We start from the raw sequence: 72,089 nt of genomic DNA, 5'->3' as shown, positions 1-72,089 counted from the left end.
AGTTTCTTAATTACTGTTTCAATTTCCTCCGATGTGATTGACCTGTTTAGGCTTTCTAAATCCTCCTTTTCTAGTCTTAGAAGCTGGTATTTTTCCAAGAATCTATCACTTTCTTCTGGGTTCGCTAGTCTGAGTATAGTTGTTCATAATATATCTTCATGATATGTTGGATTTCTTGGGGTTCTGTTGTAATCTCTCACCTTTCATTTGTGATCCTGCTTATTTGGGTGTTTTCCCTCTTTATTTGGTGAGTCTTGCCAGTAGTTTGTCTATCTTTGTTTGTTTGTTTGTTTGTTTGGTTTTTTTTTGTTTGTTTGTTTTTGGGCGACACCTGGCAATGCTCAGGGGTTACTCCTGGCTGTCTGCTCAGAAATAGTTCCTGGCAGGCACGGGGGACCATATGGGACACCAGGATTAGAACCAACAACCTATGGTCCTGGATCGGCTGCTTGCAAGGCAAACACTGCTGTGTTATCTCTCCGGGCCCTGGTTTGTCTATCTTGTTTATTCTTTCAAAAAACCAACTCCTGGTCTCATTGATTTTCTGTGTTGTTTTCTTAGTTTCTACGTTGTTTATTTCTGCTCTGGTTTTTATTATTTCGTGTCTTCTGGTTGTGTTTGTATTTCTTTGTTGCTGTTGTTCCAGCTCATTAAGATGGTCCTTTAAGCTGCTAATTTTGTCATTTTCCTTTTTCCGGACATAGGATTGTATTGCTATGAGTTTCCCCTTGATTGCTGCTTTTGCTGTGTCTCACAAGTTTTGACAAGTTTTCTCTTTATTGTCGTTTGTCTCAAGGAATCTTTTTATTTCTTCCTTGAGTATCTCTTTGATCCAGCTGTTTTTGAGCAGCATGTTGCTTAATCTCCAGGTGTTGGATTTTCTCCATTGTTTCTTTTTACAGTCAATTTTGACCTCTGTTGCGTAGTGATCTGACAGGGTGCTTCTAATGATCCTTACCTTTGTGATTTTATGCAGGTTAGATTTGTATCCTAAGGCATGGTCTATTCTGGAGAAAGTTCCATGTGGACTTGAGAAGAATGTGTATTCTGCTTTCTGGGGGCTGGAGGGCCCTATATAAGTCTATAAGCCCTAGTTCTTCTAATTTTTCATTTAGGGCTCTTATTTCTTTGTTAGTTTTCTGTCTGGTGGATCTGTCCAGTGGTGATAGTGGAGTATTAAGATCTCCTACTACTATCACATTTCCCTTCATGTATTTCTCCAGTTTTGCAAGCAGTTGCCATACATATTTTGCTGGCTCTGCATTAGGTGCATAGATATTAACCAGCATTAGCACTTCTTGGTCTGGTGTTCCCCTTATCAGTAAGTAGTGACCCTCTTTGTCTCTGATTACTTTTATGAGGTTGAATGCAATTTGGTCTAATATAAGAATGCTCGTCCTGCTTTTTTTTATTTCCATTGGCCTGGATAATTGATTTCCATCCTTTTATTCTAAGCCTGTGCCTATCTTGTACTTGTAGATGTGTTTCTTGTAGGCAGCAAAAATCTGGTTTATGTTTTATAATTCAGTTCTCTACTATGTTTCTTTTAATGGGAAAGTTTAGTCCATTAACACTTAAGGAGATTATTGACAGAGAGGGCTGTTGTGCAGTTGTGTTGTTTAGGGTGGCTATTACAATTGGGGGTTTGGATTCTGTAATTCATCTCTGAGTAGGCCATTTAGGGTTGGTTTTGTTTGCGCAAATAGTGCAAGTTCATTTTTGAGAATGATTTTAGTCTTCTCTCCCATATTAATGAGAGTTTTGCTGGATAGTGGACTCTAGGTTGAAAATTTCTTTCATTCAGTCGTTTAAATATGTCATTCCACTGTCTTCTTGCTTGAAGTATTTTATATGGGAGATCTGGTTTGATTCTAATGTTTCTTCCTTTGTTTGTGAGGGTTTTTTCTCCCTTATTGCTATAAGTAGGTCGCCTTTCTCTTTGTTTCTTACCATTTGAATTACTATGTGTCTTGGAGTTGGTTTGTTAGGGTTTATTTTGTTGGGGACTCTTTTAACCTCCTGGATTTGCTCAGATGTGTCTTTCCAGAGGGTGGGAAAATTTTCCGCTATTATCTCCCTGACTAATTGTTCTTCCTCTTTCCCTGTTTCCTCCCTTTCTGGTATACCTACAATTCTTAGATTGCTTCTTTTGTCTTTGTTCATTAAATACTGGACTTTTACTTCCAGTGCTTTACCTTCTATTTCTTTGTTGGCTTCTTTGTTGTCTTTTGTTTGCAGTTTATCTTTGAGTTGTTCTATGTGATTCTCGAGCTGTGTGATTCTGCTCTTCTTGCTTTCTATGGTTTTATGAATTTCTTTTAATTCTGTTTGTATGGAGTCTTTCATATTTTGTAGGAATTCTTGTTTAATTTGGTTCATTTGTTCATCTATTGATTTATTGTAATCTCTAGCCAGTATGTCTTTCATTTCTTAGAGCATGGCTTGGAATTCTATTCTTATGGCTTCTTTTAGGTCTTCCTCTCTTGGGTGGACTTGAAAACTGGTTCTGACTTCTCACCATCTTCCCTGTTGTTAATGTTTTCCTTAGTTTACCCATCTTTCTTTGCATTTATTGGCCTGGCTTGGAGTGCAGTGCCTTCAGGTTTCAGCCCACTTTTGCCACCTGTGGTGTGGGGCTGGGTCCCTTCTCGGGATGTGGCTCTACGTGAGTATGTTGGGTGATGTTGCTGAGTTTTGGACCTTCCCTCGTCCTCAGTCAAGCCTGGCCAATCACCACCCCCTTTAAGCCAGACAGTGCAGGTTTACTCTCTGGCCTGTCCCGAGAGATCAATGTTCCCTTGAGTGGTCACCTTCCACCTGCTCCAGTTGGAGATCTCCTGCACCCACTCTGGCCTGTTCTGGGAGCTCAAGGTTTCCTTGAATGGCTGCTTTCCCCCTGCTCCAGTCAGTGACCTCCTGCACTCACCCATCATTTAAAATTTTAAAGTCTAAGTTTGCAATAATTATTTCTATGTCAACTATATTAAATAATTAACTGCAAAATAAAAGAAAATTGTATAAAATCCACATGACCAGAGTTTGACTGTTAATGTGCAAACTGCAGACAGAAATAAATGCACTTTTCTACTGCTCACTCCTTATAGCTGGGTTGACATGACCTACAGCCCCACCAGGAGGTAAAATTGAGGCAAGCAACTGGATTTATATATTAGCACTTTTTGTGTGTGTGTTTTAATTGTGCAAAAAATGGTCAGCAAGAATGAAAACTGAATCTAAATAATGCAAGCTGAAGAAACTGTGAGATTATTTCAACTACATAAGAACTGGCAAAAATTAAAAGCCATGATCCAGCTTTAAGTATCAAGGATTTTCTTCATCTCATTGTGAAAGTATAAATGTACATGTAGCACTTTCCATATGGTAATTTTACTGGATAGGCTCTCTGACTTAATTACTACTTAACTAACTTGCCATATTAGCAGACACTCTCACTGTCATCCTTATTGATGCCCACTTCATTTGGGGGACCCAAGTGACATTCTCTGGTCTGCCTGCACATTATCACTTACACTATGAATTCTCAATATACTCAATAATGATTCAGTATATTTCTTTCAAAATTTAATTGTGACATTGATTATGTGTTTCATGTTCAGATTAAGTGCACAGAAATTCCTTACAATGAGATATTGAACATGAATAAAAAAAATGGAATAAAATGGTTGCTCTCCTGCCCCAAACCCCTACTCCCAGAGAACCCCAAACCATGGACAGGATTAATCATTAAGTATCAGGTATTGAACTCAGGATTTGATATTTTTTTAGATACTTTTAGGATCTTTTACAATGGCTCTTTCTCAATAGGGTCAACTCAGGACTTGCTGGAAGCACTGAGCTTTACATTTATAGTCCTGTACTTGTTGGACCAAAGCTTTAAACCATTGATCCAATTAAACCATTTCACTCCAAAAGATTACATTTTCCCCCATAAAATTAAAACAAAATCCTGGGGCCGGGCGGTGGCGCTAGAGGTAAGGTGCCTGCCTTGCCTGTGCTAGCCTTGGACGAACCACGGTTCGATCCCCCAGCATCCCATATGGTCCCCCAAGCCAGGAGCAACTTCTGAGCGCATAGCCAGGAGTAACCCCTGAGCGTTACCGGGTGTGGCCCAAAAACCAAAAAAAAAAAAAACAAAACAAAACAAAACAAAATCCTTTGGAAATACAAAAGAAAAATTGGTCACTGAAAAGTATTGTTGAATAATAGTTTTCAGAATGCATTATTATTTTCTGTAATGTATATCATCATAAAATATATATAATATTTTAATATATATAGCCATATATATCCACTGAGAATTTTCCACTTTAGAACTATTGCAAAGTTGCTATAAATATTTGTATATAAGTTTTTGTAGTAACATGCTTAGTCATATATTATCCTTGGACCTTCCACTGTCAATTCACCCCAAAAAAGGTGAAAACACCCATGTAAATAGGATCACAAATCAAAGGTGAGAGATTACAACAGAACCCAAAAAAAATCCAATACATCATGAGGATTTATTATGAACAACTATACTTAGGTTAGAGAACCCAGAAGAACCCTACAGATTTTTAAGAAAATATCATCTTCCCAAACTGGATAAGTAGAATGTAGAAAGCCTAAACAGACCAATCACATATGAGGAAATGGAATCAGTAATTAAGAAGCTCCCCAAGAACTAAAGTTCAGGCCCAGATGGTTTTACAGGTGAATTCTCTCAAGAATTCTGAAAAGAATTATTACCACTAATCCACAGGCTCTTCCAAAACATCGAAAAGACAGGAATCCTTCCTAATTCCTCTTATGAGGCTAATATCACACTCATTCCCAAAGATGACAAAGACATCATCAAGAAAGTATACTTCAGACCAATCTCACTAATGAACATAGATGCAAAAATCCTCAACAAAATCTTAACAAACTGAATCCAGCACTACATCCAAAAAATTATGCACCATGACAAAGGGGGTCTTATCCCAGGATGCAAGGATGGTTCATCATACACATATAAAGCAACATCTTACACCACATCAACAAGAAAGACAAAAATTACATGACTATATCAATCCATGCAGAGAAGGCATTTGATAAAATGCAACACCCTTTCATGATGAAAACACTCAGCAAAATAGAACTGGAAGGAACCTTCTTCAAGATAGTTACAGCTATCTATGAAAAGTCTACAGCCAAAATTATCTTTAATGGCAAAAAACTGAAAGCACTTCCACTAAGGTCAGGAACTAGGAAAAGTTGTCCACTCTCTCCACTCTTATACAATATAGTTGTAGAAGTCCTAGCAATAGCAATCAGACAAGAGAGGGGAATCAAAGGAATGCAAATAGGGAAAGAGTAACTCAAACTATCTCTTTTTGCAGATGATATAATTTTATACATCGAAAACCTTATAAAGTTCACAGTAAAACTCCTAGAAACAATTAACCAATACAACAAAGTGACCAGCTACAAAGTTAATACAGAAAAGACAGTAGTGTTCCTCTATACAAATAACAAAGTAGAGGAGAAAGAGATTAAGGAGAAAATCCCATTTGAAATAGTATACAAAAATATCAAGTACCTAGGTATCAACCTTACAAGAGAAGTGAAGGACCTATACCATTAAAACTTCAAAACACTTCAGAAAGAAATTGAAATGGAAATAGAACATCCCATACTCATGGGTATATAGAATCAACATCATCAAAATGACAGTCTTACCTAAACATCTATATAGATTCAATGCTTCAATGCAATCCCTATCCAAATTCAGGCATCATTTTTTAATTATCTTTATTTAAACACCGTGATTACAAATATAATTGTACTTGTATGATTACAGTCATGTAAACAACACCCCTCTTCACCAGTGCAGGATTCCCACCACCAATTTTCCAGATCTACCTACTCCCCACCCCACCCACACCTGTACTCGAGACAGGCTTTCTTTTTCCCTCATTCATTCACATTGTTATAATAGTTTTCAGTGTAGTTATTTCTCTAACTGCACTTATCACTGTATGTGGTGAGCTTCATGTCATTAGCTGCACCTACATGGGAGGATGGGGGGAAGTAAGGGTTGGGACTGAGGCAGAAAAATATTAGAAATGAGCTTTGTAGGGCAGTATCAAGGTCCCAATACAAAATGGATATTATGGATATATAGAATATATGCACACAATAATATCAATATGAAGAAAAAAGAGAAAAAATTTCCACTGACTGTCCCAATATAAACCAGTGCTAGAACAGCCTGCCCTCCTCTCAGAGTGTATTCCCATTAGTATAGGGAGAGATAGGGGGAAAGCCTGTCGACCCCTATAGAGTCCACCTAGACAGGTGTCCAGGGAAAGACTGAAGTCCAGGGGAGAAAAACCCTATACCTGGCAAGAGCTGGTCTCCAGAATCAAGGAAGCCAGATGTCTGCCCGCCCTCCTCCCCATGCACCTTCCACCCACATATATAGGCCTCATTAACACATTGTTTAGTACTCAAGATTCAAAACCTATGTACTAAACTGCTCCAGCCCTTATCTAAACCTGAAACTTTCATTTAGCAAGATCCAACCCCATCACTGATGAAATGCCAAAAAATGGGAAAACCTCCCAACTTCAACGCACCAACCCAATCTCTTTGTTTATTAAATTTTTAAATGTATTTTTACTATATTTACCTATTGTTCTGTTGCCTCTCTCTTATCCTCTGTTCTCCCTTCCTCTCTTTCTTAAGCTATATACCTAAGCTATTTATTCAACCAGTCCTTAAGAGCCCAGACCCATTCTATTAAGGTCAGACCTCTAACAACACTTTAAGAAATGATCACTAATATATGTCTTTATGTGGGCATGAGTACATAGAGAGAGGACTCAGATTATCATTATCATAAACGAGAGTATTTGGTTCATGTAACACTTCTTTCTTCTCCCCTTCTTTCTTTTCCATTGTTTTTGCTGTGATGACCTGAAATCCTACACATGTTTGGTGGTGGTGGTCACATATTCTGTGTGGATGCTTGCTGAAACTCAAGACACTTCAGTTGAGTGCTTGCACATGTACACACCAGGAACCAGGAACATACCTTTTATTGTAATGCTCATGCATATCCTGAGTATAAAACTTACAGGGGGATACTATGGACCTCAAATGTGTTGTCAGGTGTCACATTACTAGTCATAGGAGTCAAACAGCATTTAGTTGCAGAGCTTTCTAGAGGTTTTACTCTTTACTAGCAGTTGCCTAAACTTGACTTTGCATGAAGAGTATAAACTCTGCTGTACTACTAGGGTCCTAGACACTTCTGCATGGTTCATGCTCAGCATCTATATTGGCAGCATCAACTCAACTTCAGGTTTACAGGGTAGGCACTTTTTGCCACTAGGCCATGTGGTGTCCTTAAAGGAAAAATATTTAAGAAAGGGATTTTAATAGCAATTGATATGACTGTTTAAGCAACTACAAAATCATCTTTTTTTGCTCTCAAAAAAGAGACAGTTGAATACAAATATTTCTAAATATTTAAATATACTTAATATTTTATAAACATAATAGTGAAATATTAAATATTTAAATTTTAATATAGGTCTTTCTATTTTAAAATATAGTAGAAAATATCCATGTTTCAGTGGTCACAGAGAAAATGAAAGCCAAAGGCACACTGATAAAAGTGATAGATGTTATAAAGAGACTAGAATATTAAAAGACCCATTCTGAACTGGTTAGTGGACAAAGAACCAGAATAAAGTTGTCAGCTGGATAGCTCTTCTTACAGTGTAATGGTCTGAATTATTTCAACTTTTTGTGTACAGTCACAATGACTCATTTTCTGTGATTCTAAAAGGCAAGATCAGATGCCATGACAAAAAAAAAGAAATACAAATGGCTAAAAGGCATATGAAAAAATGCTCCACATCACTAATCATCAGGGAGATGCAAATCAAAACAACTATAAGGTACCACCTCACACCCCAGAGATTGGCACATATCACAAAGAATGAGAACAAACAGTGTTGGCAGGAATGTGGAGAGAAAGGAACTCTTATTCACTGCTGGTGGGAATGTCGTCTAGTTCAACCTTTATGAAAAGCAATATGGAGATTCCTCCAAAAACTGGAAATTGAGCTCCCATACGATCCAGCTATACCAATCCTAGGAATATACCCTAGGAACACAAAAATACAAAAATTTCTTCCTTACACCTATATTCATTGCAGCACTATTTACCATAGCAAGACTCTGGAAACAACAAAGGTACCCTTCAACAGATGAATGGCTAAAGAAACTGTGGTACATATACACAATGAAATATTATGCAGCTGTCAGGAGAGAAGAACTCAAAATTTATCTATACATGGATGTACATGAAATCTATTATGCTTAATGAAATAAATCAGAGAGAGAGAGAAAAATGCAGAATGGTCTCACTCATCTATGGTTTTTTAAGAAAAATGAAAGACATTCTTGCAATAATAATTTTCAGACACAAAAGAGAGAAGGGCTGGAAGTTACATCTCACCTCATGAAACTCACCACAAAGAGTGATGAGTTTAGTTAGAAAAATAACTACATTTTGAACTATCCTAATAATTAGAATGTATGAGGGAAATAGAATGCCTGTCTAGAGTACAGGTGGGGGTTGGGTGGGGAGGAGGGAGATTTGAGACATTGGTGATGGGAATGTTGCACTGGTGATGGGTAGTGTTCTTTACATGACTGAAACCCAAACACAATGATGTATGTAATCAAGGTGTTTAAATAAAATATATAAAAAAGAAAAATAAATAAATTACAATAAAAAAGAAAAGGTCCTATGTTAACCAAAAAATAAAAAGCTGAACTGTATCTGACTGAAAAATAACAAGATCAAAAAGTATATAAAGGAGTGCGAGCCTCCATCGCCACTGCCATTAAGGGTTACCTGGGTTCTCCTGCCTGAAAACTGCCATCCTGTAAGAAGTTCAGAGACTGAGGTCCTGCCCCAAGCAGGATGAGTGTGAGCTCACACTGCCACCGCCATTGAGGGGTACCTGGGTCGTCTTGCCTGGGAAATGCCTCCCTGCAAGAAGCCCAGAGACTGATGTATTTGGACCTGCCACGAAAAAAGTGGGACCAGAGGAGCGCAGCCACTTCACTTCACTTCGGGATCACCTTTTTGAACTAATGAACCCCACCATAACATGCAGGAAAAAGATCACACTACAAGTGCGACAATGGGGAAAAGTCACAGGCAAACACCATGCAGAGAATGAAGATAATAGCTCTAATGACCCAAAAAATATGAACTATTTGATTAATCTCTTGAGAAGGAGTTTAAAATAGAAATATGGAGGATCCTCATAGAAATCAAAGAAAACATAGTTCAAGCTGTACAGAACACAAAAATAGAAATCAGAAAACTCCAAACTGAAAAACCAGGTCTGAAAAACACAGTAGCTGAAGTGAAAAACTCAGTGGAAAGCCTCTCCAGCAGGGTAAGAGCAGTAGAGGACAGGATCAGTGAACTGGAAGATGAATTGCAAAACAACACCATACAACAGAAGAGATTGGAAAAGAACTTTAAGGCAAATGATCAGACAATGGAAGAAGTAGACAAAGAATGTGAACAGATGAAAATAGAAGTCTTTGATAAACTCAACAGAAACAACATAAGAATCATTGGAGTCCCAGAGGCCCAGGAAGGAGATCCCCAGGAAGAATCAACAAAGACCTCATCACAGAGAAACTCCCAGGGCTAAATAAAGACTGCATGCAATCAAAAACTGCATGCCCGAAGAGTACCAGCTAAAGGAGACACAAAGAAAAACAGCCCAAGACACATCCTAGTCACAATGACGTATCCTACAGATAGAGATAGAATACTGAAAGTAGCTAGAACAAAAAGGGAAATTACATTCAAAGGAGCATCCTAAGACTTACAGCAAACATGTCACAAGAAACCCTCAAGGCCAGAAGACAGTGGTGGGATATTGTTACAAGACTGAATGAAATGGATACTTCATCTAGAATACTACACCCAGCCCGACTCACGTTCAGATTTGAAGTGATACATAGCTTCACGGATAAGCAATAGCTCAGAAACTTTACATATGTAAAATCAGCCTTAAAGGAAAAACTGAAAAGTCTACTTTAAGACAAGAGAGACCAACAGACACACCAAACATGACATTAAATGTACAAAGAGGACATTAAATCCCATGACAATCATCTCCCTCTATGTCAATGGACTAAAGGCCAATTAAGAGACACAGAGTGGCTACATGGATCAAAAAGATGAACCCAACCTTCTACTGCCTACAAGAAACACACCTGAATAGTCAGAACAAACAAAGACTCAAAATCAAAGGCTAGAGGAAAATCATCCAAGCAAGCAAGACCCTTAATAAAGCTGGAGTGGCCGTAATGACACAGTCTTCAGACTCAGAATAAGGAGGATATACCATATCTAAACACCCCCATCACTATTGATGAAATTAAAATGGTAATCAAGTGTCTGCCCAAATACAAAAGCCCAGGCCCAGATGAATTCACTAATGAATTCTTTCAAATCTTTCAAGAGGAGCTTCTACCAATCCTGACCAGGTTCTTTCATGAAATTGAAGAAACAGATACACTTCCAAATAGATTTTATAAAGCCAACACACCTTGATAACAAAACCAGACACAGATGCTGGCCAAAAAAAAAAAGGAAATTACAGACCAATATCTCTGATGAACACAGATGCAAAGATCCACAACAAAATTCTGGCAAATAGGATCCAATGCCTCATCAAGAAGATCATTCACTACAATCAAGTACGTTTCATACCAGGAATGAAAGAATGGTTCAACATCCATAAATCTATCAACATAATATATAACACCAACAGCAATGAAAATAAAATCACATGATCATATCATAGACACAGAGAAAGCATTTGATAAGTTTCAAATCCCATTCTTGATAAAAGCTCTCAACAATATGGGAATGAAATGAACCTTACTTAATATAGTTAGGCAATCTACCACAAGACAATGGTAAATATTATCTTCAATGGAGAAAAACTAAAAAGCCATTCCTCTAAATTCTGTAATAAAAGACTGTACTTTCTTACCACTGCTATTCAACATAGTACTGGAAGTCCTTGCTATAGTGATTAGAAAAGAAAAAGATATTAAGAGAATCCAGATAGGAAAGGAAGAAGTCAAGCTCTCACTGTTTTCAGATGACATGATACTCCACTTAGAAAATCCTAAAGACTCTACCAAATAGCTCCTAGAAACAATAGATTTATATAACAATGTGGCAGGCTAAAAATTAAGACACAAATATCAATGGCTTTTTATACACCAACTATGATAGGGAAGAAATGGCCATTAAGAAAACTACCCCATTTACATTAATGTCACACAAACTCAAATATTGTGGAGTCAACTTGACTAAAGATGTGAAGAAGCTATACAAAGAAAATTATAAAACCCTGCTCCAAGAAATAAGAGAGGACATGTAGAAATGGAAACTTATACCCTGCTCCTGGATTGGCAGGATTAATATAATTAAAATGACAATACTCCCCAAAGTTTTGAATAGATTTAATGTGATCCCTCTAAAGATATCCATGACATTCTTCAAAGAAGTGGTATTGGCACAACTGGTTAGACACTTACAAAAAAAAAAGTGAACTCAGACCCCCAGCTAACACCATGTATTATGGTATAATCCAAATGAATTAAAGGCCTTGATATCAGACCTGAAACCATAAGGTATATAGAACAACACATAGGTAAAACACTACATGACATTGAGACTAAAGGCACTAAAGGAGGAAACAGCACTCTCCAAACAAGTGGGAGCAAACATAAACAGATGGGAATATATTAACCTGAAAAGCTTCTGCACCTCAAAGGAAATAGTGCTTAGGATACACTGAATGGGAGAAACTATTCATCCAGTACCCATCAGTTAAGGGGCTGATATCCAAAATATACGTCACTGACAGAAATTTATAAGAAAAAACATCTAATCTCATCAAAAAATGGGGAGAAGAAATGAGCAGACTCTTTGTCAAAGAAAAAATGGAAATGGCCAAAAGGCACATGAAAAAATGCTCCACATCACTAATCAGGGAGATGCAAATCAAAACAACTATAAGGTACTGTCTCATGCCACTGAGATTGGCTCACATTACAAAGAACGAGAACAAGCAGTGCTGGAAGGGATGTGGAGAGAAAGGAACTCTCATTCCCTGTTGGTGGGAATGCTGTCTAGTCCAACCTTTATGGAAAGTGATATGGAGATTCCTCCAAAACCTGGAAATTGAGCTCCCATATTATCCATTTATACCACTCCTAGGGATATACCCTAGGAACACAAAAATACAATACAAAAATCCCTTTCTCAAACCTATATTCATTGCAGCACTATTTACAATAGCCATGACTAAGGAAAATGTGGTACATATACTCAATGGAATATTATGCAGCCGTCAAGAGAGATAAATTTAAGAAATTTTCTAATACATGGATGTACATGGAATCTATCATGCCAAGTGAAATAAGCCAGAGGGAGAGAGATAGACGCAGAATAGTCTCCCTCATCTATGGATTTTAAGAAAAATAAAAGACATTTTTGCAATAATTCTCAGAGATAAAAAGCTCACTAGAAAGAGTGATGAGTGCAGTTAGACAAATAACTACATTGAAAACTATCATAAGAATGTAAATGAATGAGGGACATAGAAAGCCTGCCTAGAGTACAGGGTGGGGTAGGGTGGGAAGGAGGGAGATTTGGGACATTGGTGATGGGAATGGTGCACTGGTGAAGAGGGGTGTTCTTTACATGACTAAAACCCAACTATAATCACATGTATAATCAAGGTGTTTAAAGATAAAAAAGAATAATGTCAGAAAAGCTAAAAGAATCCTGTTCTCAAAGGGTTATGATGATGCCAACAAAGTACCTGTTTTGAAGCCATGTTACATCTAGGAGAAAAAAGATACCATATTTTCCGGAGTATAAGATGACTGGGTGTATAAGATGATCCCCTAATTTTGCTGTTAAAACATAGGTTAAGGCCTATATTTGCTGTATCAGACAGAACGTTCCTTTGCTGCATGTGTTCCTGTGCTCATGTGCCACAGTGAGCCAATCACAACAAGCAAAGGTTCAAAGGTTATACTGTAATAGACTTCCTCTCTGACTCTGGCCAATCTGAGCAGGCTTTTTACAGTGTAGATTTGGGTCCAGAACATTGTCTAATTTGCATGCATAAAAAGCCTGCTTGGATTGGCTGAGTTAGAGAGGCGGTCTGAGCATCTTTGCAGTGATTGGTGCAGGATCGAGTTGGAAAATTCGTTTTGTGGCAATATTCAGACAATTTTTGTTTAACGGCATATTGAAACATTTTTAGGGATATACTCAGCGTATAAAACAACCCCCGATTTTTGGTTGACTCTTTTTTGTTTCAAAAGTCATCTTATACGCCAGAAAATACGGTATATCTATTGAGGCAGTGGGGAAAAAATCTTGGTGTTATCATTCACTTGTGTAGTTATACCTCACCTTTAGTAAAGGATCAATTTTACATATAAAATTACAGCATGGGAATATTTTTTGAAAAGGAAGACAATGAAAGAAAATGAAGAGAAGGAAAAGAAGATGACACACAGACATACATAAAATACCAGAATACTTGTGTCATATGAATCTATTCACTTTACTAAAAACTGGTCTCAAATTAGTTTCTAAGCAATAGCCTACTCTTATCTGGCAATGAATGCAACAATGATAGGTTTTTGGTTTTTGTTTTTGGGCCATGCCCCGAGATGTTCATGGGCTACCCTTGTCTCTACACTCAGGAATCACTACCAGTGGGCTCAGAGAACCATATAGGGTGCCTGGGGTCAAGCCCAGGTCATCTCATGTAAGGCAAGAGTCTTATGCACTGTACTATTGCCCAACGATGGATTCTTTGCAAGATTACTTCACACTTTCCCAAGGCCAACACTAAATATCAACGGATAGCATTAAGAATTTTCAAGGTACCTGTAGATTTGAAAGAGCACCCTAGAGTTTTCCTTCTCTACTATTTTTCAAATACAGTCACACCAACCACAAAATTCCTCACATCGTCTAATTAGGAAAATGGAATAGAGGGGATGTAAGGCAATAAACGTGATAAACTGGTAGGGTAAATACAAGAAAAATTTTAGAGCAGTGTAAAAGACAGTACAGTTAGCTTTCTTTATCTTTTTTTTCAGCTAGCATTTAATGTGTTAAGAAAAACCCAGAGATTACATTAAAATGCTTCTAGATGTAAAGAGAAGTACAATGAAAAATGATCATTATCTATTTGCTTTCTTAAATAAGAGGATGAAAGTTATTGCTAGAGTATAGAAGAGATAGAGCCAATGACTTTAAGCACCATGGTTATGAAATTATTCATAATTGAGCTTCAGTCATACAATGTACACACTTTTCACCAGTGCATGCTTCCCACAATCAATGTTCTCAGTTTCCCTCCCACTCTCTATCCTGCCTGCCTTTTGGCAGATATTATACCTCTCTCTGTGTGTGTCTCTCTCTCCCTCCCTTCCTCTCTCCTCTTTCTTCTTCTCTTTCTTTCTCCCTATCCCTTTCCCCACTCTTTTTGACACTATGGTTTGCAATATTGTTTTTGAAGAGATATGTATCACGCATATTACTTTATCCCCTTAAGCACCCCGTTTTTGTCCAGAGAGATTAGTTCCAATTATCTTTGTCATAGTAGACCCTCTTTCCCTAACTGCACTGCTCCACTCTTTGTGGCAAGCTTCCTATTATGGACTGCTGCTCCTGACCCTCATGTCTATTGGTTTTGGATATATTACCATATTATATTTTCCCTTATTTTTCACAAATGAGTGACATTATTCAACATCTATCTTTCTCCCTTTAATCATTTTACTCAGCATAATATCTTCTATTCTTCCACATATAAGCAAATTTCATGACTTCATTTTGTATAACAGCTCACTTTTTATGTGGAAGGAAAGTACTAGGGCTCCACCACATTCAGAAATTTTCAATATTCTCCTTGGGAATCCAGTTAAAACAAAGCAATCTCAGGTATAAGATTTCTAACAAAATCTCAAAGAAAAATTCAGGTCATAGTTTATTTTCTTCCCACTATTTTATAGGAGATAAAAAATAGTTAGAATGCTATACATTAACTCCTTAACTAGGTTGGAAGGGAAAACATTCTAGTTAGAGTGAGTGGGAAGCGAAACAAGAATAGAATATTTAGCCAGAACCATTCTACAAGGAGCTAGATGCGAAGGAGCAGTAAAGCAAATATGCAAAGTAGCTACAGCAAAAGCTCAAATAGTTTTTAAATCATGACACAAAGACAACATACTGTACTTAGAAGAAAAAAATAAATCAAGAAACAGGAGGAACTTTGAGATAATGATTGTATATGCCATAGAAAAACATAGCAGACATTAATAGGATTAAATATAAAAAAATGAATATAGTTGAAGGAGTTGAAAGAATTTCAAAATTATGGAAATAAGAATTCAAATGACTGATACACTAAAATGAAAACACTAAGAAAAAATAGCCTATTAAAATAAAAATTTAACAATGTGAAGATAAGATAAGAACAATAAAGATAAGTATACAAAGAAAACAAATAGAAAAGAAATGATGGATATAAATTATTGATAATAGAATCTTACATAAAAATAAATGGTAATCTTATAGAAGAGTCAAAAATAAAATAAAAATATGTACTCAAAAATTAAATAGAATAGCGTTTCCACAAAAGAAATTTTGCTGATGAAAAGATGATGAAATTCTGGAAATGCTTGAAAATAGTGTTCAAAAATAATGCATATTGGAGAAATGGTATAGGGTATTGAGGTACCAAGGTACTCAACACAAAACGGAAAAGAGGTCCATACTCCAAGCATGCTTTCTTAAATCTACTGAGCTAGTCTCCTCAAGAGAAACTGCTAGATGTTCTACTGTCCTAGCACCATTAGGAAGTGGCAGAACATCAACGTCAGGGCTTTAAGGTTGACTAAGTGTGATCACAGGAAATGACTTTTTGTTTTGTTTTGTTTTTGCCACACATGGTGATTTTCATACTCCTGGCTATGCACTCAGAAATTGCTCCTGGCTCAGGGAACCTATGGGATGCCTGGGATTGAACCCAGGTCCATTCTGGATCAATCCTGTGAAAAGCAAACCCCCTACCTCTGCTCCATCACTCCGGCCTCAGGAAATGACGTTCTAATATTTGGCTTTACCGACCTTTCAGAACAATTAGAAAACACTTCAGAAACTTTGAATGCAAGATTAGGACAATCAGCCCTTGCCTCATCAAATTTTAATGAGTTTAAAGAATTCAGCCTGAATCTTTTGATTCTCATGATACATACAAAATGAAAAAAAAAAAAACCAAGGGAAACCACCACTAATGCAATTTGCATCAGGAGACCTAACCAGGTTCTTTCAACCAAAGTCCAAGCAAATGACATCACATTGAACCAAATAGTCATAAGCCTAATAGCCCAGAACAATGTATCCACCTGAGAAGCAACGAAATAAACATCTCACCAGTAGGTGGCAGAATCCCTGTCATATTCCCTTATACAGTTTCAGGTCCAAGTTTGGGTGACATCTCTAACCAAGTGCCTTGCTCCAAAATGAGGATCTGGTGAGATTCAGGTTTGGAAGCAAACGTTGATGCAGGAAATAATCCACAGAGTAAAAGAGTAAAAGAACAGGTTCAAGAAATCCAGCACTCTAGCAAGGAATTCAGCCACACAAGCTTTCTGCTCCTAGAAGGAATGCTGCTTAGTGGAAGAAGACAGAAGAATGAGCACCTGCCTTCCTCTGACCCCTGCTTTTATTGACAAAAAAAACCAAGTCACACCTAGGGTTGGGAGAAGAATCCCAAATAGGGAATAATCCAATAATCCTATCACCAGATTACACTCTAGGGCAGAGTAGAATATTGATTAGGGTGACACCAATAATCCAATAATGTACCAGCCCTCACCGGGCCCTGTGTCATGGCCAGCCTGTATTTGCAGTGGAGGAATGGTGTGCCGCCATGAAAACTGCTGTGCACTGCCTTCCCATGCCTTGTGGTCTGGGTGGGGGGCCCTGCCTGCGGCCAGGCTACTCCTCCTGCCTCTTTCTTTGGGTGCTTGCAGAGGGTACTGCTTGTCTTGCTCAGTCTCCCCAGGCAACACTGGATGGGACGCATTCAGCCTGGACTAGCACCTTGATGGGCACATTGCCATGGCAAGTGCTTTCCTTGGCATGCAGAGGGGCTGGTCGTGTTGGGGTCTGGACAGTCTCCCCGCTGGCTTGGCCATCAGTAGACATGGTGTGTGCTCCATTATCTGGGAGTCCTCCTGTTGCTGTCTCTGCCACTATCAGGCTCATGAACATGGCTCATTCATGTTCTCATCATGGGCAGTGTGGGCCTCCGGTCCAAGAGGCTCCAGAGAAACCAGACTCTGGTTCCATGTGGTGTGGACATGGCCGCCTCAATTCCTGCTAAAGCCAAGTCAGCCTCAGGGCCATGGAGCCAGTGTGGCTCAGGCTGGTGTGGGTACAAGGGTCCCAGTTAGTTTCTCAGCAGGAACCATGGCAGTGCCTGCTTGTGCTCCTTCTGCCCTCTCCCACAGCTCTGCAACCAGGTAACCTCTGGCTCCCCCTAGCAGGGTCAGTGGGGCTTGGCCTCCTGGCCCAGTGGGTGCGAGCATTCCAGTCCTACCTGGCACAATCTTCTGTTCTGATGAATGAATTCAGAAGAATGAGCTACACCACGTTTGTAGTAGACAGCTCCATGCTTCAACTGAAACTCCTGTTTCTATTTCAGCCACAGAAACTCCTGTGGCTCCTCACCCCTCGGATCAAGGAGACCTGAAGGTCCCTGATCTATGAGGTCATCTGGTGACACCATGGTTGCCAATGAGGGGTGGGGCATGCTGGTGACCTCGGTCGGGTTACATATGCCCTTTCATGAGGGTTGCCTTGATCTGGTCCTTCTTCATTTTCTTTGGAACAGTCCCCCATAGACCCTATTCAGGAGTTCCCCACTTTAAGGCTATGAACTGTCTAACTGTTGCTTGAACATGAAGCTCTGCATCACTCCTTTATTTTATTTTTTAATATAAAATCTTTATTTAAGCATCATGATTACAAGCATGACTGTACTTGGGTTTCAGTCATAAACAGAAAACTCACCTTCATCAGTGCAACATTCCCACGACCAATGTCCCCCCTCCCTCCTTCCCAACCCCTGCCTGTATTTGAGACAGGCATTGTACTGCTCTCACTCATTAACATTGTCATGCTAGTTGTTAGTGTAGTTATTTCCCTAACTGCACTAACCACTCTTTGTGGTGATCTTCATACTGTGAGCTGGTCCTTCTGGCCCTCATCTCTATTATCTCTGAAAATTATTACAATAATGTCCTTAATTTTTCTTAAAACCCATAGATCAGTGAGAATATTCTGTGTCTATTTCTCTCCCTGTCTTATTTCACTCAGCATAATAGATTTCATGTACATCCACATATAGGAAAATTTCATGACTTCATCTTTCCTGATGGCTGCATAATATTCCATTGTGTATATGTTCCACAGTTTCTTTTTTTTTTTTTTTTTTTTTTTTTTTTTTGGTTTTTGGGCCACACCCGGCTATGCTCAGGGGTTACTCCTGGCTGTCTGCTTAGAAGTAGCTCCTGGCAGGCACGGGGGACCATATGGGACACTGGGATTCGAACCAACCACCTTTGGTCCTGGATCGACTGCTTGCAAGGCAAACACCGCTGTGCTATCTCTCCGGGCCCATTCCACAGTTTCTTTAGCCATTCCTCTGTTGAAGGGCATCGTGGTTGTTTCCAGAGTCTGGCTTTTTTAAATAGCACTGCAATGAATATAGGTATGAGGCAGGGATTTTTGAATTTTGTGTGTGTGTGTGTGTGTGTGTGTGTGTGTGTGTGTGTGTTCCTAGGGTATATCCCTAGGAGTAGAATAACTGGATCATATGGAAGCTTAATTTCTAGTTTTTTGAGGAATCTCCATTTTTTTTCCATAAAGGTTGGACTAGTCGGCATTTCCACCAGCAGTAAATAAGAGTTCCTTTCTCTCCACAGCCCTGCCAGCATTGACTGTTTTTGTCTTTTTGATGTGTGCTAGTCTCATGTATCACTCCTTTAAATCAGAACAATAATTTCATTGGATAGAATATTCTCGGTGATTAGTTCACTCCATTGAGTTTCAAGGTGGTTTTTTCTGTATCCATTCATTACTGATGGCTCAGAGTCCCATTTGATTGATCTGTGAATCTTCCGAGACTCCTTTTGTATGTAAGTTGCTTCTGAGTTTCAGTATTCTGCCTTAGGTTTTGGAATTCGAAGTACAATGTGTCTTGGAGTTTTTCTAGTTTAGTCTATTTTTGCTGGGACCCTTGAGAATTCATAGATATGGGTACCTATACTCCTCAACTCTGGCAAATTCTTACCAGTGTGTTGTTTTAATATAAAAAGTCTAGAGTCCAAAAAACTGCATATCATAGCTAAGGTATTAAACTTTAAAGATAATGAAGATGTCAGCATATTCAAAATGAGAAAAAAATTATAAAGAAGTCCCACTAAGTCTGGCCTTGATTTTTTTCATAATAAAAATATTAAAGCTGTTTATATATTAAGATGTGGGAAGTGAGGGGGAGTCAGAGTGATAGCACAGCAAGTAGGGCATTTGTCTTGCATTCCCCTTACCCAAATTCAATCTTCAGCATTCTATATGGTGCCCTGAGCTCTCTAGGAATGATTCCTGATTGCAGAGTCAATCGTATCCCCTGAGCACTGCTGGGTGTGTCACAAAAAAACAAACATGAAAAATATGTGGGAAGTGAAATGATAAATGCTATACAAATGAAAATGACACTCAAGTATAAAGAAAACAGACAGGCCTTCTCAAGAGAAAAAGAGCTCAGATTTTATTTCACAGGATCTCTTTTTTGGCAGAACAACTTAATGATAAATCCAGACATTGTAAAGTCTTAGAATAAAAAACCAAGAAACAGAAAGACATGAAATGTGGGGGCAATGTGCACTGAGCTTCCTTTTTCGTTCTTTCTTTTCCTTCCTTCCTTCCTTCCTTCCTTCTTTCTTTCTTTCTTTCTCTTCCTTCCTTTCTTTTTTCTTCCTTTCTTTCTTCCTTCCCTTCTTTTTTTGTGCCCAAACCCAGGAATAAATTTAATTGCTGTATAATTGATTTTTTTCTGAATAAAAATTATATGTTGTCAATCTTAACAACAGACAAAATTTGGCAGAATAATACAGAAAAGGAAGGAAACAGAGAGTAAAGGAGTACATAAATTGTGCATCAATCAGATAGTTTGTTTGTTGCAATCAAGTAGTGTAATTTTTCTCCACCAAATTTTTGAGGAGCAAAAGCACCACCATTTTGGAGTAGCACCTACTGTGAGAATTTATTTGTTCACAAGTAGTTGGAAATTACATCTTTAAGTACAGAACCATTAGTTTTTGGAGTTAGCATGGCTAATGGATCCATAAGCTCTTAGCATTAGAAAAGCTAAACGATCTATAAGCTTTTAAAGTTAGCTCCACTGGGTTAGTTGATCTCACAAAAAGGCAGAACCCACTTAGCTTCTATTCTATTTTTTTTTTTTATTTTGGGAACCATGTCCAGAAAAATTGGGTGCTATGGTGCTAAGGAATCAATCATGCAGTGATAGGGATCAAAGTATGTACTTCAGCTCATTGAGTTATCTCCACACCTCTGCTCCTTAGAGAGGAAAGAATCAAAAAAAGTCAGAAAAACATATAACAAAGAAATTGTACTTCAACATAAATTTGGGACTTTAGGAAAATTGTTCGCTTAAAAAAAGCATTTCCAATTCTAGAGCCAGAAAGATGTCAGAGGAGACCCCAATGTGATCTTAGTCATCTAACATTAACATTTTCAAGGAGAAAAGTAAGGGGCCCCAATGCTGAAGACTAAAAATATTATCCTCCTTGGCAAAAAAAAAACAAAACAAAAATGAAGTGGTTTATTTCAGAATTAACAAGATTAACACGACTGAACTATGGAAAAATCTTGAAGAGACTGTCAGTAGGTACATGGATTTTTAGGTAAAAGGAAACTATTTTATTTCCATATTTTGATGAGTTAGTCATTAAATATTTTCTAGTATTGTTCTTGCTGCAATATAAATAAATAAATCTGTCAAAAATTAGTACTTGTTTCAGGTCATTATAACTAGTAGATGGTAGAATTAGGATCTGAGTCCTGGAATATACCTATTGCCCCAGTTTACAAATAATGTGATGGTTGCTCATCACAGGATGATCACCAAAATCAGGTTAGTCAACCTTGCATTATTTTCTCCTTTGATAAAACTCTAGTTATAGAGATCTATTATTTCCTGGATTAAATTATGCTGACCAAGTGCCTCACTGCTTCTAGTGTAAAATATAATAGAAAACATGGAAGTTTCATAGAATGATCATTGCTTTAAAATTCTCTCCCCACAAGGCTGGGGAGATATGCTGCAGGCGTCCTGCGTCTCAGCAATTCTAGTGGGTCGGAGTCCTTCACAAGTAGAACAAGTAACACGAGCAGACGAATATGAAATAGTTGAGACCACACAAAATGTATTGTATGGGGACCTGCACCTGCATCAAAAGTGATACAGGCAAGAGACAAACTTTACTTTCTCAGCTGATCTTTTTTAAGCACAACTCTGGTATGCAAGGTATTTCCTTGGAAACAAAGGGCAGAAGATCTTTAGGAGGAACAACACAATGGTACCGGACCCTAGAATCTACAGAGCCCTGCTAGTGAGGTAAGGCAAAACATGAGAGGGAGGTGTTCTGGTTTTGCAGGAAGCTTCTAATAGCAAAGAGAAGAGAAACTGGCTTTGCTACAAAAGTTTGCAGTCTGCCAGAAAGTAGAATTTAAGAAAGGTAGAAGCTATTATTTACCACCATGAAGCTCAGACCAGAAAAACAGGTTGCTGGCAACTGGCTAGACTCAACCTTTGAGTTGCAAATATACAAGCCAGTGGGGAACTTTGGTGGTCTTTGGTGCTGAAATTTTTTTTGACTGCACAAATGACTGAGGTCGAATTTCTGTAGTTTTACAAGAAAGGTAAAGCCAAATAGAGATATATAATGTCACCACATATCCTGAATATAACAGAAATATAGGCAGTAATTCACACAGGGGTTATAATTGACTTCTCCAATGGGCCTTCTGGCTGAAATATTTCTTGGGAGAAAATCAGGCACTGCACCAGGAAAGCCAATAGACACATCTGGTGTGTGCTTCCCTTAATAATGGAGACATCCATGTTATACACAGTGACAGATAGCTTAGTGATCAGGGTCACATGTCTTACATATAAAGGACTTGAGTTTGATCCTTAACACTACTTCTGAGCACCACAGGGTATGTCCTAGGTGGTCACCAGCACCACAGAGACCAAAGCAAGGCAGGATCATCAGGCCCCATTGAATGAGTATTGCTGGTAGTGACCCCTCACCTCCCAAGTCATATTTGGGAAACCCATATAAACAAATATATCTTTGCCATTAAAAATCTGTGAACTATTCAATGAAAAAAATCTAAATAAAAACATTTCTTATTTTGTGTGGTTTTCAATACAATATCTTATGCATTTTAAAGTTTGACCCTACTTTCCTTGACAAGATTTCTGAAACATAGTAGCTACTTGGAAATATTTGATAGAAAAGTTTATGCCTTTATTTTTAAATTTTTTCTTAAGGTATCATGATTTATTAAGTTTTTACAATAGAGTTTGAAGCATGCAATGTTGCAAAACTAATCTTACCATCAATGTTGTTTCCTTTACCAATGCTTTTAAAGAACAACTATATTTATATATTTTTTAATTTTTATAAGGAAAATTTTGGAGGAAGCTGCAGAGCTGTAATCAATTAGACAGCTTTTATTGGTGATTTGATTAAGACAGATGAAGCTATTATATTTGAATATGACAGGAATCTGGAAGAGAGAATGAATATGATTGATGATAAAATTAAGATTCAAAAATAATCTTGACAGGTTGCAATACTGGAAAAAGCCAATGCTTTTTTCATGCTGTTTACCTTTAACAAACTCTACTGCCTGAGTATAGGATGGGGACCTGTGATTTGGCAGCAATTTCTGTGCAGTGTAATAGTTTTGTTTGTCCACAGTATAAGCAAACAACTTAATGAAGTTAGTAAAACAAAAAATTATTAATTTACATGACCTTTCATGAGCATCACAGCAATTTGAGCACATAATCCTAACTTGTGCTTCAAAGCTAAGAGTGTGGCCCCTGATGAACACACTTGCAAAAAATCACAGCTATAGGAGGCAAAATTTCAGCAAGTTTGGCAGCCAAGTGTGGAACCATTGGAAAATGATGTATGACACTAGCAAGGAACATAGCTAAAAATGTGCAAGTACCACAACCCAGAGTATTTCAACTTTTAACTATCACTACAATAATATCAACAGTAAGGGGATGAGAGAGTCAAGAGTAAGAAAATTAAAAACAAAACAGATTGCCTTAGTAACATGGAAGTGTCCCAATCACAAAAAATTTTAATCCCACCAGTTTCTCACTGGCTGGAATACAACTAGAATTCTGCTTTTAATTTTGCATGCCCCAATTTGTGATGTATATTAAAACACTGAAAGGTGGCCAAGAAAGGGGAAGTATTTTTGAGAGACAAGTGGCCACACCTGGTGACACTCAGGGGTTACTTCTGGCTATAAGCTCATAAATTGCTCCCGCCTTGGGGGACCATATGCCCAGGGAATCAAACCTCTGTCCGTCCTAGGTCAGCCTCGTGCAAGGAGGAAACTTTCTAGTGCTTCTCATTTTCTTTTCGCAGTGGCCCAATAGGGACTCTTTTACTATAAACTACTGCCCTTCTATCCCATATTTTCATCTCTATGTCATGTGTTTTACAAGGGAAAAATCTCCTTCACTCCTGTATCAAACATGGCAAAGTAAGATTCTATTTTCCATAGTTCTATATATTACATTTTTAAAAATATATAAATTACTTTATTTAAAGACCATTATCACACAGTTAACATAGTTGATCATAATTCGTTTCCAGGTAAGTGGGAGGAAAAGTATTTTTAAAAAAGAGTGCAGCAACAAGAAAATTTGTGAAAATTATTGCATTTTGAATTCAAGTTAAATCATTGTCAGAAGGTTTAATAAGCTTTTGTTGCTATTTGTTCATTCTGTTACTTTTTTATTTCTCAACATTAGGAGGCTTCGGACACATTGGTATTTAAGTTGGTATGTTCTTACAGGGATGACAGTATTCAAATTTGAAGTTGCCATGATGGCACAGTCCAGGAACTTCAAGCACTATTGATGATACTGTGGCTTATGTGGGGGCGTATATCTGGTTGCCAGGCCTTTTAGAAGTACTAGAAGGCAGGGGTCAAGTTATTGTGCTCATATCAAAAAAAGTCCTAGATATGTCAGCCTGAACACTTGGCATATCTGGAGTTTTGGTCAGATTGTTGATTCTACAGAGAGCCAGACATGAGTGGTGAAGCAGAGCCATTGACAAAGAGTCAATCGTGTGTGATGGGTACAGTTGGCATAGCTTTGGTAGGGCAAGAAATTGTTCTGCATCTCCTCCTCAGATTGGCAGCTTTCAACTGTGTGGCTAGTGTACCCATAATTTTTGACAATTTGGTTGACAATTTAGACAATTTAGACAACTTAGACAATTTTGACAATTTGGTTGACAATTTAGAGACTAGAGTGAGTTAATGGAGCTGGGTGAATGTAGACATGGCAGCTGCAGTTGTGGGGTGTGGTTTAAGTACTACAGTTTTTAAATGTACATACTAAAGAAAGAAACTTTGAGAACTAAAATTATTCCCAAGGGAGAGGATTGATGATTGAATTGCCCATGAAGAGTATGTAACAAATATGTGAAAATTTTTTCTTTTATTTTTTAAATTTAAATCCAAGCACCATAAGATACAGTTATAAAGTTGTTCATGATTGAATTTCAGTCATACAATATTTAACATCCGATGCTTCACCAGTGTACATTTTTGCCATTAATGTTTCCACTTTCCCTCTCATCCTTCACCTGCTCTCTCCCCTGCCTGCCTTTTTGGCAGACATTCCCTCCACCCTCTCAGTCTTCCTTTTCCCCCTTTCTTTCAGACACTAGTTTGAAATATTGTTACTGAAGGGATCTCACTATATCTCCTTTCAACATTTATTTCTTGTTCAGAATAATAATTCCCAACTACCAATGTCATAGTAGTCTCTTCTATGCCCTAAATGCATTCCCACATTCTTGGTGGCAAACTTCTTGCTATGGACAAGCCCTCCTGGACCTAATCTCTTTGTCTTTGGTTATTATTATGATACACTCTTTTCTGAAAAAAAATTATATTCCACATATGAGTGGAATATTTCTGTCTATCCCCTCTCTCTGACTCATTTCTCTCAACATAATGCTTTGCATATTCATCTATGTAGAAGCATGTTTCGTAATTTATTTTTCCTAACAATTGTGTAGTTTTCTATGATGTACCATAGTTTCTTTATCCACTCATCTGTTCTGAACACTTGGGTCACATCCAGACTCTGGTTATTGTGGATATTGCTGCAATGAACTTAGGAGTACAGATGGTTTTTATAGATTGTGTTTTTGGTGCCTAAAGTATTCCCAGTAATGATATTTTTGGATATATGGGAGCTCCACTTTAGTTTTTTGAGGAATGTCCATATCATTTTCCAAATAGGCTGGACCAGACAACATTCCACCAATAGTGAATGAGAGTCCCTTTCTCCCTGCATCTGTGCCAATACCAATTGTTCTTATTCTTTTCGGTGTGTACAAGTCTTTGTGGTGTGAGATGATAGCTCATTGTTGTTTTATTTTACATGGCCCTAAACATTAATGATGTGGAGCACTTTTTTTCCATGTGTTTTTTGGTCATTTGTACATTTTCTTTGAGGAAGTTCCTTTTCATATCTTCTCTCCATTTTTGGATGAAGTTAGATGATATTTTACTTGCTACCTTCTATCAGTGCTTTTTATGTCATTGATATTAATCCCTTACCAGATAGGTATTGGGTGAATAGTTTTTGTGTCCTGGTTACCATTTCATAAATTAGTATAATTCCATTTGCTTATCTTTGTTTCCACTTGCTTGATTAGTGCTGTCTCATCTATGAAGATGCCTTTAGCTTCAATGTCATGGAGAATTATTACTACATTTTCTTCAATGTATCTTATATTTTCAGGTTTAAAATGAAGGTCCTTAATCGATTTCTATTTTAATTTTGTGCATGGTTTTAAAAAGAGGTCTGAGTTTATTGTTAGCATGTAAATGACCAGTTTTCCCAACACCACTTGTTGTAGATGCTTTACTAGCTCCACTCATATTCATTGCTCCTTTATAAAAGATTAATTGATTATATATGAGGACTTGTCTCAAGCTATTCAAACCTATTCCAGTTATCTAAGAATATGTCTTTATTCAAATACCATGATTTTTTTTATTACTACCACTTTATAGTATAGTTTGAAGTTGTGGGAGATGATGGCTCTTATCTTCTTCTTCCCAAGAATTGTTTTAGCTATTTGTGGAAGTTTCTTGCTTCATATAAATTTTAGAAAGTTTGATATTTTTCTCTGAAAAAATGTCATAGGTATCCTTAAATGGATTTTATTAAACCTGTGTAATGTTTTCAGATGTATTGCCATTTTAATGATATGAATCCTACCAATCCATGAGCAGACTATGTGCTTACATTTGCTGTATCTTTTATTTCTTGAAGCAGTTTTTGTAGTGTTTTTGTATAAGTCTTTCACCTATTTAGTGAAGTTGATTCTGAAGTGCTTGATTTTCTGAGGCCCAATTGTTAATGGATTTTTAAATATATATCTTTATTTTCTTTTACTGTATGTATATAGAAAAGACGTAAATTTTTGTGTGTTAAGTTTTAGTCTGCCATTTTACTATACAAATATGTTGCTTCTAGGAGAGTTTCTGTGGATTCTTTATGAGTTTCTAAATATCATATTATGTCATCTGCAAATAGTTAGAGTTTGACTTTTTTCTTTTTTTATGTGGATACCTTTAATATCCTTTTCTTGCCTAATTGCCATGGCAAGTACATTTAAAACTATGTTGAATAGAAGCAATGGGAGAGGGCAATCTGGTCTTGGGCTATATCTTTGAGGAAAGGTTTTTTATTTTTTCCCCATTAAATATAATATTTACTGTAGGATGTGGTAAATAGCTTTGACTATGCTGAGGAAATTTCCTTTAATTTTCATCTTCTTGAGAGGTTGCTATTTTTTTAATTATGAATAGATACTGGATTTTGTCAAGTGCTTTCTCTGAATCAATTGATATAATCATTTTTTAATTTTTTATTTTTGGTGTATTATTATAATTGACTTGCATATGCTAAAACATCCTTGTGAACCTGGGATGAATCTTACTTGGTCAGGTGTATGACCTTAATGAGCTATTAGATCCTATTTGCTAGAATTTTGTGAGGATCTTTGTATCTGTGCTCCTCAAAGATTTAGGGCTTTAACTCATGTGTGTGTGTGTGTGTGTGTGTGTGTGTGTGTGTGTGTGTGTGCGTGCACATGCTCTGTGTGCTTTTGTAATCAGGATAATGTTAGTTTTGTAGAAACCATTTAGAGGCGTTTATTTTTCTATATATTCCTGGAAGATGTTGAAAATAATTGATAGTAGGCCCTCTTTGTGACAGTAGATCTGAAAGAATTCACTAGTAAATCCATTTTAGTCTGAGATTTTGTTATAGGAAGAGTTTTTTTGTGTGTGTGTGAAAAGTTTTGATTATGGTTTTAATTTCCTCAATAGTGATAGGTCTGTTCAGTATTTCACATCATCATGGTTCAAACTGGAGAGGTTGTAGAAGTCCACAAATTTATTTTAGGTTTTCTTATTTTGTAGCATAACAATTCTCAAAGTAAACTCTGATTATCCTTTAAATTTCTGTAGTGCCTGATTTACCATAGTTCAGGGGTCTCAAACTCAATTTACTTGGGGGCTGCAGGAGGCAAATTCAGGGTGAGGCAGGGCCACATAAGGGATTTCACAAAAAAAATCCTCAAACGTCATTATTAACAGTTTTAATTAATTCTTCTGAACATGAATAGAACATTGAGTGAAGATCATGAAAAGTCCTTCTGAACATGACAACTTTTGCCTATTCCTTGCTGCCAGAGACTTGACAGCGCTGTTTCTCACAAATCTGAACCACATTTGGCTTTAGAGAGGAAGCAGTTGAGACCCTCAGTACGGCTTGAATATGATCTTCATTAAGTCTAGACCTGTATTTTGACTTATGGAAGTTCAATGTGGAGAATAAATTTTCACACAAATATGTGCTCCCAAAAAGGCACATGATGCACTTGAACATTCGGAAAAGTTCAGGGAAGCTAGGGGGGCAATTCTCTCAAAAATTGCCCATGCATGTCTGCTTTTCCACTAATCTCCCTGAACTTGGCTTTGAGATCAGAGTTGCATTGAAGGTCAATGAGCTCCATTTGAAGCACAGGAGGAGCATCTTGCACATCAAAGGAAAAGGGGACCACAAAAATTTGGAATGTGGATCTGTGCTTTTTGAAGTCTGCAAATCTGTGATCAAATTCCTTCTCTAGCTTAAAAATAGCATCCACATATTTCTCACCACTGAATGGTATGCCTGCATCCACACATTCCTTGCATGCTGGGAAATGGCAAAGGATTGTCTGAGAGAGCTGGGATTTCCATAACACAAGTTTTGTGGAGAATGCTCTCATTGTGTCATAGGCAGCACTGATAAGCTGCCCCGGGCCTTGTAACATCTTGTTTAGTACATTCAGCTTATGTGTAATGTCAACAAGAAAAGCTAAGTCTATGAGCTATTTGTGATCACTCAACTCAGAAACAGCATTTCCATCCTCCATGAAAGCTTTCACTTCTCTCAACTCAAAAAATCTTTTCAGGACATTTTCCCTGCTGAGCCAACATAGCTCGGTGAAATAGAGCACATCTCCATATTCTGACTCCATTTCCTCTCAAAAAGCACGGAACCTCCTGTGCTTTAAGCCCCTGGATCTGATTTGGTTGATGAATTTCACAACAATAGACATCACATTGTCACACGGCAGGCATTTACTGTAAAGGGCCTGCTGATGGATAATGCAGTGAAGAGCAATGGACTTCTATACCCCCTCCTCTTCAAGTTTTTTTTTTGAACAAGTGCCACCAGTCCATTTTTCCTCCCTGTCATCCATGGCACTTCATCGATTATTATTCCAACAAACCTTTTCCATGGCAAACTTGCATTCTCAATGGCATCACACAGATGCTGAAATATCTCATTAGCGGTGGTCAGGCCATGCATTGGAATTATTGCTAGCAGCTCCTCTGTCAATTCAAAATCGCAATCAACACCATGGACATAAATTGTGAGCTGTGCAGTGTCTGTTATATCTGTGCCCTCGTCAAGAGCAACTGAGTATGCATCAAAACATTTGGCTTTCTCACACAGTTGATGATAAATGTCACTTGACATGTCAGAAATGCGCTCTGCCACAGTGTTGGCAGAAGGCTGATTTTGCTAAACTGACCTTTCTTTTCTGGACAGATAATACTTGCAGCCTGTAACATGCATTTTTAACAAACTCTCCTTCTGTGAATGGTTTCCTTGCCTTTGCAATCATCTCACTAACCATGTAACTTGCTTCGACTGATGCAACATTCTCTTTGGTTGCTTTCTTGAAGAAATCTTGTTGCTTCATTAGACATGCTTTAAGACTGGCAACCAGCTTGGCTCTGTCATTTCCTTGATATTTTGCACATTCCTCAGCATGTTTAGTTGAATAATGGCGTTTCAAGTTGTATTCCTTGTACACTGCAACTTTCTCTGAGCAAATAAGACATGTGAGGATGCCCCTGTGCTCAACAAAGAAATACTGTCTCCCACTTTTCCTGAAATTGTCTGTGCTCATCATCAATCTTTCTCTTCACTGCAGGCTTTGATGAAGTCATGATGAAGGTATGACAAAATCTAATTCTGTAATAAACTTCTCTCCCTTCTCTCCCTTATGCCTCTGATTATTGAGGGACAACGGGCAGGAGCAGCAGAAATGACATCTGCACTAGGCGCAAAGTATTCGCGATTATTCACTTACCGAATATTCGCAATAAAATTGCATTAGTATGAAAGAAAACGCAAAAAAAAATTGCATTAAACATTTGCATACCCTGAACAGAACTGCTCAGGGTATGCGAATGTTTAATGCAATTTTTTTCTTACTAATGCGATTTTTTTGCGATTGTTCGATAAGCGAATAATTGCAAATACTCTGATATTAGATGGCCAGCTGTGGGCCACAAAATGTTGTATGGAGGGATGCAAACGACCTGCGGGTAGCGAGTTTGAGACCCCTGCCATAGTTCCTTTTGTAGGGTAAAGGTGCTTCTCTCTATGTCACTGTCAGGGAGGCCTCAGGGGAATTTATGTAGATAAAGAGATTATCTTCCCTCTGTGTAAACAGCTTCTGGCTCCAGAGGCTAAGTGTGGCCTCAATTGGGTGCACAGGCAGAGTTCCTTCTCTCAGGCAGCCAACTGTGGAGGAACTGAGCAGATTGCCTGCTTGCTTGGGATCTGCATCCTTGGACCTTTTATTTTCTTTTAAAACAACTAGCACAGTTCAAATTTTACACACTGAAGCATTATGGCTGCTTAAGTACAAAGAACAACAGATGCATTTTTTAAGCAAAGTCAGAAAAAAGCACTAGAGAGACTTAGAAGAAGTTGTATAATCATCTGAGCATTTTATTTATTATGTTAATTAAATATCTCCAACTTCTTCCCTTTTTTTATATTCTGACCTAGTAAGTGAGGTTGGGTGGATATATTGAGAATACCAAATATGATACACTCAACAAAGATTATATTTTTAAAAAAGGTATAAGTAAAACATAAAATATTTAGACATGGCAGGCTTTTTATCTATAGACTAGATAGTAACTCCCAGGTAATTATAGGGTGCACAGTGCCTGATTGAGAGCAGAGGAACAAATGATATTGAATACTATTCCTTTTATCCATTAATATCCTTTTTGTGGCTAGGTGGGTGACCTTAAGCAGGTCAATAAATATGTTGGAATAGTCAAAGAACATATCTTATATATGATCCACAAGGTTCTAACCCCAGTTCTAACCCCATTTATTTGAAAGCCCAGCAGTCTTTAAAAGCCGTGTCACTGTAAGGCAGAGCTACATTTTGCCCTAGAATGCTTTAATATGAGACCACCTTCATGTGTAGGAGCTTGTCATTTATTTATGTGAGCATCTTAAGTCATGAAAGACACACTGCAAACACTGAGCTCTGTGGTCATTTAGTAAAGGAGTTCTAGGCCTCAAGAGAAGGAGACTAAGAACTTCAGAGTTTGAAGAGCACTTAATAGTTGTGACTATACTCCACATTTTACAACTCTAGAAAGAGATGGTAGGCTGATGGAGGAAGTCTGATGAAGATTAGGTTTAGCTCTAGTGTCCTCTTACTCCCATTTGAGCTTTTCCCTCATTCCCTTTATTACTTAAAAGTAGGTATGCAATTGTGTCCAACTATACAAGGCTTCTCAATTCTGTTTTGTATTGACTTAGACCTATTAAAACAAAAAATGTTACAAATATTCAATATTATTTGCTGTATTTTTGACCCACTTTAATGAATCTAGATCTAAGTTTTTGTAGTTTAATGGCTCATATTTCCTTTTTAACTTTTTTCTTTATTTAAACATCTTGATTACAAATATGATTGTGATTAGGTTTCAGTCACGTAAAGAATACCCCCCTTCACCAGTGCAACATTCCTACCACCAATGTCCTAATTCTCCCTCCATCACACCACACCTCCACCTTTACTCTAGACAGGCTTTCCAGTTCCCTCCTTCATTCACATGATTATGGTAGTTCTCAGTGTAGTTATTTCTATAACTGCACTCAGCACTCTTTGTGGTGAGCTTCATAGAGTGAGCTGGAAGTTCCAGCCCTCTTCTCATTGTCTCTGAGGATTGTTGAAAAAATGACTTTTATTTTTCTTAAAACCCATAAATGAGTAAGACTATTTTGTGTGTGTGTCTCTCCCTCTGACTTATTTCACTCAGCATGATAGATTCTATGTACATCTATCTATAGGAAAATTTCATGACTTCATCTCTCCTGACGGCTGCATAATATTCCATTGTGTATATGTACCACAGTTTCTTTAGCCATTTGTCTGTTGAAGGGAATCTCTTCCCTTTTGATGTAAAAATCAATTGCTTTCCCACAAAGCAAATTGCTTGTAACTCATCTCCAACACCATTTCTCGAAATACAATGTGTCCTGGCAGCTTTAAAGAAATGTCTAACTCAGTACTTGGTAGATTTCATAAAGATTAAATTAAATGATGCATTATCTAGGTGAATAAAATAATCCTAATTTATGAGATCTTCCATTTTCTGTAGGTCCAAGTTACACTTTCCACAAAAACAACTCTGCCATTGACTTAGAAATGACTTAGAAATGTGTTGAGAGGTACAAGATGGATGGGCTTCCTGAGGGTTACTCTGGCAGAAGCTCCGCTGGTTATTCTGAGCTATTAAGATGATTCAAGTTAAGGGTACTGGGATGCTGTATCCCTGGTTGAGTCTTAGTGAGGAAATCTTGGTGGTGCTAAGATTATTTAGGGCTGCAACAGCCATTGCTTTGGGGGATAACATGGTACTAGGTGCTGTGTATGTAAATATTTTATGGGATTATTATGTTACTGGCCCAACCCTGATCAGTGATTGTGCCCTACCCTAGGGTGTGACCTGGCATTCTGCTCCCACCCTAGGGTGGTAACTGATTCTGGGGGATAAAAACAAGTGTCTGTGGAATGCGAGGGGCTTTGGGCTGGAACTGATGCTGAGGCTTTGGACTTCAGTCTTGTCCCCTGAACAAAGCTAATATTTCCACAAGACTGACTGCAAGCTGTTTACTTGAACAGGGTGGCAGACACATGTTCTGAGCTGGAGGGGAAAGACCTCTCCCTCCATCCCTCCATCAGTCAACCTCTTCAGGGGCTTACTTGCAACACTAGGAAATAAACTTGGATGAGCAGTGACCAGGTTTGTACCTTTGCTCTTGTACTTCAGTCTCTCTTCTGCGTTTAATGAAAAAATAATTTTCAGAAATACAGAGTACAGGGATGAAAGCCTTGCCTTGTGCACTCTGACCATGGTTAGATCCCAGCACTGTATAGGGCCCTCCAGAACTCCTAAAAAAATTCCTGAGCACAGAGCTGGGAGTGAGCCCTGAGTACCACTGGGAATGATATAAAAACAAAACCAAAAATGTTAAAAGATTCTTAGAAACATTCTCTAATTAGTCTACAGTTCTGCCCCTAGTTTTGATTATTTCCTTTCTCTTCTCTTGTAGTGTACCATGGACCTGAGATTCTGCTCAGCTCATGTTTTCATAGTAAGCATTTTTAAATCACTTATCATGTAGCTGATTCTTATTTTTTCTCCTTCAACTTAAAGTTTTCCAAATAGGGTCTATCGCCAATTTTCTGAACTGTATTTTATCCTTAGAAATATGATATGAAAGTGAAGAAATGTGCCTAGCTTGTGATTTGATGAGTTGTTTCTTTTTTTCTTTTATTTAAACATCTTTATTACATATATGATAGTGATTAGGTTTCAGTCATGTAAAGAACACCCCCTTCACCAGTGCAACATTCCCACCACCAATGTCCCAAATATTCCTCCATCTCACCTCACCCCCACCTGTACTCCAGACAGGCTTTCCAGTTCCCTCATACAATCGCATGATTGTGGTAGTTCTCTGTGTAGTTATTTCTATAACTGCACTCACCATTCTTTGTGGTGAGCTTCATGAAGTAAGCTGGAAGTTCCAGCCCTCCACTCATTGTTTCTGAGGATTGTTGCAAAAATGACTTTTATTTTTCTTAAAACCCATAGAGGAGTGAGACTATTCTGCATCTCTCCCTCTGACTTATTTCACTCAGCATGATAGATTTCATGTACATCCATGTGTAGGAAAATTTCATGGCTTCATCTCTCCTGACAGCTGCATAATATTCCATTGTGTATATGTACCATGGTTTCTTTAGCCATTAGTCTGTTGAAGGGCATCTTGGTTGTTTCCAGAGCCTGGCCTATATTTATTGCAATAAATATAGGTGTGAGGAAGGGGTTTTTGTATTGTGTTCTTGTGTTCTTAGGGTATATCCCTAGGAGTGGATTAGCTGGGTTGAATGTGCATCAATCTCTGTAGTGTGAGGTGGTATCTCATCCTTGTTTTGATTTTCATCTCCCTGATGATTAATGACGAGGCTCTGGGGAGAGCTTCAAGAATTTAGGAAAGACAGAGAATCGCAGAACAGGGCTCCCTTCAGATCCTCAGTTTCCTCAGAAGACCAGAAACTGGATTAAAGACCTTTATATTAGACCTGATACCATAAGGTATATAGAACAACACGTCGGTAAAACACTCCATGACATTGAGACTAAAGGCATCTTCAAGGAGGAAACTGCACTTTCCAAACAAGTGGAAGCAGAGATCAGCAGATGGGAATATATTAAACTGAGAAGCTTCTGCACCTCAAAAGAAATAGTGTCCAGGATACAATAGTCACCCACTGAGTGGGAGAAACTATTCACCCAACACCCATCAGATAAGGGGCTAATATCCAAAATATACAGGGCACTGACAGAACATTACAAGAAAAAAACATCTAATCCCATCAAAATATGGGGAGAAGAAATGAACAGACGCTTTGACAGAAATGAAATACAAATGGCCAAAAGGCACATAAAATATCCTCCTCATCACTAATCATCAGGGAGATGCAAATCAAAACAAGGATGAGACACCACCTCACACCACAGAGATTGGCGCACATCACAAACAATGAGAACAATCAGTGCTGGCAGGGATGTGGAGAGAAAGGAACTCTTATCCACTGCTGGTGGGAATGCCCTCTAGTCCAACCTCTATGGAAAGCAATATGGAGATTCCTCCAAAATCTGGAAATTGAGCTCCCATTCGACCCAGCTATTCCACTCCTAGGGATATACCCTAAGAACACAAGAACACAATACAAAAATCCATCCCTCACACCTATATTTATTGCAGCTCTATTCACAGTAGCCAGGCTCTGGAAACAATCAAGATGCCCTTCAACAGATGAATGGCTAAATAAACTATGGTACATATACACAATGGAATATTATGCAGCTGTCAGGAGAGATGAAGTCATGAAATTTTCCTATACATGGATGTACATGAAATCTATCATGCTGAGTGAAATAAGTCAGAGGGAGAGAGAGATGCAGAATAGTCTCACTCATCTATGGGTTTAAAAAAAAAATAAAAGTCATTTTGGAACAATCCTCAGAGACAATGAGAAGAGGGCTGGAACTTACAGCTCACTTCATGAAGCTCATCACAAAGAGTGGTGAGTGCAGTTATAGAAATAACTACACAGAGAACTACATGAATGAGGGATGAATGAATGAGGGAACTGGAACTGGAAAGCCTGTCTAGAGTACAGGTGGGGGTGGGGTGAGATGGTGGGAGATTTGGGACATTGGCGGTGGGAATGTTGCACTGGTGAAGGGGTGTTCTTTACATGATGAAAGTTAAACTCAATCATATATGTAATCAAGATGTTTAAATAAAAAATGCAGTTTTTGACGGGTGCACTCCCTAGGCCTCTGAAAAGACCTTCAGGTATTCAGAAACACAGGCAAACAGGCACAGCAGAAGTTTTTCTTGAAGTCCTCAGAATGAACAAAGGCACAGCAGGGCGGAGCCTTCGCAAGCCAGAGAGCTTAGCTTATTAAACGGCGACCCCCACAGCCAGAATTTAGTCACTAGGCAGCTTCAAAATGCAGTTTTGGGGGGGTGCGCTCCCTAGACCTCTGAGAGACCTTCAGGGATTCAGAAACACAGGCAGACAGGCACAGGAGAAGGTTCCCTTGAAGTCCTCAGAGTGAACAAAGGCACAGTAGGGTAGAACCTCCGTAGGCCAGAGAGCTCAGCTTATTGGATGGCGACCCCCACAGCCAGAATTTAGTCACTGGGCAGCTTCAAAATGCAGTTTTTTTGGGGGGTGCACTTCCTAGGCCTTTGAGGAGACCTTCAGCGATTCATAAACACAGGCAGACAGGCACAGAAGAAGTTTCCCTTGAAGTCCTCAGAATGAACAAAGGCACAGCAGGGTGGAGCCTCCACAGGCCAGAGAGCTCAGCTTATTGGATGGTGACCCTCACAGACAGAATTTACTCACTGGGCAACTTCAAAATGCAGTTTTTGGGGGGTGCACTCCCTAGGCCTCTGAGGAGACCTTCAGATATTCAGAAACACAGACAGACAGGCTGATGAGTTGTTTCTAATCTAGAAGCAGACTGCTGTTGGACTGGATCTAGGCATAGCACTATGGCTTGCACTGTGTTTGCAATTTTCTCTGTAGAGTGAAATATGGTCCAGAATCAATATTCATGAGCTCTTCCTTAAGTTTTCCTGATGGGCACAAATATGTTTTCTTTCATTCTATATCCCTTTTCCCTCTTCTGGCTGGATTTTAATGAGCTGAGATTGAATTCCCAAATATCTATGTTCTCTCAACCAGGGTAAAATTGCTATTCACATCTGCCACCTTTTGTTTACAAAGTGGTCTTTCACTTTCAGCGAGAGAAGCTAGTTATTTGAGGGTAAAGTCCTGTTACCTTGAAGTAAATATTTTAAACCTCTCAAAAAAATCAAATAAAGGAAGAATGTTGTGAGAACCTCGGAGGAATAAGATAGTTTTAAGAACAAATGTTCTAATAGCTTGAGTTTTCTCAGGGACTTTCAGAGTCCAAATGTTGCTTTAGAATTTTACCACCTGAATTTGAAATTTACGTCATTAAAAAGTCATTTTTATTGTTTATTCTTGTATACTATGTTTCCTTAGTAAAAAAAAAAAAAGAACCGGATATGAACAATTTCAAGGGCTTGACCTCTGTTGCTACCACTAGTAGTACCTTTGAAGTTTATATATTTATTTATTTTGGGGTGTGTGAGCATTCATCAGCTATTCTTTTCTTTCTAGCTTTATCTCCAGGAACTAGTACTCACTACAGGAAGGGATACAGAAACTATATAGGATGCCGGAGATAAAATCCACATTGGCTGTGTGCAAGGTACACTGTGCCCATTATACTATCACTCTGGTCCTAGTTGAGAAAATTTAAGACAACTTATAAGCATGTAATAATCAAATTCATATAGGTTTTGTAATGACAGTGATTTTAATTTCTATTATTGGCAAAGTCAACTTTGGATATTTTCATAACTATGCTGGAGCCAGTCTTATTCTTCCTGAAAAGAACTGAAAGGGGAAAGAAAGGTCAGTATTTTAAAAATAGGGGCCAACTGGTGTCTGGGATCAAATTTGTCCTTGACTGTCCTCTGAACCATATCCACACTCAGAGGAACACCATCAAGATTATGTTTTTAAGCCTTAATATTGACTTTTTTTAAGTTATTTTTAAAAATTTGAACACCATGGTTACAAGGTTGCTCATATTATAGGTACTTTTCCCACAGATAAAACTATTTATGATTGAGTTACAGTCATACAATTTATAACAATTTTCACCAGTGCACATATCCCACTACCAATGTCAAGTTTCCCTCTCATCCTCCCTGATGTCCTCTTCCCTCCCATTCATCCTCCTTAGCCTGCCTCTGGGGCAAGCATTTTACTTCACTATCTCTCGCTCTTTTCTTTTTGTCAGTGTGGTTTGCTTTACTGTTAATGAAGGGGTGCCATGAATGTCCCTTGTACAGTAAATCCTTCTCTACTCTAACTGCACTCTCCACTATTTGTGGCAAGCTTTCTATCATGGACCAGTCCTCCTGGTCCTCATCTCTATTGTCTCCATATATCACCCCCACATTATATTTTATTTTCCTTATATCACACATATGAGTGATTAGTCTATGTTTATCACTCTCCCTCTGACCCATTTCATTCAGCATAATACTCTCCATGTCCATTCATGCACAAGCAAATTTTATGACTTCATTTTCCTAACAGGTGCATAGTAGTACATGGTGTAGATATACCACACTTTTTTTTTATTTTTATTTATTTTTATTTTTGGGGGGGTCACACCCTGCAGTGCTCAGAAATTGCCCCAGGCATGCTCTGGGGACCATATGGGATATCGGGATTTGATCCACCTACCTTCTGCATGCAAGGCAAATGCCTTACCTTCATGCTATTTCTCAGGCTCCTATACCACACATTTTTTTAAGCCACTCATCTGTTGTTGGACACCTGGGTTGCTTCCAGATTCTGACTCTTGTAAATAGTACTGCAATAAACATAGGAGCACAGAGGGCATTTTTGTATTGTGTTTTATGTTCCTAAAGAATATCCCTAGGAGTGGTATTTCTGGATCATAAGAAAGTTCAATTTCCAGTTTTTGAAGGATTATTCATATTGTTTTCCATAAAGGCTGGACTAGATGGCATTCCCACCAGCAGTGAATGAAAGTCCTTTTCTGCCCATGTCTATATCAGCACTGACTATTCTTGTTCTTTGTTATGTGTGCCATTCTCTGTGGCATGAGATGGTACCTCATTGTTGTTTTGATTTGTATATCCCTGATGATTAGTGATGTAGAGCATTTTTTCAAGTGTTTTTTGGCCATCTGTAATTCTTCTTTGAGAAAATTTCTGTTCATTTCTTTTCCCCATTTTTTGATGGGGTTAGATGCTTTTGTTTCTTGTTAAGTTCTGTCAGTACCTTATATATCTTAGATATTGACTTTTTATCATTTGAGTATTGAATGAATAGTTTCTCCCATTATATGATTAGCTTTTGTATCTTAGTCACTGTTTCCTTTGAAGTGCAGAAGCTTCTCAGTTTAATGTAGTCCCATTTATTTATCTCTGCTCCACTTGCTTGGACAGTGGTAATTCTTCTCTGATGATGCCTTTAGACTCAAAATCATAGAGTGTTTTGCCTATATTTTTTCTATATACCTATGGTTTTAGGTCTGATATCAAGGTCTTTAATCATTTTTGATTTGACCTTTGTGCATCATATTAAAGAGAGGCCTGAGTTCACTTCTTTTATGTAATTGACTGGTTTTCCCGACACAATTTATTGAAAAGACTTTTCTTGTTCCACTTTGTATTACTGTCCCTTTTAAAAAACTAATTGTTTATTTGGGGGTCAGTCTCAGAATACTCAAATCTATTGCACTGATCCGATGGTCTGTCTTTTTCAATACCATGCTGTTTTAATGACTATTGATTTATAGTACAATTTAAAGTTGGGGAAAGTGACGCCTCCAATCTTCTTTTTTCCTAAGGATTATTTTAGCTATTTATGGGCTTTTATTTTTCCAAATAAATTTCAGGAGTGTTTAATGCACTTCTTTGAAAAATGTCATAGGTATTCTTAGAAGGATTACATTAAGTGTATACCATGCTTTGGGAAGTAATACTATTTTAATTATGTTAATACTCCCAATCCATGAGCAGGGTATATGCCTCCATTTCCTTGTATCCTTTTTTTATTTCTTGAAATAATGTTTTGTAGTTTTCTTTGTATAGGTCTTTCACCTCATTAGTTGAGTCCAAGGCACTTGATTTTCAGAGGTACAATTATGAATGGTATTGTTTTTGTAATGCTTCTTTTTTTCTCTTTCATTATTTGTATATAAAGACACTATAGGTTTTGTTTTGTTTTGTTTTGTTTTTGTTTTTGAGTGTTAATTTTGTAGTTTCAGCTGCTATTCTTAGTTCTCTGCTCAGAAAAGAACCTGAGCCCTGTTCTGGGAATATGTAGTGTTGTGCAGTCAAACATATTAGACACGCTGTTTAATTGCTGTATTCTCTTGTTGCCCTGTTTGTGTTTTTATTTTTAGTGTAAGACACTTGATAATTTTTAGATATAAATAAAAATAAAAATTAATGTGCAATATATAAGCATATATGTTATATAAAAACATGTATAAAGTACACTAATATTGAAATATATAGCTTGTTTTCTAGCACATATGTGATTATATAGTTTTACCAGAGCAAATTATTCCAGGGATTCATAAAATCATAAAGATTGTATTTTCAGCTAGAAAATAAAAGAATATATTCAGCATTATCTGTCAACATTGTCTTGTTTTCCAAGAGAAACAAAAGACCAGCTATGCATGGTTGTGAATTATTAACTAGATAATTATATCAATAAAATAATAGTAACACCACCATGTACATTTAATACTATCTAAAATAAAAAGACAATTCAAAACTTTTTGAATATGATTGAAATTTTAAAATTAACATAAATTCTTCGATGTGGATTATATTTAAATTATGGCACTTAATAAATGAAGTAGGTTAATGAAAACTTTAATGTTCCTCTATTAAATTATGATATTCACACTTCAAAAGTTTGAGTTGTCTCTTTCCAGCTGGATGGAGTATCAGAATTTTTCACTATTTACTATCTAACTAAATTTATACTTATCTTGGCAAGTTCCCAATCTAACTATTAATTCTAGAGAAATATAGGTTCAACCTCTCCTTAGAGCATTCTCTTGAGAATTCAAGTTCCTCAATATTCTCACCAATATTTGGTATAGTCAGTCACTTCATTTTGGTATTTTAGTAACTAATTATTTTTTTAAATTTAAATAGTTGGGTGATAGTTGTTGAGAACCATTCTCAAGACTAATATCCCTTCTCTACACTTCAATGAATTTGTATGCATTGCTATCTCTAGACATTTGGTATTGCTTGATGCAAATTTGTATCATCATGATATAGATTTTTTCCCCTTTTTAAAATAGGACACAGAGCTAAAATGTTTGAGCTAAAAATATTTGCACTAAGCATGTCTCAATTAATTTGGAATCCAAAACTCAAAAAAATGTTCAGACTGGGAAAGTGTTATGGAATATTAGTATCAATATTTCAATTTTGGCATTGGTACCTGAAAGATTTTTCTTTCTATAAATTGGAGCTGCTTAGTGCTGCCTTAGACAGTAAGCATAGCATCTCTAGGGAACTCCATATAGTCTAGAGACTTAATGCTACATTTTAATGTGTATAGTACAATTCTGTTTGTACTTAGTTTCTGGCATACATAAATATAATTATGTTTAAGAAAGTTAATTATCACTTCTTGAAAGCCCATTTATTATAGTGTCATTATATACAAGATTTCGATGAGACTTTTGAGCACTTCTTAATGGACTTATGGGTATTTCACAAAGTATTATCTAGATTTGAATGTATAAAAATAGCATGAATATCCAGTCATCATTTTGATAAGTTTTTTGGAAATAAAGAGACTTAAGAGCATGAAAAAGTAAGGAACTACAAATGTAAAACTTCTGAATAAATATTATTTCATTAATCATTTTATTAAAAATGCAGGTTATCAGGTTCTCGCTTATAAATTTAGTAATAGTAAAATATTAAATTAAGTAATTTTTAAATTTAATGGAATATTTGCTCTATGATTCTCAGACAAGAAATTTGAGCTATAAATGTTAATGATTCAATGCATTATAATTGTATGTGTCAACTTGGGCTGTTCAAATATTTTACTAAACCAAAGGTTCTCAAACTATGGTCCATGGTCCACATGTGGCCCACCAAGGACATTTATCAGGCTTGCCAGATGTTTTTGCCTTCACTGCCTGTCCTGCTTAGAAGCCAACTCCTTCCTGACCCACAATGTATATGTGCGGGATGTACATCGCACTCTCCAACGCTTCTCCTTCTCTCTGTTTCTTGACTCCTCCTCTTAGTCTTGGGCAGGGGTCTTCAAAGTACAATCCACCAAAAGCAGGCTCATAGTGTTCATTGAAATACTGGTAAATTTATTGATTTAACTTGATTTATTCTGCATTTTAAATATTGTATTTGTTTTTTTACTTCAAAATAGATATGTTCAGCGTACATAGAAATTTATTCATAGTTATTTTAACTATCATCTGTCCCTTCAATGGTCTGAGGACAGTGTACTGCCCCCCTGTTTAAAAAATTTGAGGACACAGGGGCCTGCATGGTAGCTCAGCAGTAGGGCGCTTGCCTTGTATGCGATTGACCCAGGATGGACCTCGGTTTGATCCCTGGCATCCCATATGTTTCCCCAAGCCAGGAGCCATTTCTGAGCAAATAGCCAGGAGTAACCCCTGAGCGTCACTGGGTGTGACCCAAAAACAAAAACAAAAAACAAAGAAAAAGTTTGAGGATCCTTCTAAACAGTATTATAGATGTGTCTGTGAGAATGTTCTTGGATAATATTAACACTTGAATTGGTTAACTTAGTGTAAATTAGATTGCTTTCCATATGTAGGAGGGCTTCATAATTAGTTTAAGATCAGCTATTCTGGCTCTTGAATTATTACTTTGTATGTGATCATGTAATTTATTCTTCTGGTTCTCAGACCTTCATATTAATATCAGAACTACATCATTTGCATTCCTGGTTTCCAGTTTGCCAACTCACCCTTCTCAAGAAGATAAAATTTCTTTCATCTAAAAGAAAAACATTTAAAGTAGTACATTGTCATATACTTATTTTAAATATTTTTATTTAAATAATCAATGAAGACCCCCTCATAGCTTGTTTTCTTATAATTCCAGGTGAAAAGCACTATGATTTTCATGCTCTATAGATAATAACTCTAAAATTATACTGTAGTGTTCATATCTCTCTATGGAGAGATGAATCAGTGACAATGCCTATCTAATCCTTCATGAAAAATTAACTAAGTTAAATGCTTTTATGGTGGAAAAGTTGAGTGTTCTGTTGTCTCACATAAAAGTGCAAAATATCTGCTGTCTATTTTGTGTAATTAGGCTGGCAGCCAGGCTCCCTAACGCTATGAGGTTATGCCTTAACTATGAAGCATAGCATTTTCTACTCATTTAGAAGAAGACACCAATATTACTATCATTTTCAAGTGTTGTCTTCTTTTTTTTTCCAAAAACAAAAATTCGGACATTATTTTATAAAATGGCAACTTTGGATTTGATAAATTTTTGCTTTCTGGGACTGTACATCATAGGTCAGATCTCTAAAGAAAAAAAAAGTGCTGTTATAGATAAAAATTCTTTTTTTTTTTTTTAATTTTTTTTTTTTTTTTTTTTTAGTTTTTTTTTTTGGGTCACACCCAGCATTGCTCAGGGGTTACTCCTGGCTCTATGCTCAGAAATCGCTCCTAGCAGGCTTGGATGACCATATGGGACGCCGGGATTCGAACCGATGACCTCCTGCATGAAAGGCAAACGTCTTACCTCCATGCTATCTCTCCGGCCCCAGATAAAAATTCTTTAAAAAACCATCAAAATATAAACAAGCTATCTTATAGTTAGACTGCTTTTATTATAATAGAAATTATAACCAGGATAACTGGAAATGAATGTTGATCTTCTTAGGCATCTGTCTTTGATTCTAATTGCTCTCTTGATAGCTTATAAACAAGTCAAGTGGTAATGGTGAACAGTATGTAACCTTGATAGGAATTCTGAAAAAACATGTGTTTCTGCATATGTGTGGGTGTGTTTATTGGAAGGTGAAAGATAAAAGGAACAAAGCTGTATTCCACATGAAAATAACATTCACAATAATTTTGCAGTTTAAAAGAATTTCAATATATTTTCCCATGTGATTCAAAGTAGGATGTTTTTATGAACCTTTTCTATAAGCTGAAGTAGCATAATGAAGCAATTTCCATTAAATTATATTGAAAACAATATCAATTGTTGATTCTTTTATAGGATTCACCTCTTTCAAGCACATCCTATGTGGGCACCTAATTTTCAAATGATAAGACTGAAATTTGGAGTTGTAACATATATGAGAACACAAACAGCTTCAGCAAATGATAGAAAAAGAATTTTATCAAAAATCTGACTTTTTGGGGGGCCGGAGAGGTGGCGCTAGAGGTAAGGTGTCTGCCTTGCAATCGCTACCATAGGACGGACTGCGGTTCGATCCCCCGATGTCCCATATGGTCTCCATAAGCCAGGAGCAATTTCTGAGTGCATAATCAGGAGTAACCCCTGAGCGTCAAACAGGTGTGGCCCAAACACACACACACAAAAAAAACCTGACTTTTTTGTTTTTGTTTTGTTTTTGCCTCGGCAATGCTCAGGAGTTACTCCTGGCTCTATGCTCAGAAATTACCCTTGGCAGGCTCAGGGGACCATATGGGGATTGAACCCAGTTTGTCTATGTGCAAGGCAAACTCCTTACCACTGCTATTTCTCCAGCCCCCAAAACCTGACTTGTATATACACACGCATATTGTTAAAATGTCCTGATTTTTTGTAGCAATAGTCACTTCAGTAGATAAAAGATTTCTTCAAAATATGCTAAACAAACTATCTTGCCCATAGAACTCTTTTTTCATTTATCTCTTGCTTGTTTTTTATTTTGGGATTCTTGTTTTTGTTTTAGGACTACACCCAGCAGTGCTTAGGAGTTAATTATGGGAGGTTCTGGAGACCATATGGGATGCTGTGAATTGAATATATCAGTCATATGCAAGCCAGTGCCCTACTCACTGTAATATTGTTCTGATACCTTAGTAGTATTTTAATAAAAATAATTAGGAGGCATTGTCAATGTTTTTATGTCAATTGAAATGATGATGTATTATAATGATAATGCATACTTTATTATCATTAACTCTGTCACTATTATTCATTATTATTTTATCCATAGTGTGCTATCTAACTTAGAGAGAACAAGACAAGTAATAACTTACCTGAAGTGTTGGTTAATAGATACCATTTTAAATACACAGGAATGTTTTGGCACACACACACCCTAAGAAACCTGCCCCACTGATCTGCATTTAGTCTTAATCTGCAAAATTTTATTTAGGGGAACATTTTAACAATCACATTATTCAGATATCAATCAAGTAAATTAAACTATAGCACATATTTGGATATTTGGAGTATAGCTCTCTTTTTTTGTAAATAGGAAGACAACTTGAGCAATGTGTCTAGTTTAATGGTTAGCTTGTGTGACTATGTGAAAAGTCATCTATATAAACTATCACTAAAGGGAAAGTACCAAAGGAGGCGCGATGGTTATTTTGAATTAAAAAGTGTCAAATGCTAACTATATTATGTCTTTAAATTATAAAACATTTCTTTTTGCCCATTTCATGTTCCTGTGACACTGGGCTAGTTCAATATTGATAAATATTTTCTTGAATAAACAAGTGATGGCATGTAGAATGCAGGCATTACAGAGCACTGTCTCCTTAAACATAGATGTTACATGAAACAATTTCACTTATATCCTAGTGCTATATTGGGTGCCCATCTGTTTTAGGAATTTTATTCAATCTCATAGTTACTTAACACCTACTTTAATCAAAGCAGAGTGTTCTGCCAGATATACCTTAAGAGCCATGCAGATAAGAAAATCATTGTTTTGGCCTGGGAAGGAAAATAAGTGAGGTACAAAAAATTATTATAGCTCCAGAAAGTGAGAAGCTTGAGTGATATTTAGACAGTAAAGTACATACAAATACATACAGAAAGCTATGATGAAAAGTTTCTGGAGAAAGTGATATGACTCTTACAAAGGACAGAAAAAGGATCAGAGTAAGAAGAAAATGTATTATAGTTATAATATGATAGATTATAGTTAGCAGGACATATACTGATACATTGAATAGAGGCTAAGAAATAAAACTTGAGAGGTAAGTCCAGCACAAATTTTGGAAACCATAATGAATATCTTTGTTTTTTGACTTGAAGCCAATAGAACAAGGGTGGCATGCGGCTCCCGGCCAAAATGAATGCAGCTCTTTGCCTCTTATGTGTTTAATATATTATTGTTAAAATTATATGCTTTTGTGTGAGTGTTTGTCTGTTTTGGCAGGTCACTGTGTGGTGTGGCTCTCTGACTCTCACAGTTTAAAATTTTGGCTCTTTGTGTCAAATTTGTTCGCCACCCCTGCAATAGAAGATACAAAAATACATTTAATTCCAGGGCCAAGGCGGTGGCAAAAGCAGTAGGGCATTTGCCTTGCAGTGGCTCACCCAGGACAGACTGTAGTTTGATTCCCCGACATCCCATATGGTCCCCCAAGCCAGGAGTGATTTCTGAGTGCATAGCCAGTAGTAACCCTGAGTGTCATGGGTGTGGCTCCAAAACCAAAATAATAAATACATACATACATACATACATACATACATACATACATACATACATACATACATACATATAACCCTGAAGTGCTATGAATTCAGAATGTTCTAACAAGAGAAATAGGATACTTGGATTTTTTTTAAATAATTTTTATTGTGACCAAGGTGAATTATAGATCTTTAACTGTAATATTTGTGGCATTGAATCAGGGATAAGCAAAATTACCACCATGCTACTTTCCCCATCCTCAGACCCCCTTAACTCTCCACATGGCAAGCTTTCTTCTGAAGATGAATTCTCAGTTTCTGTTGCCTTTGATAATTTGTTTATTTATATTCTGCATCTGAAAGAGATCATTTTGTTTGTCCCTCTCTTCTAACTTCACTCAACATGATATTCTCCAGATCTATTCAGATAGTAATAAAATGTGTAACTTAGTCCTTCGTTACAGCTAGGTAGAATTCTATTTCATATTTGTCCTATAATTTCTTTATTCAGTTCTTGGACACTTAGGTTGTTTCTAGATTTTGGCAATTGTGACTAGTACTGCAATTTCTGTCAAAATATACTCTTTCTGTTATTTGTGATATATGCCAATCTCAGTAATGTGAGATGACATCTCATTTTTTCTTTGATTTGCATTTCCCTGATGATAAGTGATGCAGAGAATTTTTTCATATACCTTTTGGCCATCTGTATATTTTCTTTGAGAAAGTTTCTGTTCATCTCTCGCTCCCCAACATTTTGGATGGGGTTGTTTGTTTTTTATACAGTTTATTTTTTAAATAGTTAGATCACTTGGGGGGGCATATCAGTGACATTCAGGGGTCATTTCTGGCTCTGCACTCAGAAGTCTCTTTTGTCAGGTTCAGGAGACCATATGGAATGCAGGGAATCAAACCCAAGTCTGTCCTGAGTCAGCCACATGCAAGGCAAGATCCCTACTGCTGTGCTATCGCTCCGGCTCAAACTATCATTGTTTTTATATATCTTGGATATTAACCCTCATTCAGATGAAAGGTGGGTAAATACTTATCTATGATGTGTATTTTTGATCATAATTTTTTTTGTGGTCAGTTGCTATTTAGTGTAATGTAGCCCCATTTGTTTATCTTTGCATCTGTAAGCTTGACTAATGGCATAGAATTATTGAATACACTTCTATATAAAATGTAAAAGGTTATACCTATTTTTCATCAGGTCTGATGGATTTATGGATTCAAGTCTGATGTTGAGGGCTTTAATCCATTTTGACTTGACTTTTGTGCATAATGTTAGATAGGGGTCTGTTTTTTTGCATGTAATGATGGTTTCCCCAACACCATATTTTATTGTTCCATCATAAAAGATTCATTGTCTTATCTTCATATCTAAATCTCTGTCTCTGGACTCTTAATTTTAATGTATTGATATGAGAGTTTCTCATTATTCCAGTACCACTCTTTTGATTGCTACAGCTTTATATTATGGTTTAAAGTTGGGGAAAGAGAAGCCTTCTACCTTCATTTTCACTAGGATAGCTTTGGTTATTCAGGGGGGTTATGACTCCACATCAATTTCAACAGTATCTTATTTATATCCTTAAAAACATCATGAGAATTTTTATAGGGATTGCATTGAATATATGTAATGCTTTTGGAAAGATTGCCATTTTGACAATGTTAGTCCTTCAATTATGAATAGTGTACTATTTTATGTCTAAGTATTTCATCTCTTAAATTGATTACTAGGTCCTTGGTTATCTGAAACAAAATTGTGAATGGGATTTTTTTAGATTTGCCTCTTTTCTGTTTCATAATTTGTATATAGAAAAGGTCTAAATCAGGTGCAAGACAAAGTTGCCCACTCTCACCACTACTATTCAATATCATATTGTCATAGCTACTAGGCAAGAGAGAGATACTAAAGGCATGCAGATTTGAAAACAAAAGTCAAATCAAATTCTGGCTACTTGCTGAAATTATAATATATTTATAAGTTTTATAAGTATGTTTTTTTACTTAGAAAACCATAATAACTATTTAATAAGCTCATATAAATAAGCTTATACAGTAAAATAGCAGGCTATAAAATTAACATGAAAAATTATGGCTTTTCTAAATATCTTTGAGCATGATTTTGAGTGACAGCAAAATATTTCAACATATAGATGTATTTTAAATTGTAATTTTTATATGCTTCTAATATTTCACATAATTTAAGATTTTCATAGTTTTTCCTTAGTCTTTCAATATGCCAGACATTATTTTTAATTTAAATATTTTTAAAATAGAAATGAAAGTAGCCATTTTAAAGCAAACTGAATTTAATGCAGTCACAATGTTGAAGATATTTCTATATAGTTTTGTTTGTTTGTTATCCTGTATTTTTGTCTTGGGGCTACACCCATCTGTGCTCAGGGCTTACTTCTGCCTCTGTGATCAAGGATCACTCCTGTGATTGAACGGAAGTTGGCTGCAAGTAAGGCAAGCACCTTACCTCCAATATTATCTTTCTGTGATTCCTAAATGGTTTAGGCCATCACTCCTTATTCTTCCTACCTCAATTTCTAGCAACCAAAGTCTCTATTTTATTCATGTACTTACCTATTCTGGATTTTTTTTACATTGGATGGTGTTAGATCACACACTACTTTTACTCAAAACAAAAGTGTTTTCTCAACTTCCTTTTTCCTTTCACCTTTGATTTGTCAAAGTCCACTTGGATCCAATTAACCATTCCCCTCCTGCTTGGTTAATAAAGAGGTTTCAGTTTGGTTTGGTGTGAGGAGAGAGACCATGAGGCAAGAAGCCCACTGACTCCATGATTTTCTTCTGACTGGCTTGGTTTATTAATTCTTCACAGCTACCTGCTTCAGACTAGTTCACCCGGGGTTGGAAATATGGTACGTGGGGTGATTTTACAGGATGGATGATATAAATCAACCTTCTATGTTAGTCTCTTTTCACTGAAGCATATTTTGAGGTTTATCCATGTAGTAGATATTTATTCATTTATTTTATGGGCATATTACATTTTTTATAAGCATATATGAAGTCAAAGAACTATGTTTTCTTTAATTATACTTCAGATCATGGTGTTTTCCTTTAGCAACTGGAGGTCTGTGATCAATCTACTTTGAACAAGTTCATCAATATATTTTTTCGAATGTTTATGTCTCAGTATTACATTGAGACATGTGTACTTCTTTGACATCATGCTACTAATATTGTAAATTGTTAAGCATGCATATGCTGGAAACAAAAATCTGCATGATTGTTCTCAGGTGATATTTACTTAGTTTCAGTGAATACACAATATCTCTGAGATATGCTTATATTGTAATTTGTTTATTTGATCATCAACTTGTGGCCATCTGAGTTGATTCCAACTTTCAGCTATTGTAAATCATTTACAACATTTATATTACAACATAAATGTTACAACATTTATGCATATGCTCTAGTTTGGATATTTAGTTTTAATTCTTTTTCTTGATTCTCCTCCTATTCCTAGAAGTGGAAATGTAATATCATCCATTAATTCTACATTTAACTTTTTAAGAAAATTTTGATTTATTTCTATAGTAATTAAACTATTTTGCATTCCCATGAGCAAAATATGAGAGTTCCAACTCTCCAGATCCTCAATAATACTAATTAATTTTTCTTTCTATTTTTCTTTTTTTGGTTTGTTATCACCACACTAGTGGCGTGGAACAGTATCTCATTGTTTGATTTGCATTTTCATAATGACTAATGATGCTGAGCATCTTTTAATGTACTTTCTGGCCGTATGTCATTATTTTCTTTGAAAAAATTTAAGTCCCTTCCCATTATGATTAAATTATTTATCTTTTCTATTGTTGTATTAAAAAGTTTATGATACATAGTATTAGCTAGACTTTAATATAAAATGTGTAAGCATTTTTTTATTTTTTTAAAATTTGTAAGCACTTTATCAATAATTTTATTTTGTTGTCTTTCACTTTTTCTAGTCTTCTTTGCTATACAATTTTCTATAATGCATGAAATCTAATTAATCTTTTTCTTTAATGTTTATTTTATGAATTTATTACCAAACTAAAGTAGTAATAAGTTACTCATAATTTTTCTAAGAGATTTATAATTTAACTATTATATGTTTTCTATTTATTTATTTTGTTAAGTTTGCATATAATTTGAGTTAGGGATTTGTTGCCATGTGATTATTTGTCCCACCACCACTATTTATTAATGATACTATTGAAGTTGTAAGAGAATAGATAGGAAATTCCATGAAATGAAATTTAAAGCTGTCAAGGGTCAACTTGACACAAATATGTGGGTTATGTGACTCAATTTAATTATTTCTATCTATCCTATATCCTATGCCAAAATTTATTTTATTTTTATAATCATAACTTTTAAGTAAGGTTAGAAATCAGGAAGTTGTTATTATCAAACTTGTTCTTATTTTTCAATGCTGTTTTGGCTATTTAGAGCCTCTTTAGAGTTTGTTTGGAGGTTCTATCGGGGGAGCGCAGCTATTCGTATATCCTCAACAGAAGAATGTTCTGTCTCTATTCAGAGGATGTCCTCTTCGACATGGCGTGCAGCTTCGGGAGGGACGCACATGGAGCAGTGAGGGAGGAAGGGGACACCCACCTACCCAGCCAGATCAGCCGAATCAACCCTGGTGATCAATGGGGTGACAGATGTCACAGCCATCGCCCTCATATCCTAGAGCCTCTTTAAATCATGAGTTTATTATCAGTATTATTATTTTCTTTTTAAGACTTCTGAATATTTTATAGAGATTATTTTGAACTATGAAATATTTTAGATAGTGTTTACATTTTAATAATAAGTTTCCAAAACAAGATAGTAAGATCTCTCCATATATATAGATCTTTAGTACTTTCAGAAATGTTTTTAGTTTTCATATACATCTCTTTCTCCTAGTTTAATATTTTCCAATATCTCTTTAATTTTTGATACCATTATAAATGTAATTGTTTTCTTAATTTTTTCAAATCTAGTATTACTAGTGTTTAGAAGCACAACTCATTGTATACTGACCTTATACTCTGAAATCTTGCTGAATTTGTTATTAGTGCTAGAGTTTCTTTAGAAAACTCTATTGTATTTTATATACATATATGTTATTAAGATTATATAGGCTGGAGGGAGCACAGTGGATACCATGTTTGCCTTGCACATGGGGAGCCAGGGTTTAATTTCTGATACTACATAGGATCTCCTGAGACAGCTAGGAATGATCTGAACTCAGAGGTAGGAGTAAGCGCTGAACACTACTAGATATAATCCCCTCAAATTATTATTGATTTTTGGTTTTGGAGTCACACCCAGCGGTGCTCAGAGGTTAATCCTGGCTCTACACTCAGTAGTTGCTCCTGGCAGACTTGGGTGACCATATGGGATGCCAGGAGTTGAACTGGGTTCGTCCTGGGTTAGCGGTGTGCAAGGCAAATGCCCTACTGCTGTGCTATTGCTCCAGCCTCTCGAATTTTTGTTTTAATTATTTAAATATCTTTTTATCTCTCTTTTTATTATTTTATTTTTTATTTAACCAACTTTATTACATACATGATTGTATTTGGGTATCAGTCATGTAAAGAACACTACCCATCACCAGTGTAACATTCCCATCACCAATGTCCCAAATCTCCCTCCTCCACACCCAACCCCCGCCTGTACTCTAGACAGGCTTTCTATTTCCCTCGTACATTCTCATTATTAGGATAGTTCAAAACGTAGTTATTTCTCTAATTAAACTCATCCCTGTTTGTGGTGAGCTTCATGAGGTGAGCTGTAACTTCCAGCTCTTTTCTCTTTTGTGTCTGAAAGTTATTATTGCAAGAATGTCTTTCATTTTTCTTAAAACCCATAGATGAGTGAGACCATTCTGCATCTTTCTCTCTCTCTCTCTCTGACTTATTTCACTCAGCATAATAGATTCCATGTAATCCATGTATAGGAAAATTTCATGACTTCATCTCTCCTGACAGCTGCATAATATTCCATTGTGTATATGTACCACAGTTTCTTTAGCCATTCATCTGCTGAAGGGTATCTTGGTTGTTTCCAGAATCTTGCTATGGTAAACAGTGCTGCAGTGGATATAGGTGTAAGGAAGGGATTTTTGTATTGTATTTTTGTGTTCCTAGGGTATATTCCTAGGAGTGATATAGCTGGGTTGTACGGGATCTCGATTTCCAGTTTTTGGAGGAATCTCCATATTGCTTTCCATAAAGGTTGAACTAGACGGCATTCCCACCAGCAGTGGATAAGAGTTCCTTTCTCTCCACATCCCCGCCAACAGTGCTTATTCTCATTCTTTGTGATGTGTGCCAATCTCTGGGGTGTGAGGTGGTACCTCAAAGTTGTTTTGATTTGCATCTCCCTGATGATTAGTGATGTGGAGCCATTTTTTACCATATTTGCCAGCATATAAGACGGCTGGGTGTAGAAGAAGACCCCCTAATTTTGCAGTTAAAACATAGGTTTAAGCCTATATTCGCTGTATCAGACAGAACGTTCCTGTGCTGCAACTGTATGTACCACAGTGAGCCAATCACAACAAGCAAAGGTTCAAAGGTTATACTGTAATAGACTTCCTCTCTGACTCTGGCCAATCTGAGCAGGCTTTTTACAGTGTAGATTCGGGTCCAGAACATTGTCTAATTTGCATGCATAAAAAGCCTGCTTAGATTGGCTGAGTTAGAGAGGCGGTCCGAGCAGCCTTGCAGTGATTGGTGCAGGATCGAGTTGGAAAATTCGTTTTGTGGCAATGTTCAGACAATTTTCGTTTAGCGGCATATTGACACATTTTTCGGGATATACTTGGCATATAAGATGACCCCCAATTTTCAGTTGACTTTTTTTTTGTTTCAAAAATTGTCTTATACACCGGAAAATATGGTAGGCTAATGGTCAAATTAGCCCTTGGCTAGAATAATGTCATTATATGATTAGGGTTTGGGTTAGAGTTAAGGCTCATGTGAGTGTTAGTATGTAGATTTGGCTATATTTAACATGGAAAGGGATAGTTAAGTATATGATGATTGTTTACTTTTGGCTAACTGTTGGGCTCATTGGCTCGGTGGCTTGACATGCTAAAAGGTCTTGAAATTCCTCCTGACCAAGTTAATCCTATGCCAGTACAGGATAGGTTGGAGAGAGGCAATAGCGACTGGAGTGATCAGGCACACACACACACACACACACACACACACACACACATTCGCAGTGGGGGGAAAACTGTAAAGCAGAATCCATTTATTGCAAATAAAGGCATTCCTTATATAGTTTAGGCAATGCAGGTTTTAGTCAGGAAACAATTTATCACTTGAGGGCAACTGTGTGTGCAGTGTCCTTGGTTTCCCAAATATATGCAAGATATAGTTTGAAGGAGTATGCTGTTCTCTGTGGACAAGGACAAGATAACAAGATGAAGCTGTACAAGGTTTTTTTTGCCTCATTATTAGACCCATAAAATGCCAGGTAAGGAAAGGGCCTAACTGTTTAGAGGGCTGAGTGCCTGGAAGCGAAACATTAAACCAGGTCCTAGCATGGCACATTCTCACAGCTAAAAAGTTGTTTGGGCCTACATTGTAAAATATTAGTTTAATGTGAGGGTCAGAATTAGAATTAGGGTTAAGGTATTTGTGAGAATTACATTTTAGATTTGGCTATTTTCAAAGTCAAAATTGAAAGTTAATTATAGACTAAATTTAATTTAGGCTAACTAGCCAGTATAAGCCTGTGTTAGGATAAGGTTAGGATGGGTTATTAAGGACTTAAATATGGCCTATCTTGGTAAATTTTTGTGTGTCTTTGAAAATAATGTATTACTGGGTATAGTTTCAGTATATAGTTTGTAGTATTTAATTCATCTATTTTCTTGCCTACATTTAATAACCCTTTCTTATGCAATAAATAATTTGTTGCTACTGCTGTCCATTCTGTTTTTCATTCTATGCATTATAGCTTACATTCCAAAAGATATGAGTATATCTTACCAACAAAGAAACCTTTCATGTCACTAGTTAGTTTTAGAGCATATGGAATACACTTATAGTAACTATATTCAATGTATTTCTTTTTTCCTGGAGAAGATAGAAACAACTTTCCTGAGATCAAAAGAATGAAGAGGCTTTTGCTAGTAAATTAAACAAATGAAACAATATTTTTAATTATTTTTAATTTTAAATAATTTTAAAGAAAAGTCAAATTTTAGGCAAAATGAACCTCATTTATAAAAGATACACAGAAAGGGATTTGGAGTTTTCAAGAAGTTTTCAGAATGGGTGACAAGAGAATAGAAAGGAAATGACAATGGTAAGAAAAACGCCAGAAAATAATGTGGAAAACAGATCATGCAAAACCTATTAGACTTATGTCAGCATAGACTACATTATGCTGTGTTAATAAATGTTCCCAAGGCCACATTATACTAAGATAACAAATGTCTTATAGACCACATTATACTGTGATAACAAATATTCCCAGAATGTCAGTGACTCATAACAACAAAGGGCTATTTTCTGCTATGTCACATATACATAGAAAGATGACTAAGTCTATGCTCCATGTCCAAATCCATAGACCAAAGCTAAAGGATGATTACCTAACTAGGACACACAGGACCTATGGCAGAGGGGAATCTTGCTTTCAAAGCATCTGTCTGATGTTGGCATGTATTCCTTCTACTAACATTTTGTTGAGTCCCAAGTCAAAAGATGGGAGGAGCAGCAACTGTGTACAATAATATAATCTTCAGCCAAGTGAGAAGTATTTTAACCTTTATCTAAAGAACAACAGAAAGCCAGCTTCAGATGAATGTTAAGCAGACAAGTGACATTATCACTCCATCTGTTAAGATCAGTTTTTATTTTTAGGAAAAAATATCCAAAGTCACTTGGAGTCAAAGTCAAAGAAATAAGGTGAATAAATACACTAAATAAGATAGTTTAAAAAGAAATTAAGCTGAAACAGATTTTTCTGTGAGATTTATATAACACCAGCAGCATCCTTATCTTTGTATTTGTCCAGCATAGTTAGCTATCTGAACAAAGGAGAAGTCATTATTTACATATGTATCTTTTGATGTCTGCTTTACTGTCACTTTATAATTGTACCTTAAAACTATTCCAATGACTTTTTTGGGTAAAGATTTAGAGAACAACAGACAACTGAAATCCATACTGCACATACACTGGCTCTTTCTCATATAAACAATGGGATTTTAAGATGTGAGTGTTTTTGTTCCATTCGAGGGAATGAACAGATAACCACTAGGAGAGCTAAGGCAGCCTTTAGACACAGCTAGATATGACCCTTTAAAGCTATAGTTCTTTCTGCCTTATTCTAGGGCTTAAAAGAACACTGGGCCTCTGGGGAGAGAACCCTTTATAGGGTTGGGACCTGTGACAGAAAAGTCACCGAAAAGCAAATCCAATTCACCTTGTGTTTCTCTTTGAGGAAGTCAGTATCACTCTCACTGATATGCCAAATGTCTGGCCTGATTTCAGCAGAGAAAATTCATTAAAAACAAGTGTTTTCTTTGCTTCCAAACTAATGTCCTACAACTCTAAAGTTAGTCCCAGTGTCCTTTAACATGCTATTAATTCATCTGTGCCATTTTCCAGATGATTTAAATGATCTATGTATGCAAACTACTTCCCTATATACAATATAATTCTTAAAAGACAGCACAATTCTTAAAAGCAGGAGCAGTATTTTATCCACCTCTGTGGGCACCAGCTAGCACAGTGCCTGGCATAGATTCAACCAAACAGACACAGGAAGAAGAGGCCATTGAGCTGCCATTTATCCCTATGAACAAACTGGCAGTGATTCTATTAGAACTGAGTCTTTCAGACTCCTTTCGGGTGATGTCTGGGAAGAACTCCAGACGACTGCACTGCGTGAGGCAGGCAATGAGCCAGGAGGCAAGCTGGCAGAAAACTTCATCCAGGGACCCACCTGAGAGATGCTTCTGCCAAGAAAATGAGGGGAGGACAGAATTCAAAGGCGAGACTTGCCAATGACAGCAGGACAACTTGAATTTAAACTAGGAAGACATGGCAGATCTTGAAAGGAAGATGTCGAACTCTATAGTTGCTTTTTGCTTGCTAAGTTATACTTTGTGTTTAATAAATTTGCAAGATGAGTCCCTTGCTCACCTGAAATTTACATGTATCACCCCAATATTCTATGTCTTAGGTAATGATAAAGATATTTCCTAATTATTTAAAACACATACTCCATATTAACCAGAATTAATCTGCCTTTGCTTGTTTCATAAAAGTAAAATACAGTATTTCAAACCATAGTTTCTTCCCTAACAAGGGGAGAGAGAGATGAAGAAAAAGAAGAAGAAGAAGAAGAAGAAGAAGAAGAAGAAGAAGAAGAAGAAGAAGAAGAAGAAGAAGAAGAAGAAGAAGAAGAAGAAGAAGAAGAAGAAGAAGAAGAAGAAGAAGAAGAAGAAGAAGAAGAAGAAGAAGAAGAAGAAGAAGAAGAAGAAGAAGAAGAAGAAGAAGAAGAAGAAGAAGAAGAAGAAGAAGAAGAAAGAAGAAGAAGAAAGAAGAAGAAGAAGGAGGAGGTGGAAGAAGAAAGAAGAAGAAGAAGGAGGAGGTGGAAGGAGAGGAGGAGGAGGAAGAGGAGGAGAAGCTGCAGCAACAACAACCAAGGGGGATGATAGAGGGATGGCCAGAGGGAAAGCTGAACATTGGTGGTGGGAAATGTGCAGTGATGAAGAGTATTGGACATTTTATGATCAAAATTCAGTCATAAACAATTTTGTAATTGTGTATCTCACAGTGTTTCAATTAAAAAAATTCTTTTGGGGAGCCCAAGCAGTGGCACAGGCAGTAAGGCATCTGCCTTGCCCATACAAGCCTAGGATGATTGGCAGTCCAATCCCCTGGTGTCCCAGATAGTCCTCCAAGCCAGAAGCGTTTTCTGAGTGCATAGCCAGGAGTAATCCCTGAGCATCACCAGGTGTGTCCCACCCCCAAAAATTATTTTTTTAAGTAAAATACAAACAAGCAAGCAAAGCAAAAAATCACAAATGAATGAGTTTATTTGTTTTACATTGAGAAACACAAATTGTGCTGGATTAGAGTCTAGCTGTGTGAGAATTTATATTAGAATCTGGTTCTGGGCTAATTACAAGATCCTGGAGGTGAAAACTGCTTCAGCCTCCCCATGAGCCCAGAAGTCAGTATCCAGGGACCTGGGACTTCAGCTTTCTAGATTCACTGACTCCTAGTCAGTTATGGGCTGAATCAGATCATTTCACAGGCTATAGTTTACCTACAGAAATTTTAGGCTGATAGTACCTTGAAGACAAATTAATATGAAATGCCTGTATCCAACAAAGCTTCACAATTGCCTTTACTACAGGCCTTCTTAGCACCTTCCACCTGCTCTGGAGAGTGAATATTTAGCATTAATCAAGATAAGAAAACCCTGACCATCTTCTAATTGATCTCAAATGTCAGGTGACTTTATATCCCACGTATGAAGTAAGTCATTCAGTTTTTCTCTTTCAGATTGACTTATTCTTGCCAAAAAGTGGCATGGGGAAGTGCAATTTGGACAGAAAAAATCATTATTGACAATAATATTTGGAAATGATCACTCTGAATAAGAACTGGGTATTGAAAGAAGATAAATTTATATGACTCTCAGTAACAGAATAGCAATCCACAGTGCCTAAAAGAAAAAACAGGAGAGAGAAAGAGAATAAAAATGCCTGCCATAGTGTCAAGCTGGATAGAGGATGGAAAGGTATCTGGGAACACTGGTGATGAGAAGTGTACTCTGGTGAAGGAATAGGGTTGGAGCATTGTATGACTACTACTCAGTAAAAATAATTTTAAGAGAAATAATATTCTATATAAGACTGCTTTTGGGTATTCTGAAAAGCTGGATATAGAATTTAAAGTCAGGTATTCTAATATGAGCCCAGATCTGACACTGGGAGTGATCCTTGTCACAAAGAGCTATGACTGTGGCAAAGATCTTGAAACATCTCTATAGGTGACTTTGGATAAATCACTGCAGCTTTATAGCATTCAGCTTTTATTTCTAAAACATAAAGAAATGGACAATATCTGAAGTCCATTTATTGTTCAGCTTCCTTATTTGAGAGCAATTTCTGTGATTATCTCATTCTATGTATTTCCTCTGCAAAAGTCACTTTGGGATTTGGCTTAATCTTCATGATAAAGTTTAATCTTGGGGCCCTTATAATTGACTTTGTCCTCTTATATAATTTTCTCATCTCTTTTTCCCCATAATCCTTTTCCTATGATACAGCAAGCTATTCACCCTTAAAATAAATTTTTCCTTTATCCTGACTTCTTAAACATCTGCCTTCCCCCCACCCAACATATCCTTCATTGGCATCATCATCTATAAAGCCCAGCTTTACATTCCTAAGAGAAGTCATTTTCCTAACAACACTAACATTGGAAACACTTATACTTCATGCAAATTCTTTTGTATTTATGCCTTATCTAGAAAGAGGCATGTTCTTGATCAATATTTATTGAAATGAATTGAAAATTTATATGGATTTTCCGTTTTTCTTGTTCAGTTAAAGTATATTTATAGCCTCTAGAAGGACTCCTTCCATTTTTTGCTTGTTTGACTATTGCCCCTCCCTTTTTTATTTTATTTTCTCTTTCCTTCAAGCAGAATCAATATAACTAGAGCCATCTTGTTCTGCCTCACAAACTGAAGGGGAAAACTAGAGGATACCAAGACCAAACAGTCATATGAACATTGAGTGGAAATAAAAAATGATCAGACTTAAATATCAAATCCAAAGCCAACGACAACAGAATCGATACCCAATTTACAACAAGCTAGACACAGAGGGGACAACTTATACTAGCAGACTGCGGGGCAAAGGATGGGGATATGGGAAGCATGCTGGGAACAGGGGTGGCAGGAGGACAACACTGATGGTGGGAATGCCCCTGATTTAATGTTACTATGTACCTAAAGGATTACTGTAAAAGATTTGCAATCCACTTTGGTCAAATTAAAAAGTATTATATAACAAAAAAGAAAGTATATTTTGATGGCACACTGATTTTACACTACTGACTCTTATCTACCTAGCTTTGTTAGTACAGAATCACATTCTAACAAAGGGGCAGCCACAAACAAAATTTGTTATATTTTAGTTTAGAATTTGAATATTAAGTCAATAGGCAAATGTCTGAAAATAGCAAAATTAGATTAAAATGCTATAGTGATCTGATTATATCAGAAACAGAACAAGATAAATTTCCTGTTTTAATTGATATAGTTGGAGTTTTCTTAAATGGTTGAACCTACCAAACTTTCCGCCTGTTTTCCATTATTGCTTATCATTGATTCTATAAACTGTTGAGACACATAAGTCAGGTCTCAGGTCAGAGACTGACTCAGTAGTCATGAAAGAATCCTAGCTGATACAAGACAGAAAGATAATTTTTTTAATACAGCTATTGAGTAAGAGGAGTGTATTTGCTGTTTATATATCTGACAAAGACTTACATCTAGAAGATATGTGTGAAAAACACTCAAAACCCAACAATAGGGAGACAAATAATACTATAAAAATATAAACAAATTCTTCACAAAAGAAGATATGTAAACCCATGAGAAGTTTTTCAATGCCTATAGTTATTAGATAAAAAATTAAAATTATAATGAGATAGCATTATAATCTGAGATAAAAGATGAAAGATAAACCTAATAATGCTAAATGAAAACTTCAAAACAGAAACTGGAATTCTAATACAATAGCTGAAAAAATTGCAAATTTGTACTCATATAGGGAAACAAAATTCTTATTTCTTATAAAGTTAAATATATACTAACAAAGTAACCCAACAATCCTGACTCTTTTTTTCCCAAAAGAAATAAAAAATTGGGCCCAGAGAGATAGCACAGCGGCGTTTGCCTTGCAAGCAGCTGATCCAGGACCCAAGGTGGTTGGTTCGAATCCCGGTGACCCATATGGTTCCCCGAGCCTGCCAGGAGCTATTTCTGAGCAGACAGCCAGGAGTAACCCCTGAGCATCGCTGGGTGTGGCCCAAAAACCAAAAAGAAAAAAAAAAAAAAAAAAAAAGAAAAAATTGTTTTAATATAAAAACTGTAAACAAAAGTAGATAATCAGTTTTATTTATAATTGTCAGAAACTATAAACAAGTCAACTCTTCATTAGCAAGTAAATGGAAAATTCATTTGAAATAAACATATAATGAAATACTATTTACCTAAAATAAGATGCAAAATATTTATACATAAATTGTAAATTCATCTCAAATTTATATTTACTAAGTGAAAGAGTTCACATCCCAAAGTAAATAAATAAATTTAAATGATTACTTTTATGTGACATTTTGAAAAAGCAAAACTATAGGGAAAGAAAACAGGTAAGAACATTAGAAAATGACTCAAGTGATAGTAAGGAATATTAACTATTTTAATTAATAAATTGTAATTGAATCATCTGTGAGAAAAGCAGTTAAAAAATAAAAGCAAAATATTTACATAAAAATTTGATAATTGAGTTTCTCATATTGGTTTTTTGTTTTGTTTTGTTTTTGTTTGGTTTGGTTTTGGTTTTTGGGTCATACCCGGCAATGCTCAAGGGTTACTCCTGGCTCTCTGCTCAGAAATCACTCCTGGCAGGCACGGGGGACCATATGGGATGCCAGGCTTCGAACCACCATTGGTTCTGGGTCAGCGCTTGCAAGGCAAACGCGCTACCGCTGTGCTATTTCTCCGGCCCCAGTTTGTCATATTTGTAATAATTGTCATAATTGAGTTTGTCAATGTTTCAACACCCATTCATTCAATTGTAAACATTTCTATCACCAATGTTCCCAGTTTCCCCTCTCCCACTCCTGCTCTATAGCAGACATTTTTGTTGTTGCTGTTGTTTGTGGGCCACACACAGTGGCATTCAGGAGTTACCCCTGAATCTGAACAAATCACTCCTGGCAGGTTCAAGAATGAGCTCAAGGAACCATATGGAATGTGGGTATTGAACCCAGGTTGGCCACATGCAAGGCAAATGACCTAAACATTATGCTATTGCTCTGGCCCTATGGGAGACATTTTTGTTTCTCTCTCTCTCTCTCTCTCTCTCTCTCTCTCTCTCTCTCTCTCTCTCTCTCTCTCTCTCTCTCTCTCTCTCTCTCTCTCTCTCTCTCTCCTCTCTCTCCCTCTCTCTCTCTCCTCTCTCTCTCCTCTCTCTCCCTCTCTCTCTCCTCTCTCTCCCTCTCTCTCTCTCCTCTCTCTCCCTCTCTCTCTCTCCTCTCTCTCCCTCTCTCTCTCTCTTTCTCTTTCCCCTCCCTCTTCCTTTTAGACACTGTGGTTTGCAATATTGTTAATGAAGGGGTATCGTGCATATCAATTTACTTCCTTTCAAAACCCAATTTTCTTATCCAGAGTGATCATTTCCAATATCAAAGAAATTTTTGAAGATTAGGGATCTGATATTTATCATGATAGATTCATGACTCTATATAAAACTCTAAACCCACTTAAATGCATTTTATAAAGGGTAAATTTGATTGTGTGAACTTAATAAATTTCCAAAGATCTATATTTATAAAGACTATAAAATTTTAAATTTTGGGGGCCATACCCGGAAGAGCTGAGGGCTTACTCCTGGCTCTGCACTCACAGATCACTCCTGGAAGGGTTTGGGAGACCATATGGGGTACAAGGGACTAAACCAGGGTTGAGTGCATGCTGCATTCTGCAAGGCAAGCAGAATATCACCATACCATCTCTCTGGTCCCAAACCTATAGAAATTTTATAGGTTGAAGAATGCTGACCTAAAAAATAAAAATATATGAGGAACAAATATAAAAAGTTACAAAATTTAGTTCCATTAATTTTGATACAAAATTAAAAATATGTGTCATAGAATTCACAAAGTTAAACATTTTATGTACTGTAATTTGAATAAAATACCATTTTTATACTTACTAGCTTTTATAATCCTTAAGAAACACTTGATTAGTATTAATTTCATGGTATAATAAAATATTATTTTATTCCCTCTATAACTGATACATTATTTAGTATTTATTTATTTATTTAGAATTAATGTTAGAAGGTTTTAAATTATATTTACTTTATCTTCTTTGCATTTAGATTTTTTTTTGTGAATATTTTTCAAATCAAAAAACAAGTCCTAAGGATGTTTCAGTTGAAAAGACTGTTGTATTAAAATTTCACTAAAGAGAAGCTGTTGTATTTTCTTGAGAATAAAAGTATTTCTTCCTAGTTAATGCATTTTGATCAGAGTGGGAACTTAAAAATTTATCTGAGAACAAAACAATCTTGCTTTAAAACAAATGTAAAATCAATATTGTCAAAAGTGGTGTGCTTCTTCTTAAAGGTAGACATGCTTCTTTCATGCAAAAAGAACACCTGGTCAGGATTGTAGATGAAAGTGAAGTGGCAATTTTGAAAGTAGTAAGCAATTTTGTTAATGGGACACACATATTTGGAATTATGCTTTCCAAATTATCTTCTTGAAAACTACATGACACACATTCTCCAGACTCTTGGGTCTCATAAGATCCTGGAGTTAGAGCAGTATTTATATTTGAGCAAATGTAACTTTCCTTTTAAGTACACATATTTCTATCCCCAGGGAAACAGTGCTGCTGAGTCTAAGGATCAAATTGATCTATAAAAGAGGCTCAGGCAGTTTGGGGGGAAAATTATTCAGCTAGATTTCCTGTTTATAATGATAGAACAAATAGAGATTTTTTTTGAAGGCCACACAGTCTTTTCCTTGGGTTATTTGGAAGTTTTTTGGTTTTGGGTATATAAAAATATGAAGTGTTTTTCCCAGAACTCTAATTTGCTACTGATCTAAGAACTTGCTTCAGTGAAATTCCTTGGGCCATAAAGCAAGAGAAGACAGAAATCTAGAGAGAGCTCAGAAATTGGAAACTCAATTGAGGACTTTTAGATGATTAATTAAAACAACAGTTACCCAAACCTGTGGAAATAGTATGGCACCAGAGATTAGACTTCCTATGTAGCTCAGCTAGACTTCCCAAAACACCAATACAAGTGTATACACAAAACAAATGCTTGTTAATACTATTCTACACAACCCATTCCTCATATTTCTATGAAATTGGAAAATAATTGTTATGACTAATACTTATTGAATGTTTTTATCTTTTATTTTCTTTTTTCTTTCTTTTTTTTATTTTTTTGGTTTTTGGGTCTCACCTGGTAACACTCAGGGGTTACTCCTGGCTATGCACTCAGAAATCCTCCTGGCTTGGGGGACCATATGGGATGCCAGGGGATTAAGCCTTGGTTCATCCTAGGTCAACTTCATGCAAAACAAATGCTCTACCACTGCGCCACCACTTTGGCCCCTATTTATTGCATGTTTATACTATAGTTGAATTTAAAATTACTTTACAGACATTTTCTTCTTAAGGTCCACATAACCACCAGAAAGGACTGCTATTCATATCTCCTTTTACTGATGAGAAAATGTGTCCTAAGAAATTAAGTAATGAGCAAAGGTGAAAACATTGGTATGTTATGGTGACAGCATGATCATAGGGAAATCTAAATACTAGACTGGGAGCCACTATTCTAGTCTATATATGATACATCAATGAATAATGTAAACAAAGGAGAAGAAAGAGATGCCTATTACAAAGAAAAATAATGAATGTAAGGGAAACAGAAAAAATAAAACTTTTTTTCAAGCTTAATAATGTCTGAACTGTTATATTGGAGTTTAAGAAAATTATCACACTAGTCATTACACAATTTCCTTTACAACCAACAAAGCTAAGACAATGATCCACAGTTAGACCAAGAAAAGCTGTGCTCTTAACATTGAGCCACATTTCTGATTTAGTGGCTGTGGTCAGTATGCTGGTTATCATAAACTAAGGAAATATTTACCATATATTCAGTACTGTGTTCACCAGAAAGTGGGAAAGCAATGTTCTTCACCTTCAGAAGACAAAAGTTTCTAGTAGCTGTTTTCCCATACACCATCCAGCCCTGTCTCCTCTAACTCCCTGGAAACCTAGGCTTGAGAGATTTTTGCAGCTAACTCCAAACCTACATGTAGGAATATAAACTAAAAATCCCATTTACAATGACTTGCATGAACTGTAAGGGACCCTTCCTTACACCCATTAGTTGCTTGATGACCTTCATCATAACCTGAAAAGACAGAAGCCACAAAGCAAATAAATTTTTCCTTTACCCTCTTCAGGCCCCAGAGCCAAGTCCACTCAGGAAAGTATTCCAATCTCTGTTTTAAACCAAGCTTGTCAGCCTTAATTTGATAAATTGGCAAAATGACCCAAAACATTGTGGAAATAATCTAAAATTAATTATGTATCCTTTTTACTAAGGACATTAAATCAAGTAAACAAACTTCTATAAATTTATCTTTATATCACAAGAAATATAATTTTACACTTATAAAGAATTTATGTACAGGGTATCTTAATTCAAATGACCAAAAACCTTAATATAAAAGGCAGTCATTTCTGTCCTGTGCACTTAAACATTACATTTCCTTTTATTTTTCCTGTCACAAACCAATGCCATGACTTAGCTGTCTAAAGCCACTTCATAAAACCAAACTAACTCACTTTGACAGACCACTCTCTCAGTATGTTGAAGATCTGAAAACAAAGAAATTCATAGAATAAATCCAGGGGCAATTTCAAGTGGATATGGATGCCGACACAGTGGCATAATTCTCTGAAGCCCAAATTTCTATAATTGAGTCTAGTCTAAGTTCAGATTCTCAACATGAGCTACTTGCTGGCTGAGTTTGGCTTGTCACATAACTTCCCTGAATTCCAATTTCCTCCTATATAAACAAGGGAGAGAATTGCTGAGATAAAACTGAATCCATGAAGGAAAGTCTCAGATCCGGACCTTAGTGCACATCCTCATTCTTCCCCAGCTGTGTGGTCCTTTCCTTCTGGCAATGAAGCTTCTTCTGCTGATGCCTCTCAGTGTTACCCCTACCCCAACTTCCTTCTAGCTCACCTGATGGGAGGGGTCTGTGGTTGCTAGTAAATGGGTTTCCTCAGGGGCAGAGGAGGAGATTCAGAGGATTTCAGAGAGAGATTCAGCAAGAAGTTTCAAAAGGAGTAGGCAGCATGGAGAGATGGCAGAGTCAGGATTAGATACAGGGCAGCTGCAGAGAGGCTGCTTAAAAGGTTAGCTTTGTAGCCATGTAATACATACACATGGTGATTAGAACCTTGCAATAAACTTAATGTCTCCTGAACCTGACTGCCTGTGGATCATTTCCTTGCAGCTACCCTGAGCTCACAGACCAGCTGGCTGGAAGGGGTTGTAGGGGCCTGGCCAGGCCGAAAAAGGCCTTACCCTCCATCCACTATCATCCTGCACCATAAAGGACTCATTAATTTAATTATTACTTCAAGAGAATCTTGACTTTCAAGGTCTCCATGGGCACTTCTGGAATAATCAAAAGATTGAATAAAAGATTGAGAGAGAAGATTGAATAGAAGAATGAGTGAGTGTGTGTGTGTGTGTGTGTGTGTGAGAGAGAGAGAGAGAGAGACAGACAGACAGACAGACAGACAGAGACAGAGAGAGACAGAGAAAGAGAGAGAATATCCAGGATAACCTGGGTAAGTATCTATGGAAGTCATTCTTCTGCTCCCTGAAATATTGTCCCAAATCACCAATGATGAAATAAATTAAGTCCCTAAAGTTTTTCCTCCTAGCTCACGATCTCATTCACTCAGCAAGCTGCTCTCAGCATTGACCTCCATATTGTTCATATTATTCCTCACCACCCCTTCACTTGTTGTTTGCTTGCAATCCAGCTGGGTTCTTCTGGTTCATTGTGATGACTCACTGACATCACTTCACTGCATCCTTGTGCCTCTCTCTCTGTCTCTCTTTACTTTTTTCCTCTCTTTCCCTCTTTTCCTTTCTTCTTACCCCCCCCCCACTTCTCTCTTCCTTGCACCTACTGAACTTGTTAAGTACAACATTCTATGAACTCTTTCAATTTCCCAAAATCTACAAATAAACATATCTGGAAAACAATCCAGCCTTGTCAATGTTCTCTATTGGAACTATGGTTCCTACTGTCAAATTAGTTATTAGTATAGAAAATTTCCCTATTTCAGTTCCTGACCTCAAGTTCTAGACTTGCATTTTACCTGTAGACAGCCTCAAGCCCTTACCCATTTTTCCAATTACTTCAGAAATATCTTTTCCTCTGGGGCCATCAAACAGCCCAACTTACGTTGAATTTGTCACTCTATTTCAGAGTGGCCCAGAAAAAGGATTAGATTGTCCACCGGCAGCCTCCACTTCACTATTTCCTCTAAGCCAGTGGTGAAAGCTCTTGTCTCTATTGCTCCTCTGACCACTAATTGTACTTTAGTTAGAAGATAAGGCTAGAGGAATATGAAAGTGATTCTACTTCTAGGCATCTACCTCATGCCCCAGAATACATGCAGAAAACATTCATCTGAAAGTATTATGCACACCTACATTCATTTATTTTGTTTTTTGTTTTTGTTTTGTTTTTGAGCCACACCTGGTGATGCCCAGGGTTACTCCTGGCTATGCACTTAGAAATAGCTCTTGGCTTGGGGGACCATATGGGACGCTGAGGGACCAAACACTGGTCCATCCTAGGTCAGCCGTGTGCAAGGCAAACGCCCTACTATTTGTGCCACTGCTCCGGTCCCACAAGTACATTTATTATAACACTATTTACAATAGCAAAATCTGGAAGCAATCCAGTACCCAACAAGAGATGAAAAGATAGGGACCGGGAGGTGGCGCAAGAGGTAAGGTGCCTGCCTTGCCTGCGCTAGCCTTGGACGGACCGCGGTTCGATCCCCCGGTGTCCCATATGGTCCCCCAAACCAGGAGTGACTTCTGAGCGCATAGCCAGGAGTAACCCCTGAGTGTTACCGGGTGTGGCCCAAAAACCAAAAAAAAAAAAAAAAGAGATGAAAAGATAAAATATTATAACATATACACAAAGGACTATCACTCATCTATGAGAAAAGAAGAAACCTTGATGTTTGCTGCAACTTGAATGAAACTGGAAGGTGTCATCCTAAGTGAAATGAATCAGAAATAAAAAGTGAAATTCTGGTGATTTTGCTAATATACAAAGTATAAAAAAATAAAGGAAGTTACTAGATGATCCCCAGTGTAACAAGCCATGAGATGTGGTCAATAGAATTAGGATGCTAAGGGGGTAGTGTGTAAAGGGACTATTGGTAAAGGTGGTGAACAGATTAGTGAAGCAGCACTGCAACTGAAAGAATGATTTCAACGCTATTAAAACTATTCCTCAATTTAAAAAATGACAAGAAATAAAATAACTGAGTCAATATTACTTTCTCACGCACTACCCTACCCCAGAGTTTCTTGAAACTATTTCCAGAATCAACAGCCAATCTTTTATTTTTTAATTATTTTGTTGTTGTGTTGTTTTGAGGCCTTACCTGGTGGCATTCAGGGATTACTTCTGAATCTGTAATCAGATATTATGCTGGAATGATTCAGGGAACTATATGGGATGCAGAAAAATTGAACCTATGTAGAACCCATGCAAGGTAAATGCACTGTGCTCTCTCTGGTCACATATATATATAAACAATAAAAACTTTTTAAAGTCATTCTTTATTAATTAGTCCTTATAAAATCTGAAAATTATTTCAGTCACATTTAGAATAAAATTCAGCCAGCTGTACCCTTGAAATCAATATCTAGATTCTCCTGATAAGACAGTCTCTAATGTTAATAACTCTGTATAGGGTTATCCTTCGTTGTGCTTCTCTAATTATTTGCAATTAGGATCAGAAGCCTGCTTTATATAACCAGCTCTTGACAATACAAACGTATTTCTTGCTTAACTCTCAGTAAACTAAACCTTCTGGGATAAAAAGTAACTACAGGCATAGAGAGAGATAACAGGAGGTAAGGCACTTGCTATGCATGTGTCCTCAGCTTGATTTAATACCCACCACAGCCAGGGTTCATTCCTGAACACAGAGGATTAGCCCCTGAGTACCATCAAATATAATCCCCTCCAAAATAAATGAATGATAGCTGAGGTGAGAAGTGGTTTGATCTTTCCTGAAGTGAGCATCCTTAAAAAAATTAGTAGAATATGATTTTAAAGAATGGCTCATAGACTAAGAAAATACTCATAATTCATGTCAGTTGGGTATATACATTATCACATACTGATCTAATTATCTGTATATATCAATCCACTTAATTCACAACACATAGTGAAGTTAATCTGTAATTGTCACCACCTCATTTTACACATGAGGCTCAGTAAGGTTAAGTATAGAATTAGTAAACAGCAGAGCAGGACTATCTGACTCTGGAATTTATATTCCATACAGCAGACTATGCTGTTTCTCCTTACTCCTGCCTATTTGTTTCTATATGTTTGCTTATATAACATGAGTTTATTCTTAATTTGTATAATTAAGATTCTATTATTCATTACATTCTCCTTCCTCTTCTGTGTTCCCTGAGGACAGACTCGTGAATTTCATTCTTCACTGTTAGCTTAGCATCATATCTGGTATACAGAAATGCACTGTACATATTTTTGTGTGATACTGAAGATGGTTTCTTCACAAACTCTGAGTAAATGCATGAAAACACTTTGCTACATTCAGAGCAGTAACTGAATTAGGTTGTGCCAAGAACTCTCTTTCATCACCACCAAGGCTCCACTGATGATGAGTATGACCATGTTTATTACTGTTAAAGTCAAAGAAATTGCTTAAGACCTTAACTTTTATCAATTGCTAAAGGCCTTAACCTTTCTTTATCAATCCCAGATTCAAGTCTTTTGTTCTTCTTGTTGTGCACTGGGATCACACCCAGCAGTGTTCAAAGGCTATTCCCAGTTTTGTGCTCAGAAATGTCCTTTGGTGATGCTAGTAAAACCACACTGAAGAATAAAAATTCTCTTTGCACAGCACAGCTTAGTGGTGTTTAAGCTTTACTGGGAGTCAGGAAACAAAAGCAAAGTAATACTTCTGGCTCATTCTCCTGGGCTGTTGGCTTTTTTGCCCTCCTACTTCCACCTAAAGGTCATCTTACCTATAAGGAGTAGTTAGTGCAAAATCACTTTCCTGATATAACCATAATAACAAAAACTTCAGGTTGAAGATCTGACCAATAGAGTTTGCTGTGAATCAGCTTGAATCCTAGAGTTTCTGGCCATTTGAAGCAGATCACTCTTAGGGGAAAGTAAACTAGCAATTGCTCTTGTCCTTGTAGACTGCTTATAGTAAAAAGCCATCTCCTTGAAACTACCTGATCCAACTTTTGCTGCAGTCGAAAAAGTGTTGATGTCGTTTAAAGTCTGAGCTGATCCAGTTCATGAATATGCATGTACACATATACACATGTGTATACCTGGTGACAGGTAGCTTAAAGAGAAAGGATGAGAATCCTGCCCACCAAATCTGCCTTACCATATCTCAAATAAGATTCAGGGATGGGGCCAGTGGGTATAGCATTTGCCTTGTATGTGAGTGACCCAGTTTGATTCTTGGCATTCAATATGGTCCCTCAAGCCTGCCAGGAGTAACTTCTGAGTACAAAACCATGAATACCCTCCTCTTTAAAAATTCAGGGATGATCACAAGGGTTAGTCTCACATAGATGTATTGGTAATACTGAAAAACTAGTGTAAAAAACTAGCATTATCTTCATAATAAGAGCAATTACCAATGGCCCTGTCTTAGAATAGTTATTGTTTATGTAGTATCTATGTTTTATGAATAACTAAAGCTATGGAGTACTGTTCTAGGATAGTGAAAAACAGCTTAGAGATAGTATTCTGAAAAATCACCTTCACACACTGTATTTCTAACCCCAGTTGAATGGGTCTGAAGAAGGGTAGCCATGGGAATTAATAAACCAAGCCAGTCAGGAAACATTCATGGAGTCAGCGGCCTCATGGTTCTTCTGTGTGCCAGAATAGTCTGACCTTTCTTTATTCTCTTCAGCACCTGCAAACAATTCTCGGTACCAATTCAACCTGCAGGGGGAGGGTCCAGTGAGATCCAGGTGAACTTTTACATATCAAAGGGAGAGGGGAAAAGGAAAGAGGAAATGGGTCCTCAGGTCTCTGCTCAGAAACCACCTCACATGCTGTATTTTCAACCCCAGGTGAATGGTCTGAAGAAGGGTAACCACAAAGAATTAATAAACCAAATTATTCAGGAGACATGCACGGAGTCAGTGGCTTATCACCTAGTGGTCTCTCTGTGCACTAAGCCAAACTGACTTTTCTTTATTCTCCTGTAGAAATTCAATTGTGTGAGATTCAATTGGACTTTTACATAACAAAGAAATAGGAGAAAAGGAAAGAGGAAATTGGGGAAATTCCTTTGTTTTGGGTAATAGTTAGGTATCATCTAACATTATTCTATTAAACAAAGTGGCATAATTCATGCCTGTTTTTGTAGAAAAGAAAATGGAAATTCAGAGCATTCAGGTAATTTGCCCTGAAATCACACAATGATCTATTCTTTGTTGAGTTCACTAATAATCTGCAGCACAAGTAGATAGGACTTGTTAAAGAGAACAGCCTGGCCTTGTTTAGTTAGATCAAGTAGACTAGCAATGTGAAGTATTCTAAGAAGCACCACTTGTTCTTTTCACTTTTTCTGAGTTAATCAGCACAAATACTTATAATTGCATCAACCCCTGACCATCAGGGTTTTATATTAGGTGATTTATATTAAACTCTGGCTAATAAAAGTGGCAGGAAAAAACAGCAGAAAGAAGAAGCTTGATTGACTCAGTAAAATCCAAGAAGCTGCTCAACAACCCCTGGCTGAAATTCACCTTTTGCCATGACTCTGCTTGGTTTCTTGTGCAAAATTGCAAGCTGAGATCCACAAAATTATCCCACAACTATGAGAATACTGTTCCAAATATTAAACTATTTGGAGAACAAAAATATCACAAATTATGCCCTAAGAGGTAAAAAAACATAGCTCAATAAATATGCATGGAATAAATAAATTCATGATAAATGGGCTTTTAGCTTTGGTGTTAAGTAGTCATGTGCAAAACAAATTAAACTTTCTTTATAGTTAATTTTGCTTTCCTCTGACCCCATGGAAAATACCATATAAAGATGGAACCTAATCTATGAGTAAATCTCATGAGCTGTAAGTGTGATTCTTAAACATTATATTTTTTGATCCTGTGTGCAGAATTTGTTAATACAAGGGTAATGGGCAAGAGATAATATTTTATTCACTAGGAAGCAAAATCACAATAACATCTCAACAACTGCAAAATGATATTTTAATTATGGTTCATGGCCTCCCTACCAACAAAATTTATTTTTTGTAATTCACAAAAATATATCTAGGCATATAAAGTAAGTCCTTATTTCTTGTACAATTACTTAGAATTGATTTGTGACATTACGAAACACAAAGAAAAATGAAAGTTTACCATATACTATTTATTAAGTTCCTACAGCCTAATTTTTGTCAGAAAGATCAAAAAATCATTTAAAATACAAAAAATCTTTTAAATATTAAATAATTATATGTATTTATTCATTCATTCATTCATTCATTTATTTTCTAATCTGCTTATCTCTATTTAGGGTCTCTGGTAGCTAGAACTTACATTTTTCGAAATATTTTTCCTTTTATTTAAACATCTTGATTAAATATATGATTGTGATTAGGTTTCAGTCAAATAAAGAACACCCCCTTCACCAG

Source organism: Suncus etruscus, chromosome 8 (assembly GCF_024139225.1).
Source record: "Suncus etruscus isolate mSunEtr1 chromosome 8, mSunEtr1.pri.cur, whole genome shotgun sequence".
NCBI classification, from domain to species: domain Eukaryota; kingdom Metazoa; phylum Chordata; class Mammalia; order Eulipotyphla; family Soricidae; genus Suncus; species Suncus etruscus.
The sequence above is the reverse complement of the archived record's forward strand: the minus strand, read 5'-3'. Positions refer to the sequence as shown.